At 38.2% G+C, this 64,491-nt stretch overlaps 2 protein-coding genes across 5 annotated transcripts in view; both read right to left on the reverse strand.

Moving 5' to 3' along the window:
- Positions 1-11,791: 11,791 nt before the first annotated feature.
- On the reverse strand, positions 11,792-31,675 carry LPCAT4 (lysophosphatidylcholine acyltransferase 4). The gene is made up of 14 exons (XM_072415139.1): positions 31,501-31,675; positions 22,068-22,210; positions 21,709-21,926; positions 19,071-19,183; positions 18,024-18,084; positions 17,871-17,929; positions 17,159-17,193; positions 15,645-15,699; positions 15,429-15,511; positions 14,942-15,067; positions 14,157-14,298; positions 13,067-13,165; positions 12,817-12,967; positions 11,792-12,528 (listed from the first exon to the last, which is right to left on the reverse strand). The coding sequence occupies exons 1-14, from the start codon at positions 31,618-31,620 to the stop codon at positions 12,368-12,370; spliced, it is 1,566 nt and encodes a 521-aa protein (XP_072271240.1). The 5' UTR covers positions 31,621-31,675; the 3' UTR covers positions 11,792-12,367.
- A 31,338-nt stretch (positions 31,676-63,013) lies between these two features.
- The window catches only part of TTC5 (tetratricopeptide repeat domain 5), a 20,326-nt gene continuing 18,848 nt past the window's right edge, over positions 63,014-64,491 (reverse strand). For all 4 annotated transcript variants that reach the window (XM_072415144.1, XM_072415140.1, XM_072415142.1 and 1 more), the window contains exon 10: positions 63,014-63,597. In XM_072415144.1, coding sequence (XP_072271245.1) covers positions 63,478-63,597 — 120 coding nt within the window. In that variant the 3' untranslated portion in view covers positions 63,014-63,477. The remainder of the gene's footprint in view (positions 63,598-64,491) is intronic.

Consider the following 64,491-nt stretch of genomic DNA (forward strand, 5'->3'; position numbering starts at 1 on the left):
AGGAACCATACTAGAAATATATGAACTGGCAAGTTAGAGAAAGACATTGTAGATGTGTCTTTTAAAAAGAATATGGGTAGAATACAACAGATACAAATGACTGATCTCTTAAGTGTCACTGCATGCACCTCCCTCCTTTTATCAAATATATCTAAAAATTCCTTAGAATTTACTCTAGGTTCACTTTATAAATGCATTAGAAAAGGCCACTTTTATAAACACTTCTGTATAGGTGTATTCTATAGATGTAAAACTGAGAATATTATTATTATTATTATTATTAAACAGGATTTATATAGCGCCAACATATTACGCAGCGCTGTACATTAAATAGAGATGTAACAAATAATGACTTATAAATATAAATAATATAAGTAATATAAAACTCACCTTGACTGTTTAGTTGTAGTATTTGATGATTGTTTACTTACTGTTGGCTGAAGTTCGATCCAAAGCCAGCAGATTTTTACCTAAACATTAAAATTATTGCTGACATCAAAACAATGTTCTATTACATGTTTCCATTTCCAAAAATAAACATGGCAGAATTTATCAGGCAAATTAATATGTTTAATGTTATCCAACAATATGACTTTTTCGTCACTGGATGAGAAGCTTTATGAAATATTCATTTCTTTCTGAAGAATACAAAAAAATCAATAAACTTTTAGTTATTTGTGTACCAGCAGCAACATTATAATATAGTGATAAACAGGACACTGAATTTTAAATTTTTAAAATTAAATGCACCATGTTTAAAGCCTCCAACTCAATGGAGACATTTTCAGATGGAGTTCTACTTTTAGATACCTAATTGATTATGGATTGAACCTAAAGTGTTAGTTAGATCAGGGGTCAGCAAACTATTTTGGGCGAGGTAATGCCCCTGAAGGGAAATGTCCCCTTACCCCAGCGGTGGAAGTGTTAACGCCGGCCCTGGTAAAAAGGGAAGGGAGGCATAACAAGAAGGCTCAAGAGCTGCATGCGGCCCCTGCCGTCCGGAATTAGGCCGATTGACCGGTGGGGCGTTAGGCCGGAACGGACTACGGGCTAGGCCGTATCTGGCCTAAAGGCCGGAGTCTGCTGACCTCTGAGTTAGATCTTACACTTGCTTTTCACTAATTTGTGAATCCAGAAATTACCCCAGTTTTTTGCTATCACACCCAGTTTTTACATACAATAAAAAAATAATGAAATATTTACTTGAATGTACTGATTATTTAAATTTCTTTTGTTCATACAAAGGATTTATAATATTCTTTCTATCAAGAAGTGGCTTATGTAGAATGTTTTGATCACCTGGTTTTAGGGCAGATATTGGAGACCAATTCCTTCCCACCCAATGCCTCTCATGAGCTCTGCTGTCCCACATGCACTGATAACCGGTATACTTGGTGTATCCGCATTGCTGACCAAAGGGAAGCATACCATTTTAAGGTCAACACAGATGACTTGATTGTGTTGGTGATATTGCAACAACTCAATGCCTCTCCTTATGTCTGCATATTTTTCACAAAAAGAAACTGAATGGATGATTGGGACTGACCCAAATAAATTGCCATTGTGAAGCAGGACACACTTTAAGCTCTGCTTCGAGCTATTGATGCCTACAGATTCCTCTTCAATATCAAATTCTTCATCATTGTTGTCACCTAGTTCATCAGCATAATCATGTTCTTCAAGAGAGGGAAAATTTTGGTGGTTCGCAGCTCTGGCCAGTGCCCCCCTGAGCGGGGTCAGGAGAGAGACCCTGCTGGGGGGATGCACTGGCCAGAGCTGCCGGACCACATTCCCCATACAAATCCCAGGCTCCGTGAAGTGGACGGGCTGTCTCTCTGGTCACAACCCGCCCACTCTCCCATCGCAGACACGTATCTGCGATGGGATAGTGGGCGGGGTTATGTCATAATGATGTCACTATGGGGGAGGTTTCTCCCCCTTTGATGGACACTCGGCTCCCTGCACATGCACGATCAGGAGACGGTAATTTTAGTGGTCCGCGGGACTGAAAAGGTTGGCGACCACTGCTCTTTGTTACATTTATTTTTCTTGTTAAATCCTAAAGTTTTCACTATACAAAAGTAACAGTCACTAAAATGATCTCCTGGCTCTCGTCAAACCATAGGTATACCAAATGACATCTTTTCATGTGTTCCCTTTATCCACATTCGTAAACCCTCAACACACTGTTTGCACACCTTATAAGGGGCCCAAGACTTATCTTGATCACCAAGTTTAACTTTGAAATATGCCAAATAGGCTTGCTCCACAAATGTGCTGATGTTCGCCCCTTTGACTGGGATTGGTGAAACTGCCACAGATATAACAAAATGAATCAGGGTTGTTTAGGCACTTAAAACAAGAAACATCAGAGCCAGACATGATCTGAAAGAAAGGAAATATGCGTGTAAGTAGAAAAATACATTTTGATTTTTCAATAAGTAGAGCAGCGCACAACCTCTGACCACACTGTCTTGTGTGTAAATGATTACCCTATACAAATCAATGCTACAGTAATCGCATTAACCCCCCTAGCGTTCTAATTCTGTCCACATTTCCATTCAAAAAGCAATACATTTTTTTTGCATGGAAATTTATTTTACATTGTAGGCTATATTTGTTAGGCATAACTCACTGAAATATTAAAATTTCTTTGTATTGGACTCAGCTATATACAATACAGCTATTTTGTATTGAATCCAATAAAAAATTATTCGAATTTCCCGCTGATCTCCGGAGATCGTCTCTGCACTTCGCGGCAGGAGATCGGAGGAGCATGACGTGTCCCAAGGACCTGTGAGAACAAGCAGGACGCCGGGGGATGCCGACGGAACAAGGTAAGTGGGTTTTTTTAAGTTTAAAGCGACCCCGAGTGTGACTCGGAATTACCGCTTTTTGCATGGAAAATCCATCCCGAGTCACACTCGGGATTACTGCTAGGGGGGTTAATATAAACAGTAGATAAAACCTGACATGATAGAAGAAAACTAACCGCACTTTCAGAATCAGCATACCTATTTTAGTCTAAATAAGCTTATAAATTAAAGTCAACAAAAAATTTGTTCAAAATTGTTCCCCAGTGTTATTAATGTGCTTACAAAATTGGGTATTTTATGAACCTTTAACAGCAATTGATGAAAATGTGCCTGTCTTTAGCCTGAATAAGGTCTCTAATGTCAACTAGTTGTTAATTGATTGGTGCCAGGCCAAAAACAAAAGTACCAAATGTGAATCCAGATCACAATTGTGAAGCCTTATTGAAGCAATGTAGAAAGTGTTCTGACTTTTTAAATTCATGCCGTCATTGCTCGGGAATCAGTATCTGATATTCTCTAGCAGTCAACCAGTATCAGTTTGTTGCTTAGTTCACTGCCTGACAGCTGGGAATAATTATTCCAAATTGCTGCTCTCATGGTAAATTTAGCATTTCTTTGTGTCTCTAATTAGTGAACGACCATGTGTTCAAGTGTTTTGTCCACACTTATATAAAACACAAGCTGGTGCAGGGTACTAGCAAAAATATAAAGTTGTATTTTAGAGAGATAGAGAATTGGATTTTTCAATATAATGGTGCTAATAATATTTAAGTTTTTCCACACCTTTACCTCTATAATGACTATATTTAAAAATTGAATTATTTGTCAAGTTCGTAGCCATACCATTTGTAGCTAAACCATGGCAGACATTCTTTACCATTATGCTATAAAAATATCTGTATCTCTTCTGATCACTTTGGACATCAACCTCACCCTCCTGTTGCAAAGCTCTTTTAGATCTCTGGGATTGTTTTTATGTACTCAGGGTATTTCCTCAGGTCCAGGCTCATTTACTCTTTAGCTTTACAACCCAGCCTTCCTCCCTACAGAGGAATCGGTAATTTTTATCCTGTGATCATTTTATTCTCTTTCCATAAGGTAAGATGTAGAGAAGAGCTGTCAGAGAGGCCCGTAGCCATAAGATATTGGGTGCATGGCCTACATGACAGGGTGTGAGGCTAGCCCAGGGGTGTTAAGGGTTAATAAAATTGTGGTAATGCTTTGGGAGGGGCAGTGGTAGCATTGATCATGAGGTAGGAGGGGATTAGGCGTAGGATGGCTTAAAGGGGGGGAGATGAAACTGGGAGGCCCCCTTTTAGGAAAAAAATGTTTCCCGCTCACCCACCCTGTTTGTTATAGTTTTTGCATCTAGTAGGTTTTGGCAGTTAGGGTCCTGGAAGGCAAGGTTCCTGGGCGTTGTAAGGTGGATTTTGGCAGAAAGCATCCTCCTTGGTGAGGCCCCCCTTTATGGTGAATTGAAGGTCATGGCTCACGAGGCGGCACTGGGCAGCTAGGGGCCAAGGTTGAGATGTTGGAAGAGTTAAATTCCTGATGGATGTGGATTTTGCCTGAGATCTGCAGCTGTTCAGGTTTAGAACCGGGAGGTAGGAGTTTTATAACATTAGGGATATTGTTGTTTATGTATTGTTAATAAGGGAGGAATTAGAGTGGTAATTATTAAGGGCATGTTTATTTAAAGTTATGTTAATTTATGCTTTCATATGGATGTTTAAATGTGGGTTATTTATTTCCTACTGTGTTATTTATTTATTAATACTTGAATGGTTAATTATTTAATTATTGTTAAATAAATGGCTTCTTTGTCAGCCATTTTCAGTCCACATTTTGTGTCTTTTTTGGTGGCTGGGGATTGATTGGTAGGGGGGATGGGGGTGGGAAAAGTTTTTTTTATTGGTAATGTGTTAATTGGGATGGGGTAGAAGGTCCGAGCTACCCTGGTCACGCCTTTTCTTTTCCTTCGATCAAGCTTCTTGTCCAGACCGGGTTCTCTTCTGGTTTCATTTTCCAGATGTGGAGCATAGATGCACTGGACTAATTTATTAAGGAAATGGATGTGATGTGACAATTATAATCCTATATGCCAATATAAATTTTGTAAGGGCAGCGTCTCTTTAGAAAACATGTATTGTACACTAGTGATGAACTGCACTAGTTCATCACTAGTGTACAATTAATTGATTTCTTTGCTGCTTTCCCATCCTAAAACAGTGACTGATCAGCTGTATAATGTTTTCTTCATCCATGGTGCAGATGCTCAGTGTGAGGTTTATATCAGATCTCAGCTGCTCGGTGTCACACTGTGCTGCCTGCAGAGCACACACATAGCTGGCTGAGTCCTCTGTCTTCACATTACTTATGTATAAGTGTGCAGAGTTTGTTGTCACTTTGCATGAGAACTTTCCATTAGCAAATGTCGCTGAACTGGCAAAGTTGCCCAGGTTAGCTTTATGTAGTATGTACTGTGTAGATGTTCCCAGGTAATGACAGTACCAGTACAGGTAGTTAGATGTATACGTAGAGGAGTAATTACAGGAGAGAGTTACATTCCATCCTTCTTTACCCAACACCATAGGAAGTACCGATTGTACAGAATCTCCTACCAACGTCCCTGTAACAGAAGATGTTTAGATGATTTACAATGATTTAGAATAAACACGTGGTGTCTAGCTCTTTATTCCACAACTATTCAATCATCTAAATATAGCTATATATATATAATTGTTTTTATATCTATCTATTTATCTATATGTTAGATAAATACAGAAACAAGTTGTATCCAGTTGTTGTTATACCAGTTCATTATATTTTAGTAATATGTATACAGGAGATAAAAAATACAGTATCATACCTGAACACAGGCCCAGTATAATGTAAATAAAACAAATGTATATCACCATTGCTACAAAGGGCACTTCTCTACTGTTGGGTTGCAAACTATAGGCTGAATAAGGCGTTTCATAAGGAAAGCCTCTGATGAAGATACATAAAGAAGGAGGGAAAGGGCTAATCTATTCACTAATGTGTGACATCTGTGCCACCTCAACTTTCTCTACATATTTGTGGATTTCACCAAAAACTAACTTTTTATCTTTGGAAAAATTACTTTAACAGTAAAATATTTATTTGATATTAGCCAACTGAGTGAATGTTATCTAAAATGACCTATATAGGAAGTTGCACGTTATGCTTAACATGATACCATTATATATAATATGCATACGCTTTATCATATGTCTTTACAGTACATAAATATTTGCATCTGCTAATACATCAGGACAGGCAGACTAAAAAAAAACTGGGGTGGATGCATTTTTTCATTTGGGACACATTTATGCAAGATATAAATTGAGTGTTGGGAACCCCTCTTATTGACAGTTAGACTAAATTGGCCATACATTAGTGCAAAAAATTGATATCTCCTTACTTACCTTGTTAAGTTGGGAGTATTTCCGAACAATTTCCAGCCAATGAGAGTGTTCCCTGACATCCGGGGAGCAATTCCATAGGCTAGTTCTTATTGGGGTATGCTCCTGGCTTGAAGAAAACAAAAAGGGAAAATGATTGAACAAAGCACAAACATTCCCAATCAATGTTCATTCAATATATCAGTCAAATATTGATCAAGAATGCCCTATTTTTTTTTTTTGTTTCAATCATTTTATTGGATTTTAACATTACAAAACACACATAAAAAGGACACATACATAAAAATGGGGGCGAAGGACCGCGTTTACAATGAAACATCGTTAAACAAGTGTCACTTTTCATATACAGAACATTGTTGACATAGGTTGGCGACAACTATAGGGAAGGTACGAAGAAGGGTAAGGGGAAAACACAGGGAAGAACACGTACATCTAATGATTTTTATAGCCTAAATGGGGGGACATAACAAATGCTAGGGATCCAAGAAATCCAATAAACCTCGAGAGCCTCGTTACCGCTCTCTTTAACCTTCCAGGATACACCGGGACACACACCAGGGATCCCTGTTCAAAAACAAGATGGTTAGCCCAGGGTTAGGGGTAGGATTGGGCCAGAGATATAGAATGCCTGACTGGCCTATTCCGTATTCAATCTCTAAATCTTCTTTTAACACAGCTGAATCTAAGCTCTTTGAGGCCCATACTCTCTGTTAGGCTCATGGCCAAAGCGATTTAAATTGGGTTGATTCTTTAAACCATTCCCACGTGGACCATATCAACTTGTATTGCTCCATCATATTCTCATCCTCTGCAACCAAGCCCTATTTTTTATTAGACACATGACAGGGCGCTTATTCTTCTGACTACCAATGTGGGGGGCATCCCCCCCCTCACTGACCACCATTGTAAGTAATCCATTTGTTCAATGATTTGTGACTATGGGTGAGACCTGGGCCCATCCCTTTATCCCGGAATCAAAGCAACAGTCAATGCCATAAAGTACGCAAGTTCTCCTCAAAAGGCAAAGACCATTCAATCTGCAAGATGTCTCTTTTTTAGGATCCTAATGGTGTACTGCTTCTACTTTCCCGAAAAAGAGTGAAACCATTTTATGCTAACCTTTTAAAGCAAATGTAATAAGCTATAAAGGCAAAAATAAGATGGAGGTTGTCACGCTGCGGGTATTGGGGTGCACGATGTAAAGTATAACAAGGTGCATGTTACAGCGTGAAAACAGATTAGCAATACAGATAATGCAGTGGCCTCTGTGGGTAGATCAATGGCATGTTGGTCTTATGCAGTGCCCTATACAGGTATAACAATGGTATATACTACCAAATTTAACACAGTACAGCGGCTAACAGATTAGTGCCATATACTCTATGACCTCCAGTTTCATGTACAGGTTGCAAAATTATATACACAGGAAAATTAGTCCAGTGTCTTTTCTGCCTTACTTCTAACCTAAAAAGTGGGTGGGGGTGAAGTGCACAGTAGGAAAGGCCGAGCACAGACAGATGGAAAAGAAATTAGCTCATCTTTCTACTTCAGCAGGTAAGTGCACTTCTCCAGTGTATTCTGCAACCAGGAGTAGTAACAACAATGTCACTTCCTCACGCTACTAATGGGGAAAGCAAAGTTTCAAAAAGGAACACAGATCTGATAAGCTAGTTGGGATCCAAATGCCAAAGATTCATCTCTGTGAGTGATTCAACTTTAAACTGTCTGATTCACCCTGATAGTGAATGCAACTTTAAACTGTTTGTCTGGACAGGTGTCTTTAAAAAGGTTCCCAGATACAGTTGCAGAAGCCTGGGAAAAAATATAAAATCCCTTTATAAGAAAGTTGCACTAGGAAGGTGCTTTATTTCTTTTGTGAAGCCTATATAAACTTTCTCCAGGGTTTTCAATTGTTATCTGTTATATTCATTAGAAAACAACTATCTTAATCCAACCAACCCATGCATAGAAAGTAAACATTCAATTACTGTCATAGTAAATTAATATAATAAATGTATAATACACAATTTAATTTAATTAAGTGGGTTCTCAACACTATTTTGGAAGGGCCAGTAAAGGCTCAGCTCTGTTGGCTTTAATTACACTATAGTGAGTGCTAACCAAGGTACTAGATAAAATCAATTATATGGCTGGCTACTGGTCTGGCTACTGGTGGATAAGTAAAACATGTCCCAGGTTGTCCAACCTTTGCCATGTAATGCCTTTATCCATTCTATCTTAAAAGAAAATTGTCAAAGAATGTGGTTACTGTGTTTCTAGTTTTGTTTTTTCATTGCATAAAATATATAGATTTTTTTTTCTTCTAATACTACATTACATCTGTTCTGTCTTGCTGGATATTGTTGTGCAATTAGTGCAACTTCTCTCCATATTTGTTTTATTAATGGACAGTCCTGTAGGTTATGAAGAATGGATGCTGAGGGTATTGCAGTCATGAGAAAATTCCATTCTTTAATGGGAATGCACCACAATAGAACAGTTGTGATTGAATTACATGAAGAGCATAAGGAAGGGGTGTCCAATTTTTTTGCAGGGAGGACCAGATTTGATGAGGTGAAAATGTGTGGGACGAATATTCAGCACGTACTCAGGGTTAGTGTGGGCAGAGCACGTTCTTGTGGGTGCGAATCAGCGGGCCACATATTTTTTATTGCCAGAGGCTGGGGGCTGGTGGAAATCTGAACATGGTCCCCGAGCCGGATTTTGGATATGCCTGGCATAAGGATAATTAAATGTATCCTCTAAATACATACTATCCATCTCCAGATGCATCATCATACGCACCACCAAGCATAGAGGAAGTGATGAAAAGATCAGTGCTTATCCGAATTGCTCACTTCTCTTCAGTCGATCTGATTTGTTAACTGTTGGTGCCGACTGTTCCACTTCCGTTTATATCTTTATTGTTCTTCTATCGTTTATTTTCCTGTTATGTTTTAGTTCATGTGTTGTGTAACAAGTTAAAAAATGTTGCTAAACAAAAAATAGAAGCATCAGATGGGTAAAGCTCATCCCCAACCTACATGAAGAAAGCAAATCCAAACAAGATTGGAACGTCTGCTGAATGAAAAAAGGGAGATGTGGCTTTAAATATCCTGAACTTCTGTATTATTTTCTAACTTTGAAAAAAGGGTCATTCACACCTCTTTGTGTTGCAAAAATCCATGCAGAGTGCTCTAACCTGGGTTACCACATCGCATTTATTTTTCAAAGGTCTCAAGGTAAGTTTTTTTTTCTGAAAGCACATTGTGTACTGTCATGCACTGTAGCTGTAATGGACAGGATCAGTAAAAGCCTCAGTCATCACAATGAATTGCACCATGCTTTGAGGCCACCGGGTATTGTGCTTTTACAATGCTACTGCAATGTGCTGGCGTAAATGGGCCATAATTGTGTGGGTACTAAATAAGACAATTTAGGTTGTTTTTCTAGGATATACCAGATAGCTACAACTGATTTGTCTGTATGAATGTAGGTGGATATACATTCTGCTACAGACCAGTTTAGTAGAAAAAAAAGAGAACCATAAGCTGGTGAGTACATTTTTTACACGCTCAGGTATCAAACACAATATATTCACAGGGAAATAAGTGTTAATGCATCATCATGTGTATGCACTGTAAATTTTCGATCTTTTTTCACAATATTTTGTTTTACCTGTTGTTTTTTTCGTTCCCTGGCACTACTCGAATATTATACCAATTTGGTAATAAACATACCTTTGCATTTTTAACAAATTAAACATTTATTTGTAAAACATTTCCCCAGACTAAAAAAAAATCCTTAACATGGGGGAACTCCTTGAACTAACTTTAAAGTCTTCAGGGAACCCGTAATAGTTATTATTTCCACAGCTTAGGCTACGTACACACGTTAGATAATACGAGCCTCTGGGTTTTTGTTAAACTGACATAAGAGTCACAAATTGCTAAAAGAAAACCCAGTTCTATGACATATGCACATGTACTTTGGTAAAAATGCATGTTAACACGGATTTGTGCACATTGCACTGTGGAACAATTACCCTAGCAGCTCACGTTTTCCCGATGCTTTGGGCCTTTAAAGTCTTATACATTAGAACCATGAGCATACAGATACCTACAGTAAGCAGTTTGAATGGCTTAAAACAACAAAATCTCAGTGTTGTCTTCAAGCCACATGTGAAATGAATGTGGGCTTAATTTGTGCTGATTCAGCACGCAGTTCCCTTAGGAAGCCTAGTATTCTTGTACATGTTGTACATTTGCAAACTACAGAACCTAGAGGACACGTATTTTTGTAGCTCACTTCATGTCATCAAATCACAACAAGGACACCTTTGCAATTTTCACTATGTTGTTGTGTATTTGTGAACTACAAAGAATGGAGAGTACTGAGAGAGCATGTGCACTCAGCAAACCAAATATTTTCCAATGGTTAAATCAGCTGCATTTCAGAAGCATCAGATTGAGAACTGGGCAATATTTGTAATAATTATTGATATGTCGAATTTAGGTCTCAATTATGCATAAGTAAAATTATTAAAACAGAAGAAAAAAAGGAAAATGTCTACCAAAATCATTAGATTACACCAAGAAAATATTTGAGCAATTTCCAATGGCAGCAGCCTAACTTTTGCTGTTTATTTTATGCATCAGTAGTCCCTGAGGTAAGGACATCTGACATATGGACGACTCCCAGATACATACGGAGCTTCCCTGCTTGCTCATGTGCAGGACAGAGGCTTGAGAGGGGAAGCAGGCAGTTTGCATGACTTGCAGAAGAAATCTTTTGCTAAACACTGCTGAGCAACATCTTGTAAGTCTTTAATGACCAAGACAAACTCTGCAGTTGTTCCTCTTTGTATATCAAAGCACAGCTTGCTCCAGAAGTTAATGAATGTCTAGGCTCCATAAAGTTTTATTTTTTTGTTTTTTTTATATTTTTTGCTTTGTTTGTGATTAACTCACAGTGAGGATTTTTTACAGTAACTGAAACCATGCTGCCTAATAATATGTTGGGACAAACATCTCACCTAATTGCATTTTTTAAAATAATGTACCTGTTCCGACTTACATACAAATTCAACTTAAGTACAAACCTACAGTCCCTATCTTGTCTGTAACCCCGGGGGGACTACCTGTACTGCTCAGCCAACATTAGTTAGACATGACAAGTTAGACATAATTTATCAGAAAAAGTGCAGAAAGTCAGAACACTGCCCCCTCCTCCCTTCAGCCACATCATGTGACCAAGCACATAGGCACGTTTTAGTTGCCTTTAGCATGTTTTCTGATGTGCTACAGTAAAAAGGAAAATGCAAATTTGGCGGTGTGATTTATTTTGTAATGTGTGGGCCCTAAACCAACAATTCCCCAACAAGCTCATACACAGCATTTATTCTGCAAGCTTTAGGATTATCCAATTTAGTTCCAACCAAATAAAACTGGTTAAATACCTGCATTACTCACCTATGTACAACTAGTGTTGTGAGATTTTTTTGGAAATTAGAGCACTTGTACACGAAAGTAAAATGTGCATTAACCACACAAGAGTCATTTTATTATGAAAAATAATTATAATATCATTCAGAACCATAACGAGAGCAGTAATACATGGGGAGCAGTCAGAAATAAAACATCCAAATAATGGTAAAAATGTAAAATTCTCTGGGGGAAGGGAGGTTGTTTCCCTGAGACCTGAGATTTTTGGGGTGTTAATAATACCCCAGATCTGCACCTGCACGCACCAACTATACACACAGAAAGTATTGCTCCTTCAACATTGCTGTCATAACACATGCATTCTTTTCTAATCTTTAAAACAATACAAATTTTTGAAGACTGGGAGTTCCATTACCATATATAAAATTCAGCAGACTAGCATTTCCATTAAAACCTGACACACTGTGACATTTTTTAAATCCTTCAATGAAATTCCCAGTTTAGATACTAGAAAGAACCTCATCATATTGGCATTTCTCACATGGATAGAACTGCAAAGCAGTTTTACTCTTAGCCTAAATAAACCCATAAAAATATCTCATCCTATCACAGGAGAGTCCTCCCCACCTCCCCAACCCCCATTAAACCCCCCCAAAACATGTCAGTCAGACTTGACCAGGGTTCCAGGAGTGTCTTTCCCGGAACAGCCCCCATTCTGCTGACAACGTGATGGCTTCTTGCGTCCGGAAGCTGGAGGGCGCAGATAAAACAGGAAAAGATGGCGATAGCATGGATGGCGAACAGCAAATCGAAGAAATTCATCTGAAAAAAAAGCAGTAATTGTAAGTTTTTTTTTTATTTGCCTTTACTGATTAGATATACTTTTATGATTAAAGTAAATAGTGTTAGGAAATTCTTGTGGTTTTTTTTTGTTTTTTTGTTTTTTAAATAAAACCTTGCTATACTACCTGGATGGAAAGAACTGGACTGTGTAGTCCTCATAAATCAGATTACAAACTGAACACAAGCATCTAATTGGCTGCAGTAGGAGACAGCTCCATTCTTCTGGGCTTTGTATACAAGATTCCCACTGTTACCAATCAATCTTACCTTGGTCAAGTCCTGGAGTTTCATGAGGGCACAGCTCAGCATATACTTTGCCACTTTCTGCAGGAGGTGAACCCACAAAAGAGCGCAGGATGGAGGAAAAGCCTTCAGCAGAGAGCAGAAAACGGCCATCAGCATCACATGTTGCAAACAGCTGCAAAAGAGAAGAATATTACCATAGCAGAAAATAAAAATGCCACAGACTGTACACCACCAAGTAATTGTTTAATAAAGTTTGCATAGCATTACTTACATCAAATGCCAACTTTGCCAACTCTTCTGCAGAGCGTGTAGCATCCTGGGCTGCTAAAACTAGTGAAACCTCACGAAAATCAATCCTTCCACTGGCATCCTGGGGGCAGAAAATAATATATACAAGTCAGGGTCTCTATACGGTAAACTATTCAGTCTGAAGATGTCTATCTGTTCTTAAACCCCAGTTCCCTGCAAGAGAAATGGTAGTATACCCACCTCCCCAATGTTGGTTGCCCATTCCTCCCACTGTATACGAAGCTCTACCTCCTACATCACTAGAAAACCTGGCAGAGACATATGTGTCAGAAGAGAGTTCAGATTTCAGCAGGTGAGACAGGAATCCGGCAACCCAGAAAGTGGCAAATGTCTGATGGAATGAGGCTGCAGAGCTAAGACAGATAAGATGTAGGAGAGACAGACCACTAGGGAGGCTAGCAAACTACCTCTTCTCTTGCAGGAAACCACCACTTTGATTTATATTGATGATTGATCATTATTTGAGTAAATAACAAAAAATACACAGTGATCCAATATATGACTGCTTAGACAGATGTCATTGAAACACATTGTCACTAATGGTAGACTACCAATCTAAACTCAGAATTAGGCATTTTACCTCTCTTTACAGTCCCAGGGACAATGGTCACCAGACAAAATAAAGAGGGTGAAACACCCTAATATAGACAAAAAAAAATATGTCAGGCATTTTTATCCTTCCTAATTTTATCTAAAACTGAAAAAAAAGTTTGGTGATTGATACATTAGTTATCTGATATGCAATACACCAATTTACCATGAAAATACAGCGGATTTGTTTATTAGTTTCTGCCAATTTTTACATGCCAATACCAGCCTTTTAGTCACTTTAGGATTTATTAATAAAACAGGGAATAAGACATTCCCTCAAATATTCCCACATGGAAATCCCAATGTGGGAATAATTTCCCAATGGCAGTAATTGATTCCCACAAGAGAATGTTTAAAATAATGTCAGATTTCCCTTTTTATCAACAGAGCCCTTTGTGTTCAAAGTATGGCAATGCATATTTATTATACTGCAATAGCACACCTTTTAACAATAACCTCACCTTTGGAAAGTAACTGAAAACTCTGGAAATTACATCAGTCTGGGTGAGCCCCAACTTTTCTGCCAGCTCTTCTAGCCCAACACGGGAACATACCCCCTCTAGACAAAGATCAATCAACCCCTGGACACTATCAAAGGAGAACCTGTGGAGGACAAGAGAAAAGTAATAAATATGGTAAAACTGGACATCACCATGATTTTTTTTTTCTTTTTTTTTCATTTATCATTTGAATCATTTTTAATTTAAAATTGAAACACGTAAGCGACCCACCAGATTGCATAACATGCATAAAATGCTGTTATTATAGCAGTCTCAAAATCACAGACTACCTAAAAAAGCAGATGCAGTTATTGAGCTGGATCCCACTTGTACCTAGTTCTCAGCCACTACATTTTGATATCTGAGCCCAATTTTCCCAAAGTTAAATCCATGTACATTTCCCCTGCCCCATTACCATACTTAAGCTTGGTCACTGGCCTGGCTCTAAGTGTACACTATCATACCCCAAATACACCAAATTATTCTTGGGGCTTCCCGGGGCTTAACAAACAAAAAAAAAAAATAGGAATGTTATGGTCCCTAAAGGTGGTACACCAAAATACATGCTATACATTACTAACAGCACCCTGTCATCTTTTTTTTCAAAACAACATATAAAAATGCTAGCTTTAAAACCTTTGTGTTCGCAGTGCATCTGATACATACATCCAGCCTAATAGAACCTAAATCAACAGCTTGACCAGTGTGTTTGCTGGTAATAAACTTACATAGCTGATATCACTTACCCAGCCTTCCGTAGGATTTTTCCCAGCTCCCAAATTTTTGGGTCTAATGGCACTTTCAAATGCCCTACAGGAGTTACTGGGGTATCTCCTATCAACTCATATTCTGTTGCTGGTTTTCCAAGTGCTCTTAAAGTAAAATCACAAAAAAATATTACATTAAGCATCAAATATGGAAAGGTGAAGCAGCTCACCAATCATACTGGTGAGATAACAATACTGGTTTATAATTAAACTATTAAACCCATTTTTACTAGACAAAAGCACCAATCCTTAATCAGGAGAACAGATTTTTAAGCAAGTTGAAATGCAACTGACAATTTTATCTGCTTGTCAACACCAGTGCCACTGCCCTACGCTCCCCAGTATCACTAGCAATTCTGGTATTCAAAGCAATATGAACATAAAACAGCCAGGGTATTTCTTTTGTTACTATTATCCCAGGCCAAGACCCTTAATTTACAAAAATCAAATTTTTTACTCAACTCACTTTGCCATAAACTTCTGCACATTGCTGGCATATAATGCAGGATCTGCTTTCTCTTCAGGGCTTGGATTGTAAACTGGCAGGAACTAGAATAAAATAAAAAATCAATTAGAGCAAATTGCTACCATATACAAAGTATTGTTGCAGAATGTGTCAGAGTAGAGAAAGGTAAAAAACAGCTCTCACATGCCAGGAGTTACAAAAAGCAACATTTCTTACCTCTATTTCCAGGTTAATGTAAAACTGGGACATTGTAAGCCAAAGAACCTTTAACCTGTGAAAAAAAAAAACATTGCATGGTGCAATTTAAAATTAAAGAAAAAAAAAAGAAAAATGTTACTTGAAAGACTTGCTGATCAAATGTAATAAACATTAATAAGACTAGCTAATCTACTATTGCCATAACAACTTAAATACATACATCCCAACACTAGGGTGTGGTAACCACTTAGCTACAAAGCCCATGTAATGTATCAGCTATGCTGCTTGTGGCTCTCCTGCTACTGCTGCTAGGTGAAGGTCTCCCTCCCAGTTTCAAATACTAATACTCCCAGAAAGAGAACTTTTCTTATAGCTTTACTTTCAACCCATAAAAAAGATGACATAATTGGAGTATTGAGATGGTACAGTATGTGTTTTTAGCCTGAGCAGATAAGGGGTTCAAGAAAATGCGGGGTCTTATTTATAGAAATCTGCAGTAAGGTTTATTTGCTTTACATATATGCATGTATTAACTACTGGGTTGTGCTCTAGTAGAGATTTTTTGGTAAAACAATTTTATTGATAACAGCGTTTGAATTAGACTGCCATATCATCCCTGCCAAAAATCAAACTTAGGGTCTATTTAAAAAAAAGTGAATCTGACATTCACTAAATCATTCGCTGGTGGAGAATGTCAAAACTTCACTGCTTTATAAACAGACCCCTAGTAGTAATTTCATAATTCTGTATCAATGCAGAGTTGGTATTACACACACACACACACACACTCATGTCAGCGTCAGTTACATAAGAAGGGGAATTGAGGGGTAAGAAATTGTAGCTTTACTAGAAATCTTGTATTAAGAATACCACTTTTATTTATAGTCACTGTTTCTAATGTTTGCTGACTTAAAAACAGAATGTTGAAAATAATCAATGACATTTTTTTTACTTTATTATAGGTTTAGGTAGGTCTTTCCTGTACATGTGTAATATTCTAGCTATAATTTGTCATGATTATACCTTTGCGACTTTATTTCAGGAAAGGGGCAAGTATCAAGCATCAAGCTTGTCCTCCTCTACAGGAAATTGGGTATACTCAAATAATTTCACTTTGTAAACTTCGAACCCCCCATCCTAATGGTACATCAAAGTTTATCAGGTACTGCAGTTTCTAATTCTGTTCTGTGGTTCAGTCAAAAAAAACACTCCACCTCTTTTTTATTCAAGTTTTAGATGAGATGAATATTAAAACTGCATTAGAAATTGATCATAAATATACTTTATGATCTGGTGCTTACTGTGGGAGGGAGCTACATTGCTTTAGTGCATTGAAATGCCATTTAAAATCAATGACATCACAAAGCCTATGACAAAAAATGTAAAAGATCAAACCTGCAAGAAGAATGTTAATTTCTAGAAATACAAGAGCCCAAAAATGAGGTTGGTAATGAATATAGAGTGTTCTACAAGCACTAATAAAAGAGCACATAAGTTGGTAGAATTTTGTTACAGAAAAACAATGTACTTACACTCCATTTCCTTTCCATGTCCAAATTGTTGCAGGCTGCATATTGAGAAAGAAAATACCTGATTTATAAAATGAGTTTAAACACAGTAAAATAAAAGAAAACACTGTAATTCTTATGACATATTTATATTATAAAAATTATATTTAAAACACATGCTTCTCTGCTCTTTTGCTTGGAGCACTTGCATAAAAAAGGGAAGGTAGAGCAGATTTTATACATAGTTTCCTATTCTGGATATAATTTTTAATCCTTTTGACCAGTGACATTTTTGTAAAAATATTGACATAAACTCAGCACATTTTTCCAAATTCTAATTTTAAACTGACATTCTATTGTACACATTGAAGCCTAATTGTCATTTTTAACTGATGAGGCCTGATAATGGTCTGCTTTCTTTTTAATTGTTTGTGATGGTTCCAATGGAGATTGGAGGTGTACAGGAACTCTCTAAGGTTTTACAACAGCTGCACTTTTGACTGCATGACTTAATGTTGAAAGCACATATTCACTCCCATTTCCTGAATGTTCATAGCAATATTACATTCAGAGGCCAATACGTTGTCCTTTTATTTTTTTTACTATCTTAACTACAGGACTTTTATTTGCTGTATACAGTAGGCAGCTTGTGTTATCAGTCTTGACTTCAACCAACCAAATAAACCAATAAAAAAAGTAAGGAGAGATGATCAATAACTTAAACCACATTACTTACTAGTTTGTTGGGATATCGCATTAGCACTGGTTGAACAGGCACTCCTGCCACAAAGGCTCCTGCAGAACAACACAGAAGTACACCAGAAGTAAGTATATTATGTACAGAAGTATACTCTTCATGGGGCAATTGTAGACCAAGCTATTTATTTACCTGGCTTAAATTTTAGTATCACTTGTCCATTACCATTTGTTCCCTCTGGAAAAAACAAAAGCTAAAAAAAAAAAGGCAAAAACCAGTTAATGAGCCTTTACTCATAAATCAGAAGCTGGTTTATGTAGAAGGACACTTATAATGATCCCGTTAAAATTACACCTCACTACTCTCAAAATGCTGCCCAACTTCTAAAAAAGTTACTGTACATTTCTTCAAGCAGCCTTTGCAAGAAAAACATCCTAGAGAGCAAAATGACACCCCGGATTTTTATGAGGCCCACAGTGGTCTCAAGAAAGCGAGGGGATTATGGGGCCATAGCGTATGCACAGTAGGAAGATAAAATGACTGGGATGCATTCTTTGCAAAGGCTGTGCAGTGCCAGGCATGGCTGCAATTGTAGACATGAGGAGGAAGCCAAAATGTCACTAAAAGTGAACTTAAACTTTAAAGCTGAACTCCACGCTTAGTCAAATTAGGTTTAATTCTTGTTTTTGTCTAGCAGTACTTTCCTTACTTTATCCTTTGTTACCCCAGCAGTTGATGCGATCTTCTTCCATCCAACTACTTTCTCTGTTTACAATGTAGAGTTACTTAAATTACATTGTTAGGGATGAAGTCAGTTCCTGTAACAGCGGGCTGTAGTGGCTTAGGGAAGAGGCTGCAGGGAAGTAAGGGATAAAAAAGTAAAAAGTTCTATTTACTCTGCCCTTGGATTTAAGTGTGCAATTACCTCGCAGAAGGGTTATCCCCAATGCAAGCAAAGGTGGAAGCGAACCTGGAGTTAGGATTTAATCCTCTTTTAATCAATATTAGCAGCGTATTGGGAACAGTAAGCTGCACTTTAATGTTACATACATGTTAAAAGTTTCTCTGTAGATAGGAGCACTTTTACCTACATGTTTATGAAAATTAGCAGATACTAAAGGAAACAGCTTGTGCAGTTAGGATAAAGAAAGGAGAGAAGGTGGTAACAAAAACTGTAAATATGTTCTTAGAGGGTAAAACAAGGAGATATACTCTTTAAGACAGGAATTAGCACTCCACCTGAGGCCACTCCCCACGGGAAGTTGCTCGTCTCTTCACCTCCTCCACCACTTTTTTCCGTGATGCTGGGTCATGTCGGGACACCATAATAGATTGATTGAATCGAAGCAGAGCTAAGGAAGAGATCACAAAACTGTAGCAAAGTTTTGTTCATAGGAGGGCACTGGAATTTAGGCAAACTTAGTTATTTGTAAAAGTTCAGGGCCCCAGACTATAAACTTAAATAAAATTAGATGTCACCAACTCTGCTGCGTGCACAAACTGATATTTTTCCGTATAAATGTTCCTTGCAGTCTACGTTTGCTTTACAAAATCATAACATGGCTGACCATTTTCTAAACCTGCAGCATGAAAAATGTATTTATTTTTTTATTAGCACTTCTCATGCAAAGCTATACCTCAGGTATGAGATACACTGACTATGGAAACCAGGGCAAAGACCCTGGATCAAGTACCCAATCTGCATAACTAACTGCACTTAGAGAAAAACTACTTGGTAGCATTTGTACTATAGCTGAAATAACAAAGCCTTTAGGCGTATGCAAAGCCTAACAAATAAAAGTCTATTTGATACCTTTTATTCTGTTAAATGTGCCTTTAAATCATTTTGTTTTATGTGTTTGATGATTGCAAAACACAATTATCTTGTCAGAAATACAGAGCTGTCCTTGGTCCAGTTTTTACTTTATGTGTTATCTTAAGGAGAATAATTAATACTCCCAGATTCTGGGACTACAAAAACATTAGCTTTTGTGGAGATGGGTGAATGGGTAAGCCTGAGAAGATTTTGTTTTATAAACACACACAAACTTTAAATAAACTTAATAAAACCCAGTGAAGATCTTGTTTTCTTTTTACCTTCCTTGCACTTCTCTAGCACCTAATCCATGTCTCTTAATTCACCCCTACAAAGGGATAGGATCCTGAATACTTTAATAATTTATTAGATCTTAATGAAAAAGTACATAACACCCAATAGAAAAGGGTTATTTTTTGGGACCCCTGACCTAGATATTAAATCCACCCAGCTGAGATAATGCCAAAATGTGCTTCTGGCCCCCAGCAGGCTTGTAAATGCTTCTTGACAAGGACAATAATTGCTGGGGTACCCAATCGTTTCTGTAGGCACTCCCAGTGCTCAACTATGGTAGGGCCTCGAAGGTGGGAAATCTAGGCCAGGAATAGTAAGACAGGGAATAAGTTTGGCTATCTGTATAACAATCAGCATATTACGGGGGCAGGGTCCAATAGCGGTGTCAAACTCAAATACACAGTGGGCCAAAAAAAGAAAAACTTAGGCAAAGTCGTGGGCCAAACTTGAAACTGAAATAGCACCGCTACCCTGCATCACGAAAACAGTCCAATGCAGGGCCTAATTTTATGAGTGACGGGAACGCCCACTTCACCGAAATAGCACTGCTACTACAATTCCCTGCGTTCACAAAACAGTCCAATGTGGGGCCACGCATAGGCAGAGGCCACTGTTCTATAGATGCGAGTGATGCCAGGAATTTTAGCGGCGCTATTTCAATGAAGCGGCGGGCCAGCTGCAAATCATATTTAAGATTTCTTGACACCCCTACAATAGTGGGAATGTCAATAAAAAAGGCACAAAAGGAGCAATGTTGCATGGCTGCCATATTAATCAGAAGACTGAGCCAACCCAAAGCTAACCCCACAAAATGCCAAACTAAAACAAAATGTACCCTGGTGAAGTGCTAATGAGACCTTAAAATGAATTTCTCTATGAAAAAAACTCATTGACAAACTCCTGGTACACAGCTGGCTTATTGCAAAAATTTGATGACATGGCATTGCACTAAAAAAATTAGCTTAGTGAAGCTGGCATAGTTAATTGGTTATCCGAAATATCCAATAAGGGACATTGAACATGTTTTTTCAGTATTTATATTACAATTTATACATAGTTTAATACACGGTCTGTCAGTAACAAAGAGTTACAGTCTGCCCATTGTGTTCAAACCTGACATTCTAGGTCAGGGCTTGCATTTGCTCTGTTTTACATAATGGTATGGGCCACTATGAGGTTCTCTAATCCAAATAAAAGATGCAGGGCATAAATCAAAAGGTTATTGGGTATGCTTCTGGCCAATCACAATTAGGCAGAACGCTCCTACTAGGGACAGTTGAGTCTTACAAGAGTCACCAATAGTGTGGTTGGCTGAGATTCCTGTAAATACCTGTGGTATTCTTTAAGTCAACACCTGTAAGGCTTCATGGATCTCAGACTCAAGATGTCCATGGGGTTTCAGTGCCTGAGATTAGGATCTGCCTTACACTACAAATATGCCTCAACTTCTTCATTAACTATCAAAAGATTTCAGTTGGTATTAGAGACACTTGGCTTGAATAGCCAACTGGATGAGAAAGGTGAAACTTGTTTTCAGAAGGAGGCTAAACATAAACTCATCAGAAATATGAATTTAGGATAATATTAAATATATTATAGGCATACCTTTTGATTTACATCAGTTTAAACGAGCAAAAAATAATAAAGCGTGTATTTAAATCTATTCCATCCAGGGCTTAAATCATCTGTTTATGCCAGGAAAATGAGTGCACAGATCAAAAAGAGAAAAGCATGGAGATTTCCATTAGAGTTTATTATTTAGCTCACCTCCAATCACTGGGATGTTGAGGTTCTCCACTCGGGACACAACTGATGGGAGGTCACACACCACAGTAACAATGGGGTCAAAGAAGGTGGAGTGAGGGGCCACAACCAGCAGTGGGGCCTCAGAGCTGGAGGCGCGGCGGCCACGGATGGTGATCCAGTGGAAGCCACACATGAAGAACATAGTGCGGCTCAGTACGTAAATCAAGTGATGCAGAATGCTGTGTGCATAAGGGGAAAAGACACATGGAATGGGAAATGGAAAGGGGAGAGATGGAAATAAATGAATGTGCTGTACTGTATAACGATGACAAATACCTTTAAACATTATCATCACTTTCACAGACAGGCTTTGGACTTACGTGCGTCTATGTCGAATGGACCGGCTCAGCTCTTCTTCTGTCATTCCAGCGACTCGAAGTGCAGCTATTGGCCACATGAGAAACAGGAAGATGGCAGCCAGAAGGAAACGCAAGGGAAACAGAATTGGACCCAGGACATAGAACTGTAAAAATACAGAAAAAAAATTATATGAATAAAAGTAACTGTTTAGCTTACACATCATTGCAAAATTGGAAAAATCGCCATGGAATCTGAAATTGCAACAGCCGATCAATTGTAATTCAGCTCTGTATCAGACTTGCAGCTGAATTTTGTTCAAACGCATACATCATGTGTACAAACAATTGATAAATTATGGGGGGGGGACATGATCAATTACATATCAGAAAACTGATGGACTAGTCAGTTAAGCACAAAACTGTGAACAGATCTGCGAGCTAGACCCTAAATTAAAAACTTAAAGATTAAACAACAACGGAAGCCAAAATTCCTACACAAAGTAGGCAAGACATATTTAACTACATACCAAAATATTTTATAAAATCATATTAGAGAAGACATGGGAATTTTGTGTCTACATTAGAGCAAAAGGCCACAGGCCAAGTGGTTCCCAAGAGATCATGAAACTCTTGCATATGCTTTATACTTTTATAAAAGTAAAATCAATAATGCTCACATTACACAACATTCTATTTTAAACAAGGATATCTTCCCCAGGGAGTAGTTTTTATATGTTTTACATAAACTGCTACAATACAAAACAGTTTAAAATAAGTTATGATGGCACCCATGCCACTATAGAAGCCTTGCAGACCTGCTCATAATGTAATCATGAGCAAATATTTTTAAATACACACATACATGCACAAACATAGTATGGGTTGTGTGTAATGCATCTGCACTATTTCTATAAAAAATAACAAATACTGACTTATCTTCTGTGCTAAAGTCTGCTTTTCGTTAAACCAGGCGCAGATTAAAAAAAACTGTTTTGGTGACAAAAAAAAAAAAAGAGCTGGGATAGATGAGGATGAAGAGGATATGGCTTCCTTCATAGGAAGTGCTACTTATGGATCAATATAAACATCCTGGTAAATGGATTTCTGGGTCCAACGCCAGCACATCCTGAGACCTGGATATAAGTAGGCAACTAATTCACTACACAAAAACCTTTTTCATTTCTCAATCAGAGAAATCCCATAGAGACTCTGCAGCAAGTTAGCCATACAGGGGCATAAAAGGTGAAAGTAGTGGCTCCTATTTTCCGATTTTAATAATTTTAATAATGCACAAACTATCATGGTGAAGAACTGACTTCCAGACACAATGTTTATTAAGTAGTTTTTCTGATGTTGTTTTGTTAGATCCATATTTATTGTATATAAAAGGAAAACTACTTAAGTTCTATATTTATTCTTGAGAACATTGTCACCAAGTCTTAAAATGATGGGAAATACAAAATTATACAGCTGTTTCCAGAACAAAAGGTGAAGGTAAGTTCAATATTCAGTCAAGGCTTCCAATGTTCTTGTAGGAGCTGAATGAAAGGGGAATTCTCCTCATTTGGGAAGAAAATCCTCTTGATTTTTGTCCAACCTCTGAATCAGTAAGTAAAAGAAAATCTCCCTAACAAACTGCAAAAATTATCAGTTTACAGGCAAAGAGTGCATAGTTCTGAACACAGGGAGAAAACCAAGGTTTATTACAGGAACCATTCCATTAGTTCGTTTACATACCAGAAATGTTTTATAAATCCACCCAGCCCTGGTATAAAACATGTTCCTAATAACTTCTAGGGTTTCTTTTTAAAGTGAACTAAATACCAACTACTAGAACACGTCTTCTGCCAAAATACTTCTTCCTCCATATCAGCACATGCCTATAGGCATCCCAAACCGGACAATGAAGATGGCAGAGAAGAGGGAAGATTGAAACACCAGTGAAAGAGTAAAGCATAGACATCTTAGTGCTGGAAGGGGTTCTTTTGTCGGATAATTCAGTCATAACGTGCAAATCCTCTGTGCATACTTGCCAAGTATGGAAACAAACCTGAGGACCTCTGGCTCATACCAAAGTTAATGGAAGAACTGAAATAAAACATACAGTATATCTCTGCAATACATAAACATGTCTCTGTGTTCCAGGGAGAGGGAATGTGGCAGCTCTGGGTTTGTAGTGTGATAAACACAGACATAAGAAAATACTTCCAATGGTATACATAACGAAAAAGGGGCACATAGAATTGTACTGTTAATTTTTACATACATTTTAATTGTTGGCATTTATAAAGATCTAGTGGTAATGAAACACATTGCAGAAATCGGAATCCCTTCTTTAGGGCCGATAAGCAAGGGTAACAGGAGAAGAGAACACCTTTAATAAAAGTCCTGGTAGATGGATGGAACAGGGATAATTAGAAGAGCTGATCATTGCCAGTTTCACCTGACACAGGCAAAGCATAAGTACACTTATCCATGCAAAAACTATAAAAGTAAATATTGCAAATAAACACAGTTCACTCAAGGTACACTGACACCAGTTTCAGTGTTTTGCAATGCTGACATGGACAAACAAATACAAAAATTAATCATTTTCAATGGGAAAGTTCAGCATGTAGCATTAGAATAAAACTAAAACACATGGGAACATGCATAGCTGTTATTTGGTGAACAAGTGTCTGGTCTTTTCTGCAGCTAATTTTACAATTAGTATATCAGCATTATAAAGTCAATAAAGATAACACTGCTTTGTAACATTCACAATATATCCAGTATAACAGGGATAAAGTACATGCTGGATATAGGTGACAAGATTACATGCAAGTTATAATAAAGTAACAATCAACTAGTATAAATAAATTCTATAGGTATGTAGCGTCATCATCTAAAATAAACCAAAAAATCTGGTATCAGTAGGAAATTCTGAAACTCCTATAAACATGGGCAACTAGAAACATGTCATTTTAACATTTACCTCATGAAGAGTTTAGGAGTATGGAATTGGTAATATGAAATCTTATGTTAAGCGCAGAAACTGTCTGATTATTCATTCTAATTTGATTTTTTTATGTAATAAATTTAACAAACTGTGTCACCTTTATCTTAGGGAAATAATTGTACAGAATGAAACATCTTATCTACTGTCCTCAAATCAAATTATTGTCCTATAGGAAGGTTTTTATGGTTGAAACACACTGGGCTCTCCAAGACTGGAAAGAGTACTCTTTCAATGGTGAACCTTGGAGATCCAGGACACCTGGAGGGGTTAAGTAATAGTCATTTGTTATTGCAATCCTGGACCAGATCCATTTCAGGTTTGTTGGATCACCTAGGTTTACCGATGAAAGTGTATCCTTTCCAGCCCTGGTGAGCTTTAATAAATCAGGCCCATTGTGTTAGAACAATATTTTTAACCATTCAGAATCACTTGGCATATAAATACATGATATGTAGGTGTTGCATTGTGATGCCATTCATTCATTCAGAATGGAACACCAATCCACTTGCACAGGACTTGCCAAGGCACTTGTAGTACTTGGAGTACCACATGACGCATATCAGGCATGAGGTGGCTGGAAATGCTGCAGTAAGGTGCCCTGTCAGCATTTTCAGAATTCATAAACTAGCTTAAAGGAGCTGCGTTAGTCTCATTGGACCTCAGGGTTTAAAAGCCATATGCACATACTGTACATGTTTCTGAATTACAATAAAATGCATCCTGTGAAATTCTGTTCACTATAAATATAAATATAGTATAAATGCACATGGCGTTCCTGGCTGTATTTAGTTATACTCTGCGCGTAAATTAAACCATGTTGTGGACTTGTTTCGGAGGTCATCTTATCTCCATATTAAAAGGGTTCACATCTTCAGAAACTGTTCCTACATTATAAAAAAGAGAATGGGTTTCAGCTCCTAGAAAAAAGAAATAGACAGGAGGGGCTCTAGCTTATATTAGGGAAATCATTGAACAAATGACAATAATATTAAGAAGCAGACCGACTGACCATGTACACTGAGCCTTTGTCCTGCATTGGTTACTATAGTGGTGTGCCGAAGGATTACAAAGTTCTTATTTTACTGCGTTTCCTCTGAAAATGAGGAAACCTTTTAGATGCATGCTGGAGAAATGCCTCCGTCATTAAATACCTGGAGGAGGCCATGTTGTGGGCCATACCAATAGATCCTATGAATGTTGTCTATTCATTCATATGTCATGACTGACGTCAACAAGCAGCTGCATTAATTAATGAACTGCTTTAAAGGAAACCTATGTTAGCAGCTGTCACAGTGGACCAACTGTTGAAAACGCTGCTTGCCTGGCCCCCTCTGACAATACTATTTTTAAATCATTGGCTTGAATAATGCAAGAGCGAGGCAAATTTGAGGCAAAGTCAATGCTCTTGTGGGTCAGTGACAGAAAATAAATTAGTACACTGTGATGGCATGACAGCCTTACAGGCTCTTTGTATATACTAATAAATGGATTTATGGTGAAGCTAACCTGTGGAGCTGAAAACTTCTCTATTTATAAATATTCTTTATGGATTCATAGGATCAGCAATACAGCCAGGTAAATGGCATTTCAGAGTTATATTATGGTTTCAGTTGTCAAGCTGCTCTCTATTTTTAGTTTAAAATCAATAGTGTTATTTTGAAACAAACGTTATAAATACAGTTTTTTCTTCATAATTCAAGATTTTGGTTTGATTGGATTCCAAATGTCTAACAAACAGAGTAAAAAACCGAACTGAAAACATTTCATCATCCTTTGAAAGACATGATGGCCTCTGATGGTTGCATCATGAACTATAAGGTCTGTGACCAATCATTTTTCCATCTGACATGAACGGCCATGCGGTCAGTAGAAACTAATGGCAGATTATATGAACTTTGCTTATCGCCATTTATGTTGCTAATCTTTCTTCACTTTCTTTCTGCTGAAACAGACAACAGAGACCCAAAATAGCAATAAAACTGACTCTAACCAAATAAAAACTGTTTTTTGGCAGGACTCACAGTTTAAGGTTGTTTGCAATGTAGAATAGGGAATTTGTGCAGACGGATATGTCTGCCTGTACATTATCTAACCAGAAGCTCAGAGAGGCCTAATGATCTGTGGTTTATCAGAACTTTACAGCTTCAGCGTAATAAACAGAATAGGTGACAATTGTGATAAGAAAAGAAGTGTTCCATATAGACGGATAACAATTACTCAGTGTTGCAAAACATTATTTCTATACACTCCAGCATTATGAGTAATTTCTGATTTTACCACTCATTTCAGGGGTGACATATTGGTGCACCTATTGAATTCTTTTAAAAAGAAAACTTTCTTGGGTCTCTTTAGTTTAAAGTTTCTAGCCACCCAACAAACAGCTTTTACATTGTCAAACACTTGGCAAAGAACAGAGAAGATTTGTAATGGAAGTGTATTTATAGCACAATGCTGAGGAATAATACAAACAAATGACTGATCAGGTGATCTGCTTAGGGTAAAGGCTGCTTCTGCACTGGAAGTTTGCAGATAGAGCCTCACAGAGCTGAATTGACAAAAGTTTCTTTCTTTAGTGTGGTACTCATCTGAACAAATGTCAGGCACTGCAGTTTAATGCAAAGACGTGCACAAATAAACTCCTACAGCAAATATACGATGTACAGATCGCTGAGACTAGCCCTCAAATATATTATATACTCATACATGTAAACACAAAGGATCTCTAGGTAACTATGCACCCGATTTCTAGTCATGAGCAGTATGTACACTGTTATTTGTATACAGAGATGATAGATGCCAGAACTGCTCATGTTTCCGTGGTTACTAATTAGCAGTTAGTGTGGTTAGGCCTCTACACAGCCTCACATAAACATTACTGTCTCCTTGTCACCAGACTCTGGGACAGAAGCCATGGTAGCCTTGTACCTTATCTCTCCTAATACTGCTCAGTCCTGGGAAAATACAACCCTGGTTACTGTGTACAGACAGCAATCTCCTAGTTGTGAGAAAGGCAACTTTGTGGTCAAGAGTTGTGTATGAACGTGACCTGACCGTCATCAGTGACGGGCATATTTAACAAACAGGCATGTTTTAGATTTCATGTATGTAGGGATTCATCATCCTTATTTACATAGATGATACATTACTGAGGGTACCAAATACATCTTATTTCAGTAGTGTTTCACTTCCATATTCTACTTATTTTAATAAATTGTTGTTAAAATGAATGCTTTGTAAATACAAAGAGCAGCACAAGCATGCTTTGAACATTCATGTGATACATGTCACAATGACTTTCTAAGAATCGAAACAATATATCAATTTAGAAGATGAGGGCAAGTTCAGCAGTTCAAGCAGCAGCACTGAAAATCCTGGTTATCACTGAAATGAAGGAGAGCAATTTATATCCCTTTTATAAAAGCATTTGACTGCAGTGCAGTTGCAGTGAGTTTTTTGCTTCATACAGAATCTCAGGGCAATCTGCTGTCTTAACCTTCTACCTCCTCCAAAATGTGCCAGAAAAGTGCACCTGAACACCCCCCCAACAATGCCAATGATCATTTTTGGGCGCCTAGTAGTTGAAAATATGTATGAGGGAGCTTGGTTCCACATCTGTCTGAAATGTCAGGTGAGTCATGAATGTATGTTCAACACAAATCATTTTTTCTAAACACATTTTTGTAGCTGGCCCTTAGTTGTTTGGAGTCCTCCTCCCATGTACACAAGCTCTGGTGCTGCCATTTCTTTACTAAACATGTGTTTTAAGCCAGACGGCTCCAGAAGTTGCTAGGGCTGCCTTGAGCTGAAGCAGATTTGTCACCCACCCACAACGCCCACCAATGTAAAGGGGTAATTTCCCATTGACATCCAATGTGAAGGGTCACTTGTACATACACTGATGGTCAGTGATCAATCAATTTATTATTTCTGTCCCATACAGTTTTTAGTTCATGTATATTTTAGCTGGATCGTAACACAGCATTTCATTGTGATTGAGGCAGGGACTCTGATCTAGACATTTTAAAGGGCAAATTCATTTTGGGATCGGAGCGATGAACACAAAAGACAAGTAGTTACCGGTATTGCCTGCAGACCCAGTGCAGCTAATCTTTTTTTCTCCTATTTACTAACTTACCATGGGTTGTTGTGCACTTTTTTGTAGTGGTAGTTTTCATATTTCAGAGATATCCCCTGAGGACTCATGATCTCATAGGGAATATGGAAGAAGGAAAGGTGCCAGTATCTTACATCCACAGAATGAATGACACAGGGGGTTACATGCACTGCAGGTTCCCAGGTAGAAATTTCCCTCCAGTAAGGGGAAACAGTAACAAGCACAGTGGTGACATCTTCAAAATTTCATGAAAACAAAAGTCACAGATATGGTGCCTGAAAGTTACACTGCACATATGCTGGTATGAGACAGTAGGCATATGAAATATACTTCGATTTTCCCGGAGGAAATAAATACAAAAAGGTACATAAACCGAATAATATATTTGGATGCCCCTAAAAGATTCACTATTTGAGTTCATAAAATATAAAACAAATCCACCGTTGGAGCTTCTGTCATTACTCTTGTGGAGTTTCCTCTGTGGAAGCCTCCCATGAACACTACCTAGGACTATTCTCATGGTGTAAATATAGTTATGAGTGGCATGCATATCTTTGATTGTCACTTCCATACAACTGTACAATGTGACCTTCAAAAAGCGATAGGGAATGAAGCATCAAAGCTAAATGTTCTCCTGTTGTGAACTTCTATGCTGGACATATTTTAAAACAATTTACAAATTTTCTGAGATACCCTGAAACCTGTAAACCTAAAGTTTTGAGCCAATCATGCAATAATCTTTAAGTGTCTTAATATTGTTATTAATTGCAGTGATGAAGAAGTTAGCAGGAAGATTCATTAGGAGATATAGGGGAAACCAAATCAGCCAAATAGGCACCTGAACGTTCATGGTGGGGGCCATGTGAACAATAAAGAATTTGCTAAATGGATCTTGCAGTATGCAGAAATCAAGTCCTATCGACTATAAGATCCTTAGGTAGCTTCTATGAGGCACAGCATTTTGGAGTATTATTATGGAGGCGATTTAGGTCAAATGCAGACACTTTACAGTCCACCTACAAAACAAAAGGCACTTTGTAAATAATCAGAGGCCTCAGCTTGATATTCTGGATTAGGTGTGTAAAAAGGAATACCAGTTTAGCCAGTAATCCTTCATATCTATAAAACATGCCCTTTTCACTAGTAAAATCCCTGATCTATGAGAACCCTTATAAGTAACATTGAAACTTCAGTCATGTGTTAAATGGCAATAGAGGGTTCGCTATGGGTGCATTTTGAAAGATCCAAAGCTCAGCTTTCCAAACAAGCACACACAAAGAGAAGGTAAACTTTCATGCAAATCCAAGTATGGAAATGTCTGATGTCAAACCTCAGAGATCAAGGGAAAAACTTTGCACCATTAGAATGAAGTATAACACACCATATAAAGGGAATGCCACACATCCACATGGTATTTATTCTCCCAGGAGTAAAAGGGCTGTACTAAAACCTATAAAACTATTTTTACTACTTGGAATTTTATATGGACTGGATGACATGTCATATATATATGTTAGAAAGTAATGAACATGGTGGTAAGCTGAGGGCCTGGATCTCACAATTACGTAATTATTGCTTTTTACACCGGGGTGATACATTGCTTGTGTGTGCAGATATAAATATGATTTTAGGCCCTTGTGGGTAAATCAGCGTGAATGGTGAGGTGAGTGGGCATAGGCAGGTAATAGGGTAGCAGTGCAGATTATAGGTGCGGGCAAATGGTGACAAGGACTGGGTAGAGGTGGGTAGATGGAAATGTTGGTCATACCTACAAGGTGGGCAGTATAGGCTGGTAGAGCGGCATGGCATTAAAGGTAGGGGCCCCAGGCAGAGGTGGGCATGGGCAGGTAGTGGGCATTGTGACACAACATTAGGAATAGTAAGCAGCAGGTGGAGGTAGGTGAATATCGGTAGGTAGTGGATGAAGTGGCAAGGCATTTTTGGTAAATCACTTCTTATTTTAGGATTGCTAGAAATGAGATATCAGACAGTAAATACCCCTGTACCCCCGAGTTTTTATAGAAGGCAGTAATAAAGCTAGATACATTCAAGGTGTACATTACAGGGTGGTTTGGCCCCAGGCATTTGTATCCTCCCCCATACACATCTATGGAGGGCAGTGGGCCAGCAGTCTTGCCATGCTGCACAATGTGCCCCCTTCCCTGCAATGCTGCTCTCCCTGCGCACCATTCTGCCTCCCACCCACTGCAGAACTTTACCAGTCCCCCCCCCCCCCATGGCAGTGCCCAGCTATAATGCCCATCCATGAGGGGGTTCTGCACACCAGCAGCCCATATTACACAGACCTTTCCCAGGAGCTTTTCAGCTTTATTCTATCTTACCCTCAATTTCTGCCAGAAGCCTTCCGGGTGGAATTCGTGCAGGAAGGGGTTAAAAGGGGCGACCCCGACGTCCCCATCTTGTCCCGGGTCGCTGTCCCGGGCAGCATCGTCCGCACTCATGTCTGGCAGGCTGCGGTACAGGACTGAGCTGGGCCCGGCCAGGGATTGCTGTGACTCTGAGGAAGGGGGAGGAGCCTAGGGCCGCCTCACATTAACCCTGCTTGTGCCGCTCTGCTCCCACAGGACAAAACCGACCAGATGAGCCAGATTGTGGCAGGAAACCTCCCTTCTAGTCATGAATTAGTGATTAGGTGTAATGTGACCAGTGGGAGTGTATGTGGCTGCAGTGCAGGATATTCCTGCTTCTACTAGGGGGCCAGGCGACACGAGCGTTTTTATCGCAGGCGCCCTACCAGTCTCTATGGAATCGTCAGCGACATTGCAAACCCTGGCGCTAGCGGTCATAAACCGGCCTAATGCAATGTCTTTCGATATGGCTAGCGGTAGTGTCACATGACCCATGAAGAATCATCATCAAAGAAAATATCAAAGCATGCAACACATACAGCAATGAATACATAAAAATGATATTATCAGTCGTAACCCCCTCATACATAATCATTCAATTAATCAATTGGTAAAACTCCGCCACAACTGTAGGAACCAATCGGGAGCTCCCTAAACTAAACATATGTAAACACTGTACTTATTCATTCTTTTTTAATCATTTTATTCTCATTGATTGATTCAGTGATTATATCGCTTTATCTATGACCGCCATACAAATCACAATTTGATTGTACAATCTATATGGGACAAACCTAAACAATCCATGGTATTTGTATGCAGTGCTGCCAGGCCTTACATTGCATAGATTTAAAGGAGATTGTATGATCACATTGTATAGAGGAGTGAATATCAACCTTTCTAACATGGGGGAACCCTTAAAATAACTTTCAGATCCTCAGTGAACCCCTACTATACTTAATATATCCACAGCTCCCAGTACATTAGTGTGGTGGTCAGTGGGAAGAATGTCACCATTACAGACAGCCAAAAACGTATTGGTGTCTGTGGTAACTGACCCGAGGGTCACACATTGCTCATTACTCAAGGAACCCCTAGCAATCACTGGAAGAACCCTGGCTGAGGATCACTGGCCTAGTGTATGGTCAGCTTGCCATGGGGGATTATATCTCAGTAAAAGATAAACCAACCAATTGTTGTATCCCATACGACACGTCCTCTAGATCAGCCTCCATGGCTGGGAACTGAATTGGGAGTTCACATTTACATGTCATCCCAGCAATCACAATAAAAAGGTCACCATTTATAATACACAACACCTGACTCTCTCTATCTGCCTATGACATGATATACTCTGACAAGTCCCACTCAGCAGAGATCTCTAAGGGCCACTACACAGGGAAGGATATTCACTTCCAATACAATACAATGATCCAATGGGAACCTGAAGAGAATTCAGCAGTCCTCTAATATAGAGAGAGGATTTTAAAGGGAGAGTAATTTTTAGAGTTCTTATTAGTGGAATAGATCAAAGGTGCTGTTAAATGGAGATGGAAAGTTCATAAGTTGTCTAAACAATTCCAATTGCCATCAATGATGAAGGATTGCAAAGACATAATCTTGTATATGGGGAAAAGTGTTTTGGGACTTTAATTGGGATATTGATGGAGCACAAAACTTGCTGTTTGTGTACCAGGCCTAAACCCTCATACAGACATCCAACTGAAGTCATAGGATTGTCTCTGGAAATGATCTTTCAGTAATATTCCCAGTGACAGATGAAGGAACAAGCAATGTACACACAGAGCCATTCTGTTCTATGGAAAGCGGAGGGGGGAGGACAAGCGAGAAGCACCCTGCTGTGTTCTTCTCCATTGAAAAGCACAGTGGTCATGGTAAACATGTCAGATTTTTACCTGAGACACAACCGTCTGTCTCAGACATTTATTATCTGATGTACTGGGCCTGAGGCTAAGGCTACATGAACTATTTCTAATTGTACTGCTCACTGCTCAGGAAACAGATCTTTATGTTTGTATGGCAGTACTTTTATTGTGAGCTGCCACACAGCAGATTTTCTGTAACAGGGATGGCATAAACCATTAGCCATGTGATACACTATGCAATTTTCTCTATATACTATTTTTGGATCAATATTATGATCAATATCAACCCTAAATACAATCGATTTATTGAGATCCTTCCAATCAACTCCAAGTATTTCATGTTCTATTCTCTTGTTTGATAATAGATATGTATTGTATTTTTAGCATTGTATACCATTAAAATAATAAACATGGCACAAAAAGTAATATCGATGTAAATTTCCTTATTTTAATGGATTTTTGATCAATTCAATGATTTTGTCTAATCAATGGAAAACTTGTATAGTCTTTAAAATGTTTAGGAGTGCAAGCTCTGTTGGTCTGGGTCTTCTTCCCCTCCTCCTGTCATAGTTTGTCCATCTTCCTGCTGCCCCTATTTAAAGTACAGTGCTGTGGTATATATTGGTGCTTTATACAAAAATATACCAATAATCATCATTTAGATTTGGAGTATGGAGGGATCACAACCCCTGTCATGTCTGCAATGATCTCTGTGCATCTACTGGGGAGATTCCCCCCTCGCCATTTTCCTGATAAATATTGTCCTCAAGTCAGAAAGTGGTAAGAAATCCAAAATGTTACAGGTAAGGTTAAATCACGGTATACCTGCTCCAGTGACAACTTTCCTTCTAACTTTTTGAATTTCCAGAATCCAGACATAACGCTTCTAACAAAAAGATAAATTGTACCACTCAGCAATTTCCCTGGAACAACAATTCAACTTACAGTCTGAATTCCAGGACATTTCCCAACTACTGTATTTGTCTTTGCTGTCTAAAGCAGAATTTCTCAATCTGCATTTCATACACTATAAAAACCCATACATGCCAGTGGTGACACAGCTCTGCTCAAGATGGATGTACTGCTGTGCTATACAACCCATGGCTGCCAGCCTTATCCATGACTCAGATGAGACACAACCTCTTTCGTGCTCTGAATATTGCAGATCATTGTGTGAACAGCAGGGCTGGCACTGCATAAAAATGAATGAATGTGTGTCAGGTACTGCTTTTCCAGGATGGTTTTTACCAGCGGCTTCAAATGTATTAAAACACAACTGGTTTTAGGCTGCACATTTGCTTTTGAAGGTGATCTAGAAAAGGATTGGAATAGGGGCTGCAATTGTTTTTGGTTGTTAAAAAACACCCATTCAGCAATTGTATGTTTCAGCATTCATGCAAGCATTTTAAACCAGGCCATATGGCAGAGAAAAGGGTATAGCACCCATAGACCTACCAGAAACAGCACTAAACATCCCTTTGGTCTTATGAACATTTATATGCATTTGTTGGCATTTACAAATATTTGTAGGTGCTTTACAAATATTTATGGATGTTTTATAGTGACAAAATGCTGCAGTCTGTGTTTACTTTCAGCCCAAAAATCCCTAACACTTGGTAATGAATGGAAATTTCTCACGTGGGTGTATAAATATAGCATTTAACACTAGAGAAAATGTCGTGTGAAACTGGGCTTTTTTGTCAATACCTGTCATTGTTATATTTTACATCCGATGTGTAAACTGTGTATGAAAGTGGTCTTCTTACAGAAGGACGTGTTGGTCAACAATACTTTGTGGAGGAGAGGTCAGCAGCTGATTACAGCAAAGCTCACTGGTAGCATATACTTACAGTACATTTATTTTGCTCATTCAACCATAAAGAGTAAGAAAGACCAGCTATGGGTCTTTTTTCTAGCTGGAGCTTACACCTGGCTAACTGTATTCTCAACACCCTGTGAAAAAGTTGGGAGAATCACCAAACACCAGTGGTGGCCTCCTGTGTTTACCTCCTCAGGCCCAATCATCTCTGGCACTGGCCTTGCTTGCTCAGTAGTAAATGGGGCAGTGCCTATTGAGTCTCTAGAAGGGCCCAATTCAAGTCTTTGGGGAGTTGCTGCATAGAAGCAAGCAGTGTCAGAAATGATGTCAAGTCTAAAGATTTAATGATCAAAAAATAACACTGCTGTCATAGAAATGTATGTTAGTAATGCCGCAGTGGGCTTTTGTTTTGGAGCAGCCATTCTTAACAAGGGCTGTGTGGAACCCTAAGGTTCCTCCAAAAGTTATTAGGGTTTCTTTGGCATGTCAAACTGACCTCTCATCTGTCTAGTTCTGGGTGAAATGAAACATTTACGTTAAGGGCTTTTCTGGGATAAACAGATTAAAAAAAATGATTTGGAGTGCTGGGAGCTGGTATGTTTTAGGTAAAATGTGAATGTGTCCCTTAATGTGGACCTGTACTCAAAAAGATTTGTTGACTTATAGGGACCAGTTAATGGTGAATAATCAGTGGCCTAAAAATTCACATTTTGTCTTAAAAATAGCACTATAAATTATTTGGCATGCGAGGGTCCCCAAGCATTCCAAATGCTACAGTCTCATAACTGTATATGTGCTGTATGAGATCTAAGGCACTGCTGCTCCAGCTCCTCAGGAAATGTAAAATGTGTTTTGGTAAGATCAATGCTGTGCTGCCCATTTTTTTAAATAGAGTCTAATCCTTCCCCCCTTCCTTTCAAAGCCGTAAAATTGCCTTCACATACACTTTACCATACAAAACAGGCTGACATGGAGCTTACCCAGAACTTCAGACAAACCAAGTGATGGGGAGTGTCAATCATGGTAAAACTTGGTATCAGTAATTGTGTGTGCAATATTAAAACTTTCCCTTGAATGGTGTGAATTTTCTCTTGTGCAAAAGTTTGCTAAGGTCATTTATTGTTATCTTTTGTATACAGGAGACATGATAAGCTCATTTTATCTACAGTATTTCAGCAATAATACTTATTTACATTCCTCAAATTAGTTAGTGATTATTTCTTAACAAGGAATTGTATATCTGTTTGTGGCAAATGTTAAGGAAATCTGGATTTTATATCAAATTCTGGGCATTAAAAAATATAACTTTTTTCAGCCGTTCATCCTAATCCTTTGCCTAGTCCTATATTTCCCTTTTCCAGCTTTTCCTGCTATACTATTGTGCACAGGCTCTTTTTTGTTGTTTTGTAAACCCCAAATAAAGCCACATTGTTAACAAAGAATGACAAATTTATCACACATATCACACAAGAAATATGGGGAATGATAAAATGAAAAACTTTTACTTTCTGGGTCCCTTCATTTGTTCCTTACACCTTTTGTGTAGAGCAAAATAAACATCAGTTGAGAACATGGGTTCAGGAAAGAGAATAAAAGAAAAAGCCCATCAAAAATCTTTTTATACCAACAAAAGTAACTTTTAATCAATGTCTTGTGCACATATTATCAATATATACAGTATAAATGACCCCCAGTTACAGATATTATTGTTACACAGATTTGGGACCTGCAGGGTTAAATTTAAAATAAAACCCACTTCCACTCAGATCACTTGATGAACACATCCTGTCCTGGGGCCACACATCACAGAGGTTACTACCGGACAGAAAGCTGCAAGCATAATGTGGGGAAGTGTACTCAGTTCAGATCAGTACTCCAAAAATCCTGATTATTGAACTTTCCTTAAAATCACAGGAATAATCTGTAATACTTTGCATATAACAGGGTATATGTATTTTATTCAGTACTCAGTAACATGGAGCTGCGGGTTGAGGGTGGCAATCAAGCCAGCATTACAGTTTCATTAGCTGAATGCAACATATGCTTCTCTGTTCCTTGTTGGAATTAATGGATGAGCAGATAAAAATTAGCAGCTGCAGCAGTGAGAAAACAAACTTCAACATCAGCAGGGACACCACTAACACAGAGGTCATTAACCATCAGGCCTGTTGGTTGTTATATGGTGGTATCTATAAAGAAGTTCATTATCATCTGAGGTCAAGAAAACCTTCTTTTGACTTCCTTTATCAGTTCCTAAAAGTGTTATCAATTGTATTACATATTATTTAATAAAATAAAAATGCCAGTTGCAAAGCACTAAGGGCAAAATGTTTAGATAACAACCATGATGAAACTTCTACTAGTTTGACCAGAAAATGTTATTTTGATTGGCTGCTACTTCGGCTAGGTTCAGACTAGTGTTGTAAAAATAGCAAAACAAAAACTGAACGCTTTTTACACCTGTCCTCATTGTGTTGTTGGCACCGCCATCTTCTTCCTTCTTCTCTTGGTTGTTTCCATCCATCTATCCATCCATCATACATAATTGGCTGGGCTGGGATAATGTAACTCGCATGAAGTTGTGTTTGTTTGCAGAAGAAACAACACCTGTGCATTTTCAGGTATTTTTCACACCTGGATATAAGTCAGAAAATCTCCTGTGAAAAAATCAGTTTTTCAAAGGCCTGCAAAGACCAAGAGATTTTACCTGAAACCTCTCCTGGGTGCATAGCTATAAAGGTAACTAATAACTAAATAAAAGTTTACTAAGTTTACTAGTATTTAAAAGGCAATTCATCTTCTATTTTAATAGTGATTACTAATCATTAATAATAAAAGTTACAAAAAAAAAAAAATGAGAATATTTAATCTTTAAACCTGCATTTTCAGCTGACTAATTTCTGGTGTAAAAATACACTTTTAAATATTCATGTAATTGCATGCATTTTTTCAGTTGGGTGTTGACAGAATACACACCCAGTGCTTATTATTACTTTTTCTGTTTCATATAAGAAAAATACCACAGCACTGAGTTTGGGTTGGTTGTTCTTAGAACTGTAGAAAACTACAAATCTCCATCCTTTCTTGTCCACACGCCTCATATACAATATGGTAAAGAATCTCTTTCAAAACAAGAACTTGCTGTTTTATTGTGATGTGTTGTTAATAAAAGTTGTGCAGCTCACACAAAGATGTCATACCGTCATAAGAAACTCATTCTTCCACAAAGTACCTGCTGACTTTCATGTCACCACATTTTCTTGTAATTGGCTAGTAGAAGGAAGAAATAGCCATAGTAAGATCAACACACCTGAGGATAGAGTTGTATAAATAATAGAATAGTCATTCCTGTGAAGTCAGCCCACCACGGCCTGTATGTACCTAAGAGTTTTAAAGAGACTTTTGCAAGCACCTAGGCTCTCTTTATATTTACTCTATATATGCATTATTTCCTGCATTCATAGATACATTGAGTCTGATTTATTAAACCTCTCCAAGGCTAGAAAGGATACGCCTTTATCAGTGAAACTGGGTGAACCAGCAAACCTAGAATAGATTTCTTCAAAGTAATTTTCTATTTGCTAGCAACTATTTTGAATACTGGACCAGATCCATTCCAGGTTTCTTGTATCACCCAGTTTCACTGATGAAAGTGTATCTTCTCATGCCTCAGAGAGGTTTACCAAATCGGGCCCATAGATGCCATTTAATGCCATAGATAAATTTAATTTTAATGGAATCTTAGCAGGAAAAAAATGTATCTGTTTTTTTAAACGCCTGTGCAGTGTGGTAGAGCAGGTACATAATAATGGTATTAAGAGATCATGAGCACTGAGATCAACTATAGGAACAGAAGTAGAAATGTTTAATCTTTTCCAACTTTAAAACAGACCTAAACAGAATGGGAATGCTGAGCCTCCAGGGTACATATGCCACATATCCCAGGAGGCTTCCGACTGTTCATTTTTCTTCAGGAGCTTTTTCTTTGAAAAATTGTACTTTTTTAGGTTTTCAAATAATAAACAAAACAACAAACATAAAAGAAAAGGTATAAGAAGACATCCAAGAAACACACAGTAAGAATTTAACAATAAAACAATAACAAGGAAAAGGTAGCATATATAAAACTCTTGCAAGAATTACAGCGTAGCACAGAATAATAATATAATACAATACAGTCTTTCTGGTCAAGGTGTAAAAAAAAAAAATAATTTCTTTCAAGAAGCTTATTCTGTAAACCACATCTTGCAATAAACAAATTTAATAAAACAGTAAACTAAACATATGATTTTTTGGTGAATCAGAAAAAGAAGAAAGAGAAGAAAAGGAAAGATAGGGAAAAAAGGAGAGGATACAAGGAGGATGGAGAACAGAAGGTAAATATATGGTAATTAATTAGAGGGAGTCCCCGACTTCCGAGAATATAATGGAAGAAAATTTATTAGAAAGGCCTAGCTGAAAATTATCATTCGCATGGTGGAACATATTAGTAGCTGAAAAAAGATATCCCATGGGGTCCAAATTGCTGTGGATTTTTCATATCAATCATAAATCCTAGCCCTAAGATGTTGCTTAAGTTGAACTTCTTTTATCCTAGCATATAGGTCCACGAAGCTGGGAGGTGAGGTGAATCTCCAGTGTCTAGCAATAAGGCACCTGGCTGCAGTGAGTATGTGACACGCTAGTTTTCTGTTCAACTTAGTGAGATTAGACATAGGTAGGCCCATCAGATGAGTAACTGCATCAAGTGAAACAGGAATTTCCAGTATCTCAGAAGGAAGGGTGTTGAAAGAAGGGCCCAATAGGGCCCTATGAGCGAACATAACCAGAAAATGGTATAGCGTGCCAATCTCTGTACCAGTTCTCCAACACATACTGCTGATATTCGGGAAAATCGCATGTAATTTATTTTGGAGTAAGATACCGCCGCATTTTGTATGCATTTTCCTCAAATTTAGTGCAAATTGTGCTCTTGCGGGCACTGTCCCAAATGATTCTCCAGGTTTTAAGAGGTAGTTCTCTACCTAGGGTACCTTCCCATTTAAGCATATAACTATGTTTGACAAAGGGGCATGCTGGTTCAGTATTCAATATCAAGTATATTTCAGAAATTAGCCCCCTCTGAGAAGGTCCGCCTGCACACAGTTTCTCAAATTCTGTAAATGGCATATTTTTAGCAATGGAATGGGCATAATGCTGTATTTGAAGGTACCCATAGAAGCAAGTATGAGGAATCCTAAACTTGTCTCTCAGCTCCTGAAATGACATTATGTGTCTGGTAGAGTGGTTCACAATATGATGAAATTGAAAGAGTCAGTTATCTTGCCATGGTTGAACCATTGGGCGCAATAAAATCAGGTAGGAGCGGAGTAAATAGGAAACAGATAAGCAATGATGCAGGAGTAGTCAGGGCAAATTTATCAGGAGCTTTTTCTTTAATGTGGAAAAAAAATGCCAATCACACCCATGCGCAGTGAGATCGGCACTCTTTTTTTCCCCATCTACTGCAGGCTACGTCACCCACCTACGTCATCTACGAAGAAGGTGGTAAAAGGGCAAAGAAGATGGTGACTTCCTCCGCGCTGGGACGAAGGAGGATTTCAGGGCGACAAAGGACACAATCCAGAAAACCTCCGAAGGGATTGACGGATCTGTGAAAGTAAAAGTGAAGGGATTTTTTTTGTTTACTTCTGCTTTAAGTGGAAAACATCTGAAAACCTCATTATGATCTATCAGTCTCTTGTTTATCTAGCACACTAGGGTAGTGAAGGTCACTGCTTGGCATCAGACTGTTCCTTACATTTTAAACAATACCCTGTTGAATAATTTATTTGTGTAACCTGAGTTATTAGAGATATAAAATGGTTTAAACAATCAGGGGGTACCGCACTGAACAATGTAGGTTAACATATACAGTAAATGTGCCCATACACAACAAATGCAGATGAACCAATTACTGCTTTCTACCAACAAGGCTTTAAAGGTGATATAGTGAGATGAAAATGTAGCATGTTAAATGAACATAATGGAAAACATTTATAAGGTATTCAAAAGTTATATACCTGGAAAAAAAATGTTCTTTAAAGTGGAACCATACTAATACACTTGTAACCAGGCAGGTCAAAGGACCCCACCTGTCCCTTCTGCAAGCAAATACTATTTCCGGTCTAATTGCAATTTTTTAAATATACTCACCTATCACCCTTTCTTCTCCTCTTCCTGGTTCCTGATCTTTGACCATCTTAAATGGCTGATACAACTCCATTTATTACCTCCCAAAAGCCCTGGGGGATTCTCAGCAGATTACTGGCTTTGCATCTCATCCATATTATTATATCTCAGAAGGGACATCACCTTTCTGAATAATGTTCCTGCCTGATCACATTTTTTTTAGGAACTATAGTTCCAATTTAGGCACAATATAGTAGTTTATAATAATAGTATTATTACAGGAACCAAGCTCTTTCTACTGCTCCTTCCATCTAAGAACTATTACAATCCACTATAATAAATATATATTGAGAATTGTTAGTATATTTCCAACTTAATAATGCTCATTTTAGGATTTTAGGTTTTGCTGTAATTGAAAACTTTAAATGCCAGTTGTCTAAGTAGACAGACAAAAGGTATATATACATTAGGTCATGCTAATAAAATCTAACAAAGACAGGAAAGCATTCTGGCCTTGGTAAATGGGTGAGGCTGGGATTTCAGAACACAACAAGAAATATCAGTTTTTAAATAAATGTCTGTGGTGGTGTTCTCTTTATCAGCATTCAGGCATTATAGGTGACACTGACAATGCTTAAAAAGTAAAATTCTGCAAGCTACTTCCTGCAAGTATTGTATTGACTGTTTTAGTGCCAAGCTCCACCACCCATCTGAGGCATCTGGAAAAACCAGCTAGGATGGTTGGATCAGTGTACATCACAGGCAGGTGCTAATGCTGGCATGCTGTCCAATAGAACACACAATGCACTTGCTTGAAGCTTACATTTAAATGTTTCAAGTCAAGACAATAGTCTTATTCCAGGGCTTTTCTAATATTCAGCCCCTTACCATGTATACATAAGTCTAAAACTTAAGGTGTTGTAATAAAACTTTACCTATCGAACAGCCCTGACTAATGCAAAGAACAACAACTTGTGCTGCTAAGTGTAACATTTCCCTGAGAGTCCAGAGTGGCTTGAAGAGGACTTGAGTTGGAATATGGAAGTAGACATGCAAGGCAGCAGTTGATCTTAGAAGGTATGATTACTCCTTGTAATCTTTTTTGCCTATATTTATTGAAAATTTTAGTTTGGGTGCACAAATCCTTTTAAACATAGCTATCATGTTCTATTCAAATAACTCTGCCTGGGTTGAGATGATCTCTTTAGTCTGCTGCAAGCAGGAGGAATCATTTCCTCAGTCTCCTAGTGATCAGACTGTACACTGTGATGTCACACTGACACATTACACTGCATGCATACACCTAACATGAAATAGTATATCTAATTCCATGTCAGTATAACTGGTAAGCCATATCTTCCAACTTTTGGAAAGGAGGACACTAAGTGACACACCCATTTTGCAGAGCATGAAAAAATGTAAAATAAAAATAATTGGTTAAACCAACCACTTTTTTAAATACCTAAATTTGCTTATATGGGCTTTTAAAACAACAAATGGAATGATTTAGGGGCCGAATGAGAGGTGCATGTGAAATGATGCTTCTTAATAGGTAAATAATACATTTTATTCTGGAGGTGAATATATCAATCCAAAAAGAAGGACTGAAGAAGAAAAAGAGGGACAAAGGTGCTTGGATCCCTTGTATATAGCCAAGCTTGTCAGTGCTGATCTATAACATTGAATGAATGTTTTCATTACATTGCTATACTGACATCTAGTGTTTGTAATCATTTACTACACTCCCTTAAAATATTGCATGGAATGATCTGAAGACTTCTCTCCATTTCTACAATCTGCACTGTCCCCCAAATTGTACCCAAAATGTACACATTAAATTAGATTAGAAAAATGTATGAATTGTCAGTAAAAGATAATTCACACATTTGCTAATGAAATCCAGTGTAACCATTGTGTAAATTATGATCAAATGTTGGGTGAAAACATGCAATGGATTCTGTTTATAAAGCAGAACATCTGACATTCATCAAACATCCTGGAAAATCAATCATGTCAATACAAAATTCATGAGCGAAAGCTGCTTCACCAAAGATTATTTGGTGAATGTCGGCTTCACTGCTTTATAGCTACACCCTCTTTTATTTATTAATACAATAATAATGTATAATTACAAATACCTTCATTATATTAAATGACCATTGCCACACCTGAAGTTTGAAATCAGGCTTTGTAAAGTTAGATGGGATGGGATTCTCCATCTTAATAGTAAATGCAATGATTTGGGGGCTCGTATGAATGCAAGCAAGACTGTACAGAGGAACAAGATTTTACTGTTAGGTGATGTGTAGGGTAGGGCCATGTCTGTTTGCTTTTTTAGTATCTCCTTGTCAAGGTAAAAGATAGATGGTAAGTAAGCTATGATTCAGATTATGGTTTCCACTGCCAACGACTCCAACTCTTTGGTTACTGTAACTAAGAAAGATTCTGAACTAACAGACACTTTTCATTCATTTATTGTACTCCCTGGAAGTTTCTGCTGTTTTGTGAGTTTATAGTAAAACTTTAGACATCTACAAAAGTAGACATTGCCAAATTGTAATGCCCATGGGGTGCCAGAAAAGTCCCAGGTTGGAATCTCAGCCAGGACACTATCTGCTAAGAGCTTGTCCTCCATGTTTGTGGGGAAAACATAGAAGCCACAGTTAGGGTAACTGGGGGGAAGTCAATTACCAGAACCACAAAACATGCAGTTAAGGTAATTGGCTTCCCTTCAAAACTGGTCTTTGTTAATGACATATGACAATGGCAGGGACAATAGATTGTGAGCTACTTTTAGGAACAGTTAGTGATATGACAATGGCTTTTGTAAAGTGTGTAATATATATATATATATATATATATATATATATATATATATATATATATATTAGTTAGAGATACTTCTCAAACTACATAGATAACTTATAATGCATTCATGTTCCTGGACATTCTCTAACAGTCATTTGGATGCAAGCATCAAGCCAAAGATGCAAAAACCTATAGGCCTGTATGAATGGACATTCAAGGCACAGATGCAACATGTTTGTGAGAATAATTTAGGGCACTTCAAAAGTCATTCAGAATGCATTACATGTGCAGACTTCAACTGCTTTTCCATTCCCTTAGACTTGTCTGAGACACTGGTCCACTCTAGTCCTATCCTTTCTGTATTTGCCCTGCAGAAGTCATTTTCCAGTAGTAGTTCGTCCTTTGTGAGAAACAAAGGATCATGTAGATTACTGATTTTACTGTGTGCTGTAAGGAAATCAATATATATCTATCAAAGGATATTTTACCAATATATATCTCTAAGATAAGTGATCATAAGGCCCCTGCAATCCCCCATTTTTCATGCCCCAGGCTCTGATTGTGGTATATTGCAGGTTTTCTTTTGTACTGTAGGTGAATGCAGGGACAGTCAAAAAAAATGTATTTGTAAGCTGTTTTTAATACTGCTCTGCAATGCAGTGAGGTGAAAAGAAAAATGTGCCTGCAGTAAGGTATTTTAAGGAGACCCAAAGGAAAACATTGCAGCTCATACTGTACTGCATATATATGTATGGTAAAGATATCCTTTCCTTTTTCATATTTGTAATGCAATTTTTTTTTTACAAATATTTATTTTGTTGCTTTGCTTGTTGCCATTGCTATTATTACTACCCTTTTATCATGTAATAATGCATGCAGTACGTCTTACTAATTATTAAAAGAAATAGCATTATGTGGATGTCTATACACCAGGCAGCTGCATTTATACTGCATTCAGAGCATTCATACTGCATTTATAGCAAAACCATTCATTTTAAAATAGACAGTTAAAATATTTTTATTGCTGTTTCTTTTTATGGTAGCTTTTCTTTTTGCTTGAGCTGCTTTTGTCCCCTTTAGTACAACATTTTCCAACATTATGATATCATATTGCATGGAAGAAGTGATAACCTTGCTGTAATTTCAACAGTGATCATGTAGTGTTGTCAGCCATCCCATAGAAACAATGCCAGGAAAAAGAGGGGCAAGTAAAGGGAGCACAGCATTACAAGTTATTAATAGGGGGACATGCACACTCTATGCTTATAAAATGTATCAGACTAAAATAGGGATAAGGTTAGAGGTCAAGTTTTGGGTTTAGTGACTTTTACTTTTTTGGAAGTAATGAGTGTATTACACATGTGTTAAATGCCATTGATGCTGAAAATGTGTGTGCAAAATTATACCATTATATTTATAATAAATCATAGCCAAAACTTCAATGTCAAATAACTCAACTGGAGGAAAGAAGAAAGAACAAAGTTCAGGGTCCAAGAAAACAACACAGATTCATGTTTTAGTGGAGGAAGCTGGGAAGAAGATAGGGGAGCTAGGAATTCAATGAAAGGTCCTGTATATTGTCAGTAAGGGGAATGAAATCAGGAATCCAAGAAGATAAAGATAAATGTGGTGATACATGTTCCCAAAGTATTGGCATAAAGGTATTTTTGTGTGTGGCCTCATTGAAGAGATTCAGTGAAGACAGGAACTTCTCTTTCTGTGTATTATGTGTTCATTATTCGAGTGAACACCGATGTACCTATAGTTTCTAAAGATACACACTTAAAAAAAAGCATATAATACACCCAAAAGTTAAATTTCAGTTACAGGTGAATAACCAATTGGATACCCCAAAACTGTCATCTCCCTCCCATAGCCAATTTAGTACCTGTCCACGTTTGCAAGTTCCAGCAATTGTCTGCAGAATTTAAAAGCAATAGAGAACATGGACCCTTTTTATAGTTCAGTCCTATCCAGCCTTGTTGGACTCAAACAACTGCACTTCATCCCACGGCTACCACTTTCTCAGTAAATGATCTGATGAAGGACAGGTCATTTACTGAATGCTAGGATTAAAAGGAGGCATGGTAAGTGTTTGTAGTTTAATGCAAAGAGATGAGGTATCAGAAAGCAGATTCATTCTCAATTTAGATTTTATTTGAGTATAAAAGTATAAAAGATACTCCCAATGTGTTTAGATGTAAAATGCACCCCCTTTATAGGAGATACAAGAAACAGAAAAAAAACATATAGGCTGGATAATTTATACATAGATGGGTGATAAACAGGTCATATTCAGGGTACAGACTCCAAACACACTAATATACTGATGAAAATAAGAGGATATAAAAGAATATTGAAAATAGGCATACATAGTTCTATTTAAAATGAGGTCACCTCACTAAAAACATTTCAAAAGCCTATTTTAAAGGAAACTTGCACTATAGAGTTGCTATATCCAGCCACTTGTTACTTGGCTGTCTTTGGCTTCATATATATATATATATATATATATATATATATATATATAAATATATATATATAAATATATATATACCTTACCCCTGTGTCTGCACTACAGAGTGTCAGCATCTTTCTGGCAGGATCATGGGGACTCCACATACCCATACTGGAGATTTTGGAGTATTTAGGTAGTACTGGGTTTTGATACTCACACTTAACACCACCCTTCCAATATACCCTAAATGCTGTATATTAAAAAAATGCATACTTTTATTTCCCACCTGTGTTTTTTACTGTTTTCCCCAGTACTGAAGTACTGAGTTTTTTTAGGGTAAATGTGACAAGATATCTGGTCTCCAGAATATGGAATCTGTAGTCCCCCATTTGCTATTATGTGAGAAAAGGGTCATCAATCCACCTCAGGTCACATAAGGACAGGTGGTATAGGCTTGTTACTTTGTTACTGAGGATATATATATATATATATATATATATATATATATATATATTTGTAAACATAATTAATATACAAATGAAAAGAAAATATTCTGTACTGTACTTGGTAATACCATTGAGCCTAAATGTAGAAATGTTTCAGTCTCTCTAATTATTTCAAACAGAATGTTTATTGTATACAATGCAAAGTCATGCCAACAATAAATTTATTAGAAAGAAAGCGTAAAAGCAGTTTTTTGAGCACCACAAAATATAGTTTCTTACACTGTATATAGTTACGTTATATTCCATGCACTATTCCTCTTGTAGGTTGTGATATTGTAAACCAAAATTTTATATATTTTCAATAAATATAAAGAAGAAAATGAATTGCAGACAAGCCTAAAGTGTTAGAGTGAACCTGTAAAAACAAATATTGGTTCACTACATAGGCTATCATAACAGTAGACATTTTTTGTCTGATTGCAGACTCGCTTTGTAAGAGAAGTGTTATAATGCTGATTAATTTCCAGTTGATGCCTTGTCTACTTATTTGTTAATGTGTTGGCATTAAATAGTACTTAGATGCCTTGGGCTAGCAGCATGCTGGAGTGCCAGTTTCAACAGACCCACTCCGGAGCATTAGTATTGTTGATTGCAGGGACCAGTTTGGGAGGAAGGTGGTCTGGCTATTAGAATGCTGCCTGGGTAGGTTAGTACCTTAAAAAACAGTAAACAGATACAATAAATAAAATAAAAATTATTTTTTTTATTGGGAGATTAAATTGAATGATGTACCTAAAATGTAAGCACCTGGCAGTTGTTGGCAATATAATGTCAACAGATTTTTTTTTTTTTTTAAATAAACCATGATCCCAAGGATAATGTATAGAATTTACAACCTGTCATCACGTTATAAAAGAACAAATAGATCCTGATTTAATAAAGCTCCCCAAGACTGGAGAAGATAGACTATCATGAAAGAACCTGGGTGATCCAGCAGACCTGGAAACGATTTCCTAAAAATATTTACTATTAGTTGACAAATGTTTTCAATCCAGCATCAAATTCATTCCAGGTTTGCTGGATCACCCATGATAGTCTATCTTCTCCATTCTTGGAGAAATGTATTAAATCAGGTCCTTTATGTATATTATAAGGGTTTTAAAAGATTGTATTGATTCCATGTTAATACTATTCAATCAAATATAAGTTAGCAGCAGTTCTTTAAGAAGGAAGAAAAGGGCCAGTTTCCAAACGCATACAGTCCAAGAAGGACTGGAGTTTTCCTGGAACTTAACAAAGTGAACTGGAACACGATTCTCGCAGGTTACATACACTATTCCAGCCAGTCCCTTCTGGTTGTAGGCACAATTTGTAGAATCTGAAGATTTTTGCAGCTTGCAATCAGTCAGCTTTAAGGATCCTCGGCTGGCAACATTTGTAGAAGCCACATATGGTGAGCACATGTCTCGCAATTTTCTTGCATTGGTATCATGGATAAAAGTATTGTGATATCTACATGCATTCCTATTGAGCTTCCGATCACTAATAGTGAGATTGCAGTTTATTTTCTCTTCATCTTGTATAATATGCTTTTCCTTAAATGTGTTGAAGTTCTGACATTCAATTATAGAAAAGCTGCCAAGAATGCCAAGAAATAAGAGGGCAAACCACATTGATGACATCATACTTCTGATCTGAAAATAAATAAATAGAAAAGACAGTCACCATCTTCATTTAGGTCATTTACAAAGACATGTATTAGATAAAACATAGCATGTGGTCAAAATTTTAAGGTTTTAACTTGGTGTAGTGATATCCAGTGAATAAAGAAATAAATACATGATCACCTAATGTAATTTTTCAATGTTAGGTTAGCTTTCTATTATTCATGAAAAAAAGGTAGTGGTATAGAAAGTTTAGACTCTTTCAATATACAGTACAACACTCCCTCCAGTTAACATGGCAAATCCCTATGTGTTACCATCTCTCATTCCATTCTGTGGTCCTATCTCTCCTGGTCTGCACAACATATGGCTCCATGTAGTCTGTGTCTATATATGAACATTCAAAAATTGATCAATATTGATCATTGTCCAGTGTTACCTCCTCTTTCCTGAAGAAATGCACCTAATTATTCATGAAACACGTCAAGACTCCTTTAAAGGAAGGATCATTTTCTGTTCCATCTACTCAATTATTAATGGGAAACTAGCTGCAAATATCATTTCAAGAAAATGTTGTTTAATATGACTACTAGTTTGAAACTCACACAGCTGTAGGAGGTTGAATAATATAATTGAATAAGTGTGAACAGTATATGCGACCTGTGAACTGAATATGTATTAGGACACATGGCTGTTCTTTTTAAAGTATCTTAAAAAATAAATTTATTGGACCTAATGTGATTTTATTGTGCTTGATTTTTTTAGGTCTAAAAATAAAATCCATATGTGCTCCAGCTCTATTTATAAAACAGGGAATCAGACATTCTCTTAAACATTCTTCCAGGTCCATGTCTTTCTATGGCAGTAATTGATTCCTAACAGTTTTGTATTAGGCAGTCAGGATAAAAATGGTGGTTTCTGTGAAAGAGCAAGGACAGAGTGTAAGCTTTGTCACAGACGCCACCATCTTTCTCTGCTCTTTTTCTAGGTGTTTGGGCATATGGATTGGCCAGACTGGAATGAAGCATGCCCAGGAGATGCAGCCCCAGGAAATGCCAGGATACCCAGCATATCCCGGCATCCTGTACAGGGCTAAGCATGAGCTCAAGGTCCTCTCAATTCAAAGTGAAAAGGCCAAAATGCACCTCCTGCACATAAGTAATGGACTACTTCAGCAGCATAGGTGCTAGGTACGGACCTAATATCCAAAGCTGAATTTACTATATCCAAAAGCTTTACCAGATTTATTGGCTTCTACCATAATAAAAAACCCTGCAGACACATTTCTGAATTTGTTGCACAAGAGTGGCTAGATTTCTGAATTTGTTGCACATAAACTACTTAAAAATTTAAATATAAAAATAAAAAACCGTTGGCTTACCAACTGTTGTAGCCATAGGGATAAAACGATGTGCCCATATTTGTACCCCAACACACCCTCTTAGAGCACTTGCATTACATTTTTTCAAGGGGCTGAAATAACACAACACACGTTAACAGATGCAGCACATTGGGCTGGTGTGAATAGGTCCTCAAGATAAACCAATATACAGTGTTTGTGTGAGTAGGAACCAAAGGTAACAGAGGTACAAGTCTAGCAGGCCCCCCACCACTGTTTTAAAGTGTGTGTGGATGCTTATATAACCTTATATTACATTTTATGGTGCACAGGGAGTGCGAGTGTCCCTATGCAATGTGTTCTATATATAAAGGCTATATACACACACCAAACACCTGTGTGATTTATTAGCATTTGGAAAAAGTCCACTCCTAAATGGCTTTTAACATAAACCTTGTAAGGGTAGGAATCTTTTTTTGTTCAGTCTGTAAGCATACTTGGCACGTGTACCCAGGACAGCGAGGCCTGATGATTGTGTGACTTTCCAAAGGACATCTGGAAGCAGTGGTGCAGGTTTTCCTTTAGCGCTCCATATTAATAATAGCTTCATGAACAGAAATTGTTTTTCTCTAAATGTGTTGCTAAGCATTGTAAACAACATTCTTTGGTTATTAGTCTTTTTATATATAATTGAATTTCTTCTCGATGCATAGAAAAGACATAACACACCTTTCCAGCCTTGTGTTTGTTCAGTTCTGAGTTTATTCATTAGCAAGTTTTGCTGCTCTAATACCAATCCTTGTACATTAATGTGCCAGCTCAAGGTTTGTTAAGAATACATAGTTTATCTTTAAATATATCCAGCACGTAAGCAATAAATGTGGCTTTGAGGATAACAAAGAGGTTAGCAACAAACATCCAAAAACATTAGTGTTTTGTAAAAAATAACAAGCTTTCAAACAAAAATATTTGAAAGCTGTTATTCCTGCACTTTCCAGGAATTCACATACACACAATCACATAGACTAGACATGCTGTGGGTGTATTACATTTGTAGGACTCACTTGTGGCTATGTAGATCCAAACAAATCATATGCAGTGTGGAAATCAGCGGCCTGTGAATCCTGAAATTCTGATGTACTTCCTCTGTGCAGGATAAATCAGTCAGTAGTGGTTGTTCCAGCTTTGCACAACACCCATCTGCTCAATTCTTGCCTATGTATGCAGAGCAGCTACCCCTCCTCCTTCCATGAGTCACTGCTAGAGAGAGCCTGTAGCAAAGAATTATGCGGAAGGCAACATGACAGGGGGCACGGACAGACACGAAGCAAGGGGTGGGGGTTGGTTGGAAAGGGTTAAAAGCTAGTCCTGGAGGAAAGGAAGGAGGGGGAGTAGGTGATCCTCCTTAATCGCGCAGCTGAAATCTAATGTTAAAAATTCTAATTGACCTGTAAAGGACTGTAAATAAGCACAGAACAGAGAGCAGGTACGCGCTAATTAATTGCTATGATCTCACCATTGAGCTTGAGATCCTCCTTAATCGCGCAGGTGAAATCTAATCGCCTTAATTGACAGATTCGCGCTCCCTACTGTGAAGGCTGGAATCCGGCTGGTAGTGAGGCGAGTGTACGCGCATACTCGAGTCCGTACCGCGGTAATCCGCGATCGATGGCCACGCGTACGTTCGCGCTTCCAGCGAGCGCGGATTTCATTGATGAATCAGGGGCAATGTACTCTATTTAATAGCTCAGCATTCACAGTTACCAATGTGTTTCAATCTCCAGAGACATCAAGGAGTTAGCAAGTTTACCTCTCAATTTTCTGCTGACCTTGGAAATGAATACTTCACAATACAATTATGATTGGCCAGTCAAACTGAGATGTAAAATAGTATAAACATAATCCATATAGAATAATCTGTACTATAAAACATGTGTACAGGGCAAAGTGATATGTCTTGTTTAACCCCCCTAGCGTTCAAATTCTGTCCAAATTTCCATGCAAAAAGCGTTACATTTTTTTGCATCGAAATCTATTTTACATTGTAGGCTATAAATCTTAGGCATAACTCACCGAAATATGTCCAATATTTAATACATTTCTTAAAAAAATTTAAATAGAAAAACACAAAAATCTGTTTAACAAAAATTAAAAAAATAGTTAAACATGTAATATAACTGAAAAGTAGCCTGTATAATATACACATATAAAATTATATATATATTATATAAAAATGTCCTTGCATTAGACTCAATACAGCTATTTTGTATTGAATCCAATAAAAAATTATTTGAATTTCCCGCCGATTCTCCCGCCCATACCGATGTCACCGGGAAACCCCGGAGATCATCTCTCTGCACTTTGCGGCTGGAGATCAGGGGAGCAGGACGTGTCCCCAGGACCTGCGGGGACAAGCAGGACGCCGGGGGATGCTGACAGAGAAAGGTAACTGATTTTTTTTTTTTTTTTTTTTAATTTGAAGCAACCCTGAGTGTGACTCGGGATTAACACTTTTTGCATGGAAAATCTACCCCGAGTCACACTCGGGATTACTGCTAGGGGGGTTACTCCCTCTCCTCCCACCCACTTATACTCACCTTTCCGATTGTTAGATTAGCTATTGAGGACTCTATCGGTAGATACTTTTTAAGTTGACAAGCCTTTTATTTCTTCTGCACGTGTTTGAATCTTTTTTTTTTTTTTTTTTTTTTATTTTTATTGAAAATTTTAACAAAATTACAGAAAAGAAAAAAATATATAAAACAATAAATAACAAAGTACAAGAACATAACAAAGTAATCATATTGGGATCGTATTGCCCAATAAAACTGTAGCATATCAATCATTTATTTACATCACTGCAAAGAATGTGCTCAAATAATCACTGTGTATAATACATAGCATTTTGTAAAAGCAAACATTCAACAAATCATGTACCATAAAACAATAGCAAGTAACCCAAGAAAGAAAAAAAACAACTAGAAAAGAAGAAGAGGTGTGGTGGTGATGGGGGGGATGAGGGGTGTTTCTAATGTTTCCAAAGTGTTCTCAAATTTGACCATAGTATTCCGAATAAGGGCTGTGAGATACTCCATAAGATGTATCTCCTGGATTTGTGTATGCAAGTCTGCTATGGAAGGGACCTGAGTAGTTTTCCATGTGGAAGGGATCAGTGTACGTGCTGCAACCAAGATATGAGATATGCTCCAGGGTGCCCCGGGAGACCCCACAACACCAGTAAGTGGGGTCAGTGCCAGGAAATAACCTACGGGGTGTGGTACCACCTGAGAATAAGTTTGTACAAATTTTCTTTATACAGCGTACATATAGAGCTTTTGTGTGCTGCTTCGCAAATCCCTAACCATTCATCTGAATCCAACGTGCGGCCCAGCACTTTTTCCCACTTCCACATGTCTTTGAATTTGCCTGAGGCGTCTCAAGCTCGAGTTGTGTAGAAGACAATATATGGAAGAGACAACACCTCTAGAGTACGGGCCCTCTGCACACAGCCTCTCAAAAGGAGTCATGTTTAGAAACCTGGCTGAGGGATGGATGGACCGGATAAAATGCCTGATTTGTAAATATGCGTAGAAGGATGTACGTGGGAGCTCAACCTTCTGGCAGAGTTCCTGAAAGGTAAGTAACCGCTTCTCTACAGGGTGCAGCAGATGTCTAATTTGGAACAAGCCCCTATCCTTCCAGGGGCCCAACATCGCCCCTTGTAAACTTATCAGGGATCGGTGGGGCTTGGATGACAGAGGTCAGTCTCGAGGGTTCAGACAAGAGACCATACCTGTGCCTGCAACTCCGCCAAACATTCCTTGTAAACACCATTGGAGCGAGCAGGTCTTTATCTGCCAATAGCAGTAACAAGCTCCAAAGCATAACATTGGGGTGTATGGGAGCTTTCCAGCCCTCCTCTATTTCTCTACATACATGGGAGGGGGCCACCAAATAAAATTTGTAATAATGGTAGGAAACAAGGGAGTATAGGTGGGCATAGGTAGAAGTAATCTGAACTCCTAAGTAATTAAGTGAGAGGTCCTTCTACATAAAAGAATGGGAGCTCTGTAAGGGTAAACCTTGCGGGGGGACACCTCACCATAAGTATATAATTCCCTTCAAAAATTCGGGAGAGAAGTAACCGGCTGACTTAAGGTTAAAAGAACGTCATCTGCGTACTTTAAAGGACTTCCCCTTAATTTGGACAACATGAATATCAGAGTTAGACCTAATAGAAATAGCCATAGGCTCGATACAAAGGGCAAAAAGTAGGGGCACAGGGGGCACCCCTGTCTTGTAGCATTCTTTATGGAAAATGTTGCAGATGAAGCATGGGGTAGCTTAACTAAAGGGGATTTGTACAGTGACTCAACCACCTTAACAAAGGGCCCCACAAAACCCATCCTATGCAAGGTAGAAAACATAAACCGCCAAATGCCTTTTCAGCATCTAGACTGAGCACTAAAGAGGGTATTTTCCCTTTTTTATGATATCAATAATGTCAACCACCCTTCTTGTGTTATCAGAGTTTGGGGAACTGATTTGTGAAGATCTGTATAGTAAGCCTCAAAACGTGAGGCAATGTGGGAGGGGTCATATTTCACCACCCCCCTCTCATCCTTCATGGCTCTTCATTGGGGAAGAGCCAACTTGCATGTCCCTCAATTTACGGGCAAGCAAAGTATCAGCCTTGTTACCTGTATGATAATATAGTTGACGGGTTCTTGGAATTATCCAACTAACTTTCCGTAGCTCTAGAGCCTGTAATCTAGAGCGGAGAGTGGTTAACTCACGTAGGAAGCCCAGAGTTGGCTTTTGAGCATACTTCGCCCCAGCGGTACGTAATGCGTGCACAGTAATGGAACATTGTAAGTTGGAGTCCTGCATAAGGTGGGAACTCAGGGATATACAATGCCCCTGGAAGACCCCCTCCCAAAGTGTGGATTCATGTGTCACTGAGCCCATGTTTTCCTGAAAATATTGTTGTACGCCTATAGCAAGAGCTGATTTCGTATCTTCATTTTTAGGCAAGAAATCATTCATCCTCCAATGGCAGACTCTAACAGTTGCAGGGGAAAAAGTAACATTTATTGTGAGTGGGGCATGATCCGACCAGGTAATGGGGTGGATCTCTGAAGACACACTGTTCCGTAACAACGGAAGGTTAGAAAGAATATAATTGATTTGGGAGTAGGTGCAGTGGGGGGGGTAAAAAGAAAACTGCCTCCCCGTGGTATGATGGATTCGCCAATTATCATAAAGTTGGTGCCTTCAAATGAATTGTCTAAAAACTCAAGATTGTTGTACTACATGCGCAGGAGGAGAGGCATTGTGGAGAGTAAGTCTATCCTGCGTAGGGGAGAATGTCAAATATAAATCTCTCTGGTCAAACTTCTTGAGAAGCCATAATGTTTTGAAAAGGAACTTATTCTGTCCCGTATTTTGGGCATAGATGTTACAAAATGTGAGGGGGACACCCTGAAGAGTGCCATGTAAAATGAGGTATCCACCCTCAGGGTCCACAATGAAGCTAAACAAACTGAATTTGAATGAGGATTTCAGAAGTGTAGCCACGCCAGCTTCTTTATGATTGGGCGAATCGGCCATAAAAACCTGAGAGTAAAGGTTAGAAAATAGTTAAAGGATCCTGTACTGTCAAAATAAGTTTCTTGGAGGAAAATGACCTCAGGAGCCAACCAGTTAACCACCTGGGCGTTACACTGAGGTCTAGATTTCTGTTCCAAAAGCGTTACAGTTTTTCATGAAATTTTTTTTTTTAAATTGTAGACCTGTAACTTACAGAAATATGTCCGAACAGGGTTCTAGTAGATATCATGAATATAAAAAATGTTTGAAACACACAATCATGTAAAAAAAAAAAATTACTTTTAATAAAATTAAATAAAAGACATAAAAAATCAGCTTAAACAAGAATACATAAATAAATGTAAAATACTGAAAATGCGATAATTCGGTATACTGTATAGTAATATATTTTTCTAAAACACCTCCCTAGTGTCCGTCACATACCTATAGACAAAACCACATAAATATATTTTCTATTATTTTGTATTGGATTGGATACAGGAGTTTGTATTCAATCCAATACAAAATGTGTTTGAATGAGTTTCAGTTTGAATTTCCCGCACACGCGCCAACGTCTTTGTACGCGCCGACGTACTCGCATGTAACTTCTTCCCGGAGAGGACACCCGGCGCTGGAGGACGACGCTGGAACACGACGATGGATGATCACAGTGGGACCAGGTAAGTGATAGATAAACCCGAACTTTTCTCACTGTATTTTCATACAGTGAGAAAAGTTCGGGTTTATCGATAATTGTAACTTTTTGAAGCCCGTACCAAGGTCGGGCTTATCGCTCAGGTGGTTAAACACCCTGAAGGCCAACTTCTGTTTGGTATTATAATTCAGCCCTTTACCATTAAACATAGACAAAACCACAGCAGCCATAGTAACTATAGGTGAACCAGAAGGCAGCAACAACACAATGAGACAGCATACTCGGGCATTGGTGCCCCAAATTCAGGCTAGACCCAGAACAAAGCAAGACAAGTCACACTCCACAAACAAAACAAATGACAGGGAGGGATCCACGGGGTACAGGAGGGAAGGAAATCTAAAAGGAAACCAGACAAGGAGGAGAACTAACCAGCAAACTGCAAGTCATCTAAAAATGACCATGGAGGGCCTTTCACCCGTCGGTCCCTGCAAGCCCCTGAGGGCTTTCAAGGAACAATATCTACTGATGGGTTAACACACACCCCCAGAGGAACAGAGAGCCCAAGGGAGCACAGGAGAGAGACCAAGAAACTGTAAACAAGTCATTACCGGAATGGTCAGCACCGCCCACTGGCAGTGTCTCAGTGCCAGGGAGAACCCGTCGCCCCACCCAACCTAAGTGGGGCTCAGCACCAGGTCCCAAGACATCCTCTGGGTAGTGAAGTCTGGAAGTTTTCTCATCTCTGTGAGCTGAAAGGCCAAAAAGGAAGGCCCCGCCTGTACGGGATACGATTGTCAAAAGCAGTTGCAAGAGGCAGCGCTGCTACAAGGTATGCCAGGACAGGTCCTGAAAAAGCTGAAGGGGTGCACCATCAAATTCAAGGTTACGCATATTTCTGGCAGTGGACACATTCTTATCCTTCAGATCAGCATCTTTCAAGTGAGATAAGACATCATGTGGCCTGGACGCCATGCCAGGTTGTCTGGATGCTCTGAAGATTTTAATCTAAACTCCTAACTTCCTCCAGAAGAGGAAGAATGCCCCAGAACCCTACTAAAAAATGCCTGCAGAACTAACTTCAAATGTGCATCTTGAGTGGCCTCAGGCAGGCCTCGGACTCTAATATTATTTTTGCGGCTTTTATTATTTGGGTCCTCAAACAAGCGATAGAGATCCATAAACTTTTGGGAACTTTAAAGAGATTTGTGAGTGAGAGCTTTAATATCACCCTTGGTTTGTTGCAAATCAGCAACCAAGGCTCCAATTTCTGAGCGACAAGTCGTCTTAACTTTAGCCACCAAATTTTCGAAATTTGCCTTAGTAGGTAAAAGGTGCATATACTGTTGCCAAGGGAGATGGGAAGTATCACCCAAAGAAGAAGGCCCCAAAGTTAGAGACCCCAAAGTTATAGGAGCAGATTCCAATGTAACGCTAGGGGCTACTGGTGATCCTGCCAGAGAGGAGACCACTGTAGCAAAGGGAGAGGGGCCTAAAATGAGAGACCCGCAGCATCCCTGGGCTGGGGTGCTTTGAACTGGGAAGCTTACTCCTTGCCTAAAAGCTTCTGGGGTCTTCTCACCAATGGAGTGGGTTGAAGGTCTGGAGACCGCGTGAGTCTTATGTGAGGAGAAGCAGCAGGGGAAGAGGACCCATCAGGGAAGGCCTCGAGACTCACCAGTTCTGCAGTGCAGGGGACCCTGGAGAGCCTGAAGCTTGCAATAAGGAGGATGGAGAACCCAGGTGAGAACCCTGCTTGCATGCGAAGGCCTGATGTATTCACACCCCGTTCTCTGTCATCCCACTGCCACTAGTGAGGAGACGCCAACGAAGTACCCGGTGAAGGATCAAGAATGACATTTCGTATAGACGCAGAACTAAATATTTGCCAAGCTAGATCCAGTAAAGACTGTGTCCACCTCATTGACTAACCAAGTGGCATAGCTAACACAGTTTTTTTTAGAATAATTTAAGATCAATCGATGAATGAACAGGTTGTAAAGAAACAAAAAATAACGTTTGCAAAGTGCCTTTACAAAAAAAGCTGACACCGTTACTCACCAAAATTATTAGGTATCCCACTTAATGACAGTACAAAGTGAAGTGGAGTAGTAATATTGCTGGTAAAAAACTTTTTGTTTAGCTTCTCTAAACTTTTCTAAAACTTTTAAGGTCGTTAACTTTTAGAACTTTACTTTTGTAATAACAAATAATTATTTCTTGGTAACATGAAGTTAATCCACTAGAGACCCTAGAGAGTTTTTGGCAAGTGTGTAAATGCTTGATTAGTCTCTACAGACTATTCAAAGTGTAAATCTATAAAGTGAAGAGGCAGAAGAGAGAATAAATGTGGCACATAAAATAATCACTGTAGGTGAGGTAAGTAATGATCTTTCCTGTTTCAATTATTATGTCTCAGTTTAGAATGGTGTGCCCTGTAGCAATGGTATTGTCTAATGCAGGGGACCCTGACAGAAATAATATTCACTGTTTTTACAGTGAGAAAAATGTGACACTGGTATCTGAGTTTGTTTTGATAGGTTTTTCCAATATGCCTAATTTTGCCATCCCATTCTTCTTCTTTGTAATCATACTCTTCTACCTTTTCTCCATGATTGGGAACCTTCTCATCCTGGTTGTAGTCTTCACTAATCAGGGTCTACACAGCCCAATGTATTTATTTCTATGTAATTTGTCAATTTTGGATATTTGTTTCATCAATACCACTGTACCTAAAATGCTGCAAGGAATCCTGCCTGGTGGGAAGACCATCTCATTGCTGGCTTGCTTTGTGCAGTCCTATAGTTTCTTCTTTGTAGGGGTATCAAATTTTTTTCTCTTGGCTATTATGTCCTTTGATCGTTATGTTGCTATTTGCCACCCCTTACATTATCCAGCCATCATGCACCAAAAACTGTGCATTAAACTCATTGCAAGTGTATTAATTTTGGCCTTTTTTGTTATACTTACTCCATCCATCAAGATTATGAGACTTACATATTGTTCCAATCTTGTGAACCATTTCTTCTGTGACGTCATCCCTTTGTTAATGAATTCTTGCATTACCACAACTTCAATTCAGCTTCAGGAAGTCATTGCTTCTTCTATTACACTCCTTAGTTCTTTACTAGTTACTCTCATCTCCTATGTAAATATAGTAAAGACTATTTTAAATATACCATCGATAGAGGGAAAGAAAAGAACATTCTCCACCTGTTCTTCCCATGCCCTGGTTGTATCTTTAGCCTAGGGCAGCTGTATTTTTACATATATAAAACCAACTAGGGGCCAGTCCATGGATTATGACAAAATGGTTTCCATTTTAACTACTGTAGTTGTACCATTGCTTAACCCTTATGTGTATACACTAAGAAATGAGAAAGTAAGAAAAATTATCAAAGAGAACATAAAAAAAACTGTCCACAGCTCTGTTACACTGTATACATGAAATTAAAAAATTGACATTACACTGATTTGGTATGTGGTACCTAAACTATCCTGTGTTACACACAACTCTCCATACTACACAACACATACTGCACAATTCATACTACACATTACTAGTTTGCCATCAATTACTCTTATCCAGTATTTATATAGCACAAACATATTATGCAGCGCTTTACAAAGTCCATTGTCATATCAATCACGGTCACCGAGGGGGTCTCATAATCTAATGTCCCACCATAGTCATATGTCATTACAACAGTCTGAGGTCAATGGTGTTTTTATAATGTAGAAGGAAGCCGGAGTAACCAGGGAAACTCATGCAAATACAAGGAGAACCTGCTAATTCCATGCAGATGGTGTCCTGGCTGAGATTCGAATCTGGGACCTAAGGCTGCAAGGGCTAGTGTGCTAACCTCTGAGCCAACCCCCCCCATCAATTATATGGCTAGCAAACATTGCAATCCTTTGTCAAAATGCAAGTGCTAATTTCTGGTACCTTTATGTAAATACCAAATTTCTAAATTCCAAATGTTCATGGGGGCAATTTAATTGTAGTTGATTAGTGATTGCATGGTAATAAATGTTTTGGTACTAAAACCTTCACACATAAACCCAATTTATCCAAAGCAGCAAAACAGGATATAACGTTAACAGAACCAATAAAGTATTGACTAGCAAGCTACCATGAACTATGAAAAAATAAAAGTTTTTGTGTCCTGGCTCCAGACCAACAAGATTGACATTATGGAGTAGCCAACCCAATCCCTGGACCTTAAAAAAACTTGTTTGGCGATATCAAAAATGCAGTTCATCAGGCAAAATTAGGTAATGCAGATGTGCAGTGGTTTCTGGTTGTAAAACTAAATAATAGTTCAGTGATTCAAAGGAAATCAAAGTCTTGAAACATTTTTCAGGTTATACAGTGAAGATTTGAGTTTGTAAAGAAGAATGCAGACACTCATTATTTTGAACAGCCGAATATCCCAATTTCTTCACTTTCTGTAAAGGAATAACACAAATTTAATACATTTTTCGCCATTATATGATCTCGAACAGAATATGTAGTGTTCCCAATGCATTTGCTTGTATAGAAATAAAAGCTATTATAAAGATTTTGAGATTTAATCACTTTTTTTAAACACACTGCTATTATACTAAAAACAACAGGATACCCACATATCCCAGTTCTTCCTTAAAGCAATCACCATTGCCAAACTGAATAATTTTCCAATTCTGTCACAGCCTAAACTGTCTGTAATAAACTTTATAATTTATTTATTTAGCATCATCATCTTCTATCTCATATCAGCCAGATGGCACTATAAATGAGCACTGTTTTCGCTATATTGATTCAAACATTAGTCAGTCTTCCTAGTTTTAGTAATGCACAGTCAATACTTGTACTAAATATTTGCAAAAAATTTAATTTTTGGTTTCAGTGTCGAGTCTTACAGGTGTGATTCAGATATCTCACAGCACATTCACATTTAAATGTTCCACATGTATATTAAGGCTGCCTTCACAAACTTCTAGTCAACTCATTAAAATGGTGTCAGAAAATTTAGCTTAATCCACATGGGATTTCGACTGGCTTTTGTCTAAATCAACTACTGGCATGATTTTGCTTAATAATTTAATCTCCTATTAAAACAACCTGTCCAACTACTTTATCCTGCTTGAATTTATCAGCATCAGAAGCAAACGTGAAGGGCTAAATAATGATTTACAATAATAATGATGCAAGCTAGTGGGACTAGAAGCCCACAGGCCTTATTAGGTGACGTAAACAGTTTTTGCAACATCAAACATCAAGTGGTTATCACTTCTATAATATTTTCTTTAGTAAGCCAGTGTTATACCAAAATGCTTTTTTAATCGCCAATATTAGGTTGTAATTCATGATCTGGTTTGATCAGCTATTTACATTACATTGGATCACAGTACAAGAGTTTGTATGAAACACCATTTTCCCACATCATTTCTAATATTTCATAGCTTGTACATCCACATCAGTGTTTCCCACCCTTCTTTACATGGGGGAACCCTAAAAATAACTTTAAGAACTGCAGAGAAGCCCTGCTATAATTACTATATTCACAGCTCAGTATAGTTGCGTGGTGGCCAGTAGGAAGAACGTCGCTCTTACAGATAGCCAAAAAGATTATTGGTGTCGGTAAAACTGACCTGAGAGGTACAAATTGCTCATCAATCAATGAACCTCCAGCAACCGCTTGAGGAACCCTAAGGTTCCACAGAACCCTGGTTGAGAAACTCTGGTCTATATATTAGCTTGTAACAGTATTCAAGCCACATACTTTTACAGCAATTGCTTATTAAGTTAATACATTTTTACATAATCTGATCATTTTGGATCAAATGCAACATACTGTCCTATCACTGTATTGTTTTTATGAGAACTGGAAGTGGAATGTCGTAATGTCACAAAGTGTTGTGAAAGGCTCACTTGGAAAAAGATGGTTCTCCTATACCTTTTACTATATAAAAATATGTAGCTCCTATACCTCTTGAAAAAGTAGCCCAATGTCACTGTGAAACACGTTGAGTTTTGAAAGCGTCTGGGGGATCATAAAGAAAATATTTACTTGTGATTAGAATGGATTATATTTATATATCGAGATGCTTTGGGAGCTCCAGAATGGATATCATGAGATTTGTGTGGATTAATTTATTCTGAGTGTGCAGCGCAACTGTTTTATTAATTGTTTTTATTGATATCAATTAAATAGTATATATTTTATTAATATTGGAGTGATCTGAAGTCTTGGATTGTTTACAAATAATCTATAACTATATATCAAGAAAGAATCGTATACTTCAGTAGAGGAATAGGACAGGTTTATTGATGCTTTATACCTGGCCATAGTTTGGTGTTAACCCAAAAAACTGGGTATGGATGTGTAAGTATCTGGGTATACAAGACTGGTTGCCACAGGAGAATGCATTTGGGTCTACTTTCAGCTCAGAAATAGATGCAGCTACCAATATTCTCAGTGGAGCCTAGAGCTGAAAGTAGTATCAGTGGAAGTCAAATGGAACTCGGCATTCCTACCACTAGCTAGCTGTTGTGAATTCCGACTTTTCAGAAATGTACAAGCTGAGGGGCCCATATTTCTGCAGGTCTGTAACAGATTCAACCAAAGAAAAAAAATAATAAAACGAATAGAGAACAGAAACAATAAAAATATGGACAAAGGTTTAATGTAAATTATTAGCAAATAAATGCAAATTTTATTTTTAATTTTTTTTTTTTTTTACAAAAAAAGTTAAACATAATATTAATCTTCCTCTAAACATGAGGACAATGATAGGCATGGCAAAAATAAATAAACACAATCTGAATTTGCTTTATAAATACAACTACAGCCAGTAAAATAACAAAGAGTCACGTGAAGTGGCACATACAAGAAGCAATGGGGAATGTAGATAGGTCTTATAAAAAGCAAGGGTGCAGACATTCCTCTCACTCTGAGGATAGGCATTAGAGAAAGTGAACTACTGTACCAAAGTAAGTGCATTTTGTAAGCCAATCTTTTCCTGTAAGTGCTCTCATTTTAGCACAGCACACAAGGAGCATCAAAAGCGGTGACCATTCTGCTCCTATGCTCCAGTTTTCACAGCTTACAGCAGAAACTTCCACAGTCCTGGAATCATTCACTCTGGGGTCTGTAAGCCACTGTTGCACTGGCCTGAGTGCTGGGTCCCTGGGGCTTGCCATTTACTAACAACTGAACTGGAGAGTCAACTCGTATACTTTGAAAAACAAAAGTCTGTCAAACAGAAATACGATTAGAAATTACAGGAAAAACAGCAGATTGAAGAACAATTTAGGAAACATGCAAGCGATGAGTGAACTCATAAAGCTGTTAAGCAACCACTGTACTTAAGCTAAAACAATTTTGCACAGTTTAGTTTTAAAAAGATCACTATTAAAAAAACATGCAAGATGGCATTCCCAACTTGGTCCTAATAAAATACAGCCTGCCCAGTTGGTGTTCTAACCCTCCTGCTTATATCATCCCTCAGTTCCACTTTGATGAGTTCTCTGAAATGGACAGAAAATGCATCTCTATTTAGCATTGGGGAGAAAAGCATTTTACTGTGCAATTTCATGCTGTCATTTTCTCCAGCACTGCTTCCTGCATGCCTTACCAAAATAAAATTGGGTGGCTTTTCTGAGGAAGCCTGCAGAGGGTACTGCAGTATTACAAGTAAGCATTTAGCCCCTTACCCCTCATTGTTGCTGTTGTCTACCGCCCCCTGGCCCAGTATCACAATTTGTGGATAACTTTGCATCCTGGCTCCCACACATTCTATCCCATGACCTGCCCACCCTAATCCTTGGCGATTTTAATGTTGCAATGGATGAGCCCAACCTTCCCTTCTCAGCCAAACTGCTCTCCATTACCTCCTCATTTTGACTCACACGGCACATCAATGGCCCCACACACATAGCTGCACACACTTTAGACCTGGTATTTTCTAAACTCTGCAACCTCACCGTCCTTGACAACTCACCATTCCCCCTCTCTGATCATAACCTCATCACTTTCAACCTATCTAACCCTTGCCACATCCCAGACTCAGTCTTTTCCTGGCTTTGGATAATGTTGCTCCTGCCACCTTCCGCTACCCCCGCCCTGCAAATCCCCGACCCTGGCTCA

This window comes from Pyxicephalus adspersus, chromosome 6 (assembly GCF_032062135.1).
Source record: "Pyxicephalus adspersus chromosome 6, UCB_Pads_2.0, whole genome shotgun sequence".
Classification (NCBI taxonomy): domain Eukaryota; kingdom Metazoa; phylum Chordata; class Amphibia; order Anura; family Pyxicephalidae; genus Pyxicephalus; species Pyxicephalus adspersus.

Coding starts and splice junctions, on each gene's coding strand:
- LPCAT4 (XM_072415139.1), bottom strand. CDS start 31,620: ATGAGTGCGGACGATGCTGCCCGGGACAGCGACCCGGGACAAGATGGG. Junction 18,085..19,070: donor CCCGTGGGGAGTGGCCTCAG/GTGGAGTGCTAA, acceptor TTTTTTTTTTAG/CTTTTGTTTTTTCCAGAGGG. Junction 17,930..18,023: donor GATACTAAAATTTAAGCCAG/GTAAATAAATAG, acceptor GTTGTTCTGCAG/GAGCCTTTGTGGCAGGAGTG.